The sequence below is a fragment of the Malaclemys terrapin genome, chromosome 15, assembly GCF_027887155.1.
Source record: "Malaclemys terrapin pileata isolate rMalTer1 chromosome 15, rMalTer1.hap1, whole genome shotgun sequence".
Lineage (NCBI taxonomy): Eukaryota > Metazoa > Chordata > Testudines > Emydidae > Malaclemys > Malaclemys terrapin.
Window position 1 is genome coordinate 5,149,555 of NC_071519.1, and position 70,474 is coordinate 5,220,028.

The following is a 70,474-nucleotide window of genomic DNA, read 5'->3' on the forward strand; positions in this document are numbered from 1 at the left end:
GGAACTAACCCCAATAAACATCTCATTGCCTGCACTTCGGCCTGCTGCCCGCCTGCTTTCTGTCCGTGTGACAAGAACCGGGGACAGGGTGAAGGGTTGGCAGGCACATCTACATGCTCCTGTCGGAACTAGGGGGCACAAATGGATCTGTGGAACTCATTGCTGTGTGCAATCGAACAAGCGAACACTTCCATACCAAGTGCTCAAGCCGGTGTGGACAATACCCTATTTGCCTGTGAATATCCCGTGGACTCATAATACGGACAACAGCACGTGATACCTGCAGGAGCAGCTCGCTGCCACTGCCAACAACCGGACAGATTTAAAACATACACTCCAGAATGGTGTTAAAAGACCTTGACCCTGTCAGAGGAGGAGGAGCAGTTCTGGTGGTGGCCTGGATGTTGGACTATATTACAATAACCAGGGCTCCAGATGTTACTGTGGATTATTATGGCTATTGGCCTGTTGTTAAGTATGCTAATTTTGCAATATCTACTGCAGTGGTTAAGGGGGGCACAGACCCACAAGGTACAACCACTAATTGTCATGGAAGAGGCCCTCCACCACAGTGTGACACAACCCAGACCCGACCTTCTCAGGCACAGCATTATGGGGCTTCTGGCACACTCATTGGAATATGGATGTCCATACGAGGGAAGGTGCAGAGCAAAGGGGGCAGTGGGGCAAATGGAGCATTAACACATTCCACCTTGATGCCTGGCCCTATCAGGAAATGTGTTGCCATATGTCCTAGGCTTTTCCCGGGATACCTGGGCCAGCGGATCCCAGAAGAAAAGAAAAAGGAGATGGAGTGTTAGGATATAGGCTTGTTTGTCAGCCTGAAATAGAATTTGGGGTGTGACTTTGTCTTTCCTTCCCACATATTAGTATAAGGATCAAAAAGACATGGGGTGTTACATCTCCCACAGCCAGATGGGGTGATAAGAGGTGGAACTAAAATGTTACAGGGCGTGCTGGGAGTGTAATCTACAAGCATACACTGGGAGGCTGCCTGGCTCCTCTTTCCAGCCAAGATCAAGCAACCAGTTAGGAGGGACAATGGGGGCTGGGGCGGGGGAGGCGAGGCATACAACACACTAAAAGCCAGAGAAGAGCCTGGCCTTGCCCAGGACACAACCTCACACCTTACCCCGCTGTAGTGGTGCAGGTGGCCCACTCCAGCCGGGGGTGGGGCAGAAGCAGCCAGGGAAGCTGTGGAAACCTGTAGCTAATTAGGGCGAGGCTTGTTAAGAGCCGGACGGGAGGCAGCTGCTGGGGCAGAGCAGATATAAGGAGCGGCCCAGCAGCGCAGAGGGGAGTCTCTCCCCAACAAGCAAGGGAGGAGGACAGGCTCCCAGGGATAGCACCGGAGCTAGAGCAGTGCTGGGCAGGCTCAGGGGAGCAGAGGGGGAGCTCTGGCCTGTTACCTGGTAGGCTGGGCAGGGAGGCTGCTGCTAGAGGGTCCCTGGGTTGGGACCCAGAGTAGCAGGCGGGCCTGGGTCCCCCCCTTGCATTGCACCTGGCCGCGGAGGAGCAGGGCCGATACAGATAGCAACTTGCCCCTGCAGTAAGGGGCCAGACTTTGGGTTGTGGTTGGCTGCTGTGGTGGGTGCAAGCCACAGGACTGCCGTGACCCCCAGAAGGGGGCTGAGGAAGAAGTAGTGGGCACTGCCGGAGGGCAGCGTCCTGAAGAGGACCCCACCGAGCGGGGGAGCAATGCGGGTCTGAAACAGTGGAGTAGACCAGACAACGGGTAGGACACAGCCTGCTGAGGGCATGCTGGAGCTGGACTGAGCTAATCCCTGGAGCAACCAGCAGGAGGTGAGTCCTCCACGCCATTACACCCTTCCATGGGGTACAAAAGCGGTGGGACGAAGACCCCAGATCCACACCCGCTCAAACGGAATATGACCATAAGCTGTAAGGGGTGGGACCAGGGGCGTGCACGGCTGGTATATTTGGGGCTGCTAAGGGGGGGTGGGGAAATGGGGAACAGGGACACAGGCCGGGCTCTGCAGCATCAGAGCTGTGAACAGAGCCCTGGGAAATAGACTCTGCGATGGGCGTTTGCTTGGAACTAACCCCAATAAATATCACACTGCCTGCACTTTGGACTTCTGGTCTTCTGCTTTCTGTCTACGTGGCAAGAACCGGGGATGGGGGTGAAGGGAAAACCCCCTAACACGCACCATCCCTCAGCATCCCTCCCAAACCATCATGAAACCTACCAGAGATTATCCTGAAAGCCCGAGGATGCCAGGGGCCACTAGAAAGGAAAGCTAATCCCAGTCCACCCCCTGGAGTTTTCAATGTGTGAGATGGGGGCAGGCAAGCAGCGAGATCCGACCCTGCTGAGAGGGTCTGCCAGGTGCCGAGAATCCACTCCAGCCCTTGGTAAATTGTCCCCATGGTTAATTGCACTCACCACTAGTTCCAGTCTCCGTTTGCCTAGTTTCTGGATCACGTTATACTTTGTCAGCTGGACTGAGGAGCCCATGATCCAGTATTTGTTCCCGTGTCGGTATTTATAGATTGGGATCAAGTCACACCTTAACCTCCCCTTTGTTAAGTGAACTAGATCGAGCTCTTTCAGTCTCTCACTCCAAGGCCGGTTTTCTAACCTTTTCATCATTCCCGTGGTTCTTCTCTGAATTCCCCTGCACTCTTATTTGGATCCACGCCTCCCTCGCAGCCTCCTACCCAGCTCCCCAGACCCATTCCCCACCTGACACACTGTTCTGTGGCTGCACTGGTGTCTTGCCTGCAAGCTGTTCCAGTCAGGAAGTGCTTGCCCAAATCACGTTGCAAAAGGTCCCAGCCTTGTCAAAATTCTCATTAACTTGTGATTTATAGCTGGGATGAACGTTGCCACTAGATCAAAGGGCATACAGGGGCAGGCCACCCATTTCACACTGATTCCATGACAAGGAGTCCGCCGGAGTGGAGGGTCCTTTTGTTGCCACGATATGACTCATGGGCTTGCACGAAGGTGCAGTTAAAGTTGGTTTGGGTTCTTTGTAAAGTGACATATGACAAGGGAAAAAATTCAGCGAGCGCGCTGAGGCTACGTGAGCTTTTGGACTTCAATTATTTCCTGCAGCAGGGAGTTCCACAAGTGAGTTATCCATCACCGGAAATGTATTTCCTTTTCTATTGGATGTCAGTTCATTGCACTATTGATATAGTTCCCGTAGTGCCTAGAGGTCCCAGCTGAGACCACGGCCTCCAGGTGCTGCAGAGACCCGAATCCAGATCAGGGCCCCTCCCACATTGTGCCATGCCACCTTGGTCTCCTGTTATCAAAAGGGGTAAAAAGCAACATACTAGCCCTAATCACAACTCTTATCCTAAGCCCCTACTCAACCCTAAACTTCACTCCAAGTATTAAAAGTAACCCCTACCCATAACTGTAACCGCATACCCCATCCCTAACCCTAACTAACCTCTACCCAAAACTGTAACCCTATATCCCATCTCTTACCCTAAATCTAACCCCTAACCAAAACTTCAACCCTATACCCCATCCATAACTGTAAAACTAACCCCTACCCATAACTGTAACCCTATCCACGCCCTAACCCTAAATGAACCCCTACCCATAACTGTAACCCTATACCCCATCTCTAATCCACCAAAAGTGATTTGAGGGCTGCAGAAATTGCCTGACATGGTTTATCTTATGAAAGAGAGGATTGTTGTATTGTGTAACAGCCATAAAATCCCGGGAACTAAAGGGCTTTGAAGCCTTGTGGCGAAAGTCAGAACAAGAACCAATGGCTGGCAGCTTAAACCAAACAAATTCCAATTGGAAATATGACACTTTAGAGATTAGCTGAATTCCTGGAGGATAGGTCTGTCCCTGGTCGTTAGCCGAGTTTGTCTGGGACGCAACCCCATTATGCTCTAGGTTCCACTAGTCTCTGTTTGCCAGACACCCAATAATTGCCCTGTTCTGTTCATTCCCTCTGGGGCACCTGGCAGTGACATCTATACCTTGGGGGAGCGTACTGTAACATCCATATTCCTCATTTTCATATAATTGTGATCTTACATATAAAGCAGGCCTTGTAAGGTATCAGGGGAAAGGTTATGAAGAGGCCAGCAGCAGGTCTGTTTTCTAGGCAGAGGGGCCATGATGCTCTGCGCGCTGCCCCTGCCCCGAGCACTGGCTCTGCATTGGACAGGGGGCGGTGCCTGCGGGCGAGAATCCTCCGCCTAGGAGTCGGACCTGCTGCTGGCCTCTTCTGGGGCGCAGTGCAGTCTGCGGTGCCAGAACAGGCGAGAAGCCTGCCTTAGCTCCTCTTTTGCGCCACTGACCGGGAGCTGCCGGAGGTAACCCTGTGCCCAGCCCTGTGCCCCAATCCCCTGCCCCAGCCCTGAGCCCCCCCCAAACCCAGAACCCCTTCCTGCACCCCAAACCCCTGATCCTTGGCCCCAGCCCAGAGCCCTGACCCCCCTCCTGCACCCCAACCCCCTGCTCCAGCCCTAAGCCACCCAAACCCTGAACCCCTCATTCCTGGCCCCACCCCACATCCCTCACCATACACTCCAGCCCTGAGTCCCTCCCACACCTCGAACCCCTCATCCCCAGCTCTGTTGGGTCGTGGGCATCAACAATTTTCTTCAACTGGGTCACCAGAAAAAAAGTTTGCAAACCGCTGCTCTAGAAGATCCAGTACAACGACAAGTTCTGGGCCCTGTACAGAAATAACTCCCTGGCCCATGCTATGCCACAGTTCAGTCTGGAAGCTCCTGGTGGTTGCTCGTGAGTCATCTAGAAAGGTGACCTGCCAAAGGAAAGTCCAGCTGGGCTTTGTTTCATGGGCCATGTGCCGGGTAATAACAGGAGAGGATGCTGTGTTTGTATGAGTACATCAGTTCTTTATTAAGAGAGCTATTTCTATAGACGCTCCTCTGGCAGTGCCATTTCAGCCACAGGCACACAGACTGACTTCCAGATGCCGCCTCCAAATGCTTCCCTCCTGCAGCCTGTGCTCCTCCCTCTGAGTTCCACGCAGGTGACTGCAGGGTTTGCGCCCTTTTAAGAGGCCTAGAAAGAAAATTTCCAAAAGCAATTTATTTCCTGCCTGTCAAATGGGAAGTATGGCTCAGTGGATGCAGCACTGGGAGCAGCAAAGGCAGCAGCAAAGCTGGGAATCACAACCACCAGGGGGTTGTGATTCCCAGCTTTGCTGCTGCCTTTGCTGCTCGCCTCTAAAAAAAATTCAAAACCTCTTGCTCCCAATCCACTTTCATAGCTCCTCCAAGGAGAGCACTGTGACGTTATTGACATAAACTGTGACCGTATAGATCATTGTTGCAACCACTGTTCTATATTTGCAGCAAATATTGTACATAGGTTGTCATGTAAGGTGTCTATGGAAAGGTTATGATTTGCTGATTATGATTATGCTATCTGTGTGTATATATCATTTTTGTAGCTGAAGTTATGAATATTGGCTATGTGCTTGTATCTTAACCAGGAGGTCAGAGGAGATGATCCAATGTCCCCTTCTGGCCTTAAACTCTATGACGTGGTGAAATTTCCCCCCACCATCCCCAGGACAGTCCCGAGACAGAGACTGGGGGAGGGAAGGCACAGCTCTGGGCTGAGAGGGTTCTGCCCTTGGCAGCTGTGGCGCATCCTCCGATGGGAGGATCTGCTCGAAAGGGGCTGCTGAGGGTCAAGCAGGGGGAGAGAGTGAGGGAGACGCCGTCTGCAGGGTGGGAGCCAGTTTGCAGCTTCTGGGCCTGAAGTGGTGCACAGGAAAGTGTCTGCACCCAACCTGGACACTCAATTACAGAGCCCCTTTTCCCTCCCCCGCTCTCTGCAGGGGGAGGGAAAAGCTCATAAGGACAGGGGCTGGGAAAAGCTCATAAGGCTGAGTGAGTGTCTGAGGCTGATTGGGAGCGATCTGTTGCTGTGCCCACGCCCCAAACCAAAGACGGAGCAGGGAGATAGGTGGATAAGTCCATCAATGGCTAGTAGCCAAGCTGGGCAGGCACGCAACCCCATGTTCTGGGTGTCCCCAGCCTCGGAGTGCCAGAAGCTAGGAGTGGATGGCAGCGTATGGCTCACTCGATGATTCCCTGTTCTGTTCATTCCCTCTGAAACACCTGGCATTGGCCAGTGTCGGCAGACAGGATACTGGGCTAGACGGACCATTGGTCTGCCCCAGTGTGGCCGTTCTTATGGGGAAGTCAAGGTTGGTTGGCTTGTGTTAAATCTGTTGCTGCTAAATTGTATAGTCAATTGCTTGACCACACGTTGGTTCATTTTGAAATCTATTCCAGAGACCAAATAGCCAGGTTTGTGAATATGGTAAAGGAAAAAGGTTCTGTACACTTCCAACCTCCGAGGAGCCAGCCCGTGCTTGTCTCTCCCTGCCGGGCATGATGGTCTGGAAATGGTGTGAACCCAGCATTAGGGGCACAGCGCACCAGAGGGGGAGGAAAAGGAGGCTGCGGTGATGAGGGTACAGGGGGAATCGTGGGAAGACGCTGGAGGGCTCATTGCTGTGTCCTCATTGCAAAGTGTGAATGTTGGGTGGGGGAGCTACCAGCCCCTGGATTCTCACCCCTGAGCCAGGCCAGCCAGCTGGGTTTAAAGCCCCCCCACAAGCCCAGCTGGGAGCTTTTTGTCTGTGGACAGGACAGGGGTCAGAGGCAACACCCAGGTGAGCACCTGGGCTAAGTCTGCTGTGTAGATGTACTACCACCTAAATGCTGTGCCTTTAAGGCCTAATCAGGATCCACAGCCCGGCTTTGTAGCCACTCGGGTCCCTTTCTCAGGACTCCTGGGTGCTCTGGAGCAGCTTTCCCTCCTGCAAGGCAAGGCTCTGACCCACCGGGGTGTGTCTGTACCACAGTACGATTTCGCCACCTGGATGCCCAACACACCAGCAACCTTGAGAGCTCCCCCGCCCACCACCAAGGGCACCGCAACCTTGCGCAGCATCCTGGACACCCTGCCCGCAGTGAACGCCACCTGCGCCCTCCTCTCCCTCCTCGCCGTTGTGAGCTACGAGCCAGGAGACCTGGTGAGTGGGGCGGCCCCATGGATGCTGGCTGAGAGTTCTGGGCATGGCTGGGGGAGACAGAGGGACAGATGTGTGTGTGGGGGGGAGACAATGGCTGGGGAATGCTGGGAAAAAGGGCATTTATGGAAATAAGTCCATGCATATTCATCAGCCCTGCAAATTAGGGTGATTGCAAGGGACCCATCCCCCAACTCAGCCTTCCTAGTGTCCCACGGAGAATTTCTGCTGTTTTGAAATTGCTTCCTTCTGTGCTTCAGAGCTGGGCGCTCAGCCAGCAGCTGCCACTCTCTGGCTGCCCAGCTCTGAAGGCGGAGTGGAGAGATAGGGAAGCGCAGAAGGAAGGGCGGCACGGTACGGCATTGCCACCCTCCCTTCTCTTTAATCCATTCATTGTATGCCATGTTCAGTTAATATCGGTCTAGCTTTTTAATCAAGTCAAATGCCTTACAGAAGTCTAAGTCTATTACATCAATACTATCACCATTATCAGCCACGCTTGTAATCTCATCCAAAAAGGATATATCAAGTTAGTGTGACAGGATCTATTTGCCATAAACCCATGCTGAGTGGCATTCATTAGATTACACTCCTTTCATTCTTTATTAAGTCCCTTATCAGCTGCTCCATTATATTGCTCAGGATCGACATCAGGCTGACCAGCCTGGGAAATCACATTTACTCTTTTTAAATATTGGCACAATGTTAGCTTCCGTCAAGTCCTCTGGAACTTCCCTAGTGCTCCAAGATCTATTGAAAATCGGCGTTAGCAGCCCAGTGAGCTCCTCAGCCAGCTCTTCTAAAACTCTTGGTTGCAAGTTATCTGGATCTGCTGATTTAAAAAATGTCTATCTTTAGTGGCTGAGGTTTAAATTCCTCCTGAGATACTAGTGGAAAGGAAAGAGTGTTATCATCCTTGTATGATATGACTGCAACATCTGTTTTTTTCCCCCAGTTACAGAACAGAAATATTTATTGAACACTTTTGCATTACAGCATGTTAAATGTTAAATATAATATATATACACTATAATATTTCAAAGTTTTGTTTCTCTAATGGCATAACACTGTAATTTATGTAACCCTTCTGCCCATCTAAGTTGGCAGCAACAAGGGCCGGGTTCTGTATCTAGGGGTTCCGTTTCAATAACACAATGCAAAACCGGCTCGAGCCCCCACCCAGTGACCTGGGACAATTACATACCACCCCCTGGGCGCCTCTAAGAGGCAATACTTCCCCTCTCGCAAGCACGGAGTCTGAGTGTAACAGAAAATGTTTAATAACATGAGGTAAACGACATCGGCATTAAATTGGAAAAACACCATAAACAGGATTCATAACACACACCATGAGCAAAAACCCACCCCAGCAAATTGGGCTGTCTCCTTTCCCGTGGGTTCTTGAAACCAGCAACCCAAGAATCACCAAAGTCCCAAAAGTCCAACAACCCCCTAAAGTCCGTGGTCAGTGCAGCCCCAGAGTTCAGGGGTGGGGGGGGGGCACGCAGAGTGTTAAGGGGCACCTTACGTGATCCGAGGCCGACCGGCTGCCTCTCCGTGGGGTTCCGCCGCAGCCTTCACCACAAGCCGCTCCACTCCACCAGCTGTCCCGTGAGCCGCTCCCGCCGTCCCACGAACTGCTCTGGCAGCTGCTCCACTCTGCTCACCGACCTGTGAGTCACTCAGCTCCAACCGTCCCCACGAGGCTCCACTCTGCTAGCTGCTCCGCCAGCCGCTTAGCAATATAGCTTCAGGCTCCCCCACTAGTTAACACAGCCTCAGCGATCTTAGCTCTTAATAACTTTAGCTCTTTTGTGATTTCAGCTCTTAGCAATTTCAGCTCATAGTAGGGGAGCCCCAGTGCTAGTGCACCATTAGCCCAAAGTGAATTCAGCTCAGCAGTCTGTAACTAGACTTCTAATGGAATCAAAGTTAACTCTGATATTCAACAGTGGAGAGAGGGGATAGTGCAATTGGTGTTTCAACCCCTCAGAGAGGGGTTATACCATCTGGTACAAATACCTGTCCCCATCCTCTCTCTATTCACTAGGTTTTGTAACCCATGCCCCTTGTCAAGCAAGTGCTACTTAGGTAATGGTGAAGGACTCACTCAGTCCTTCTGTCATACAACAGTTCCACTGGCCTTGATTCACAGAATCAGGGTAACAAAACTTTATTCTTCCTGCCCCAATAACAGAGAAAACTGGGGATCCCACACCAGCCAAAGTAACCACTTTGAGTTGCTGTTGTTTCATGCCAGGCGGGTGGGTGTGCCTATGCAAACAAGATCAGCCCCTGGAGTTCTTTTCCACACTCGCCATAATTCACCACCAGATGTCAGAGTAGAGCTCATCCTGACTCTGCTTACATCTAGCCGCTTCCCGGCTCTTTGAGCTCTGGTCAAGTGAAAAATTCTCTAAGTTAAATATACTCTATACAAATATATTAAAATATTTTGATCACATCAAAACACTACAGGATAATATAAAATATATAGAAGATTAAATATAATAGAATATTAAAAGATTATAATAGAATATACAAGTTTAAATGAACTGAGAAAGTCAAAACAAAACATTTTCATCGGCTCAAAGTTCAACGAGAAAGTCTAAATGATTTCCACTTTTTTCCCATTGAAATTGACGCGTTCCTCTGAAACATTTACATTGTGACAAAACTCCATGTTCGGAAGGAAAACAATTCCTTGGAAATTTCCCTAGTGACTCCCCTCCCCAGGGTAAAAATCAAAATCAGGCGAGGTTCAATGCGTACGGCAGGACAATCTCACCAGACTGCATTTGGGATTATATAGGAAACTCAACGCCGTAGGATGGGCAGCAGGAGTAAAACAAACACAGGGAAGTCGTTCGTCACACAACGCATCCTAGGTGCTGACTCCCTGGGTGCTCTGGGGCTCATGCACCCCTGGGAAAAAAATAGGGATGCTCAGCACTCACGGACAACGACCCCGCCCATGCTCCACCCTAAGGCCCCGCCCCTGCTCCGTCTTTTCCTCTCCCGCCCCGGCTCTGCCTCTTTCTCTGAGCACCTCCAGCAGCTCCCTCCTCTCCTCTCCCTCCCCCTGTCACACACCCTTAAGGCAGGAGGGGGCAGAAAGGAGGTAGCAGTAGGTGGGAGACACTTGGGGACTCAGAGAAGAGCGAGCAGCGGGCAGGCAGGGGGAGCCTTGGGGGAGGAGGCGGAGAGAAGCAGGCATCAGGCACCTGGGGATGGATCACTTGATAATTGCCCTTTTCTGTTCATTCCCTCTGCAGCACTTGGCACTGGCCACTGTTGGAAGACAGGACACTGGGCTAAATGGACCATTGATCTGACCCAGTGTGGCCGTTCTTATGTTCTGTTGGAAGCAGATATTGGAATTGTTCTCCTGGGTGGATAGTGAGAGATTCCCTGGTACCCAAAGGGCAGGAGAAAGCATCAGTTGTGCCTGATTGTCCATTACCCAGGAGCATCAGAAGGGATCCAAGAAGTACATTCGGGCCAGCTTGGAACGGACCCTGGTTCTTCCCCTTTGCCAAGCAGGAAATGTGAGTTCAGTACCTCCATAGTCACTTCTCTCTTCGCTCCTTTCCAGAGACCCCTGGGCTACTACCCTGAGGAGCACTTCACTGAGGCAGAGCCCAAGCGGCTTATTGCAGCCTTCCAGGCACATCTGGTGGAGATCTCCAAGGAAATCCAGCAGAGGAACAAGTCACTGCCCATTAGCTACCCCTACCTGGACCCCACAGAGGCTCAGAACAGAGTGTCCATATAACCCTGCAGGGCATCTCCTCCCAGTGCTCAGAGCATTTTCCACCTGGCCTGAGAATGTCTCGACAGAGCCAGCGGGAGGTTTCAGGGAGATTTGGCTGGCAGTGCTCAAAATGTGACCCCTAGGGGCACCAATACCAGAAGGCAAATAAATAGAACCTCACATTTATTATGATTAATCTAATTATTTTTCAGCCAGTCTCGTGATTTTGGAGGGCCTGGCTCATGGGATTTGAAAACGTGGTGTTGGCAAGACTTGCATTTAAAATGTGATCACTGGGCAGCTGAATTAGATGACAGAACAAGGAGCAATGGTCTCAAGTTGCAGTAGGGGAGGTCTAGGTTTGATATTCAGAAACACTATTTCACTAGGAGGGTGGTGAAGCACTGGAATGGGTTCCCTAGGGAGGTGGTGGAATCTCCATCCTTAGAGGTTTTTAAGGCCTGGCTTGACAAAGCCCTGACTGTGATGATTTAGTTAGGGATTGGTCCTGCCTTGAGCAGGGGGTTGGACTAGATGACCTCCTGAAGTCTCTTCCAACCCTAATCTTCTATGATTAGCACCCGCTGCTGTGAATCTGGGAAGTAGCCTATCCTCAGGCTAATGGACTCAGGCTCTCGGCAGATTCAGGCAGCATTGCTGTGTCAGTTACACTCCGGGCAGCTCCCCCCTCTCAGACCGATTGGCTCAGGCTCTCTGCTGACTGAGGCAGGCATCTCCGCATCCATTACACTTGAGGCAGTTCCCCTTCTCAGAACAATTAGCACAGGCTTCCTGAAGACTCAAGCAGATGTTGCTGCATTGGTTACACCTGGGGGAGTTTCCCCCCCCTTAACATTAATTGGTTCAGGCTCTCTGCAGACTCAAGCAGACATCACTGTGTCAGTTCCATTCAGGGCAGTTTCCCCTTCTCCGAGCTATCATCTCAGGCTGGCTGAAGATTCAGGTAAGCACCTCTGCATCGCTTACACTGCTTGGGCAGTTTCTCCCCAACTATATCAATTTAATTCTCATGGTTATCAAGCCAATATTATGATTTTTGCAGAGCCGGGCTCATTACTTTTGAACACTGGTTGCTGGCAAATTCGGAAACCTTCAAACCATTTTGTGTCCCAACACCAACGCTCCCTTCCTGGCAAAGGACCCCCAGAGATTATCAGTGTTACACAAGACCAAAAATACCCTTTGCCAAGTAAGTGTTTAAGCAACTTTACACTTATGGAATCAGTAGAGTTACCAATCCTGAGCATCACGAGTGAGGTGCAGAATTATCACAAAATTGGCTTCCCAATCATAAGAATTTAATAATTAACACATAATTATGGGTTCTTTATAGTGGGCTTGTGGTTTGTAAGCCTGGAGGAGTAACATTTTCACGCTGTGGTCCACAACCGGGCAGTCAAGAAATTTATTTTTTATTTTTAAATGAAAGATGAGATTCTCCAGCAAAAATCACGTGACTCCTGGAACTGGGGCATTAAGGAAAAGAGCAGATATTACATGGATCATGACAGAATCAGGAGAATTAAAATTGCAGTGTTGTTAACTATTTCATTGCCTTCCAACCTCACTAGGCAGGTTCTCCCTTAGAACTCATGATACTGAATTGAAAATCATGAGATTAAAAAATAAATAAAAATTCTGTGATCTTTTTATCTGTTGTCTGCCTTTTGGAGATTTTAGGGGTCATATTTTCCATCTAGAGCTAGAAAGTCAAACTGGATGAAATTCAGAATTTTTATTCTACAAGAAATTCTGAGAGTTTAAAATTCGGTTTCATACCAAATCAGGAGAATACGTCAAACTCTCAGCCTTTGTCCCAAAATGAAATATTCAGAAACTAGTTTCGCCCTTACTGAAATATTGTGTTATGCAATCCAGACGTCCAAATGAGACTGTCAAAACAAAACATTCTGTCTTTATGCAAATGGAATGTTTTGATCATTGCCGATTAAAATTCCAGTAGGAAGAAGAGAAGAAGGCTACCACCCCTCTAGGACTTTGGAGCTACCGGTTCAGTTCTCCGCTCCGTCACCGATGTCCTTTGTACATGTTTTAGTACCTGTACACCCAGTTAAGTGAAACTCCACAGGCATTACACAGTCCAGTCACTGATGAAAAGGTGACAGAAAATACACAACCACTGCAATGAATTTGTGAGGCCAGGTCGACACTGGAATTAGCTCGACCCAGCGCTTTCACTCAGGGGTGTGAAAAATCCACACCCACGAGTGACATAGTTACGCTCACTTGCGCCGACTCCGAGGGTGCTCCAGGTCTGGAGACCCACAGGGAAAAAATGGTGGGTGTTGAGCACCCACCCACAGGCCCTCTATAAGCATCTCCCCCTCCCCCCAGTGCCTCCTGCCAGGGCCGGCTTTAAGCCGATTCGGCTGATTCCCCGGAATGGGGCCCCTCGCCTAAGAGGGTCCCACAACGTCTGGGGCTGTCGGCGGAGTGGGAAAAAAAAAAGCCGCTTCCTGCTTCTCCCCCTGCCCTCCAGCGCTTGCGTCGCCATACAGCTGATCAGCGCAAGCCTGGGAGGGTGGGGTGAGGAGGAGGAATGCGGCGTGCTTGAGGAAGACGTGGGGCCAGGGCGGGGATTTGGGAAGGGATCCAATGGGGCAGTGAGGGGGCGGGGATTTGAGGAGGGATCCAATGGGACAGGGAAGGGGTGGAGGCGGGGCAGGGCCAGGGCAGAGTTGGGGCAGGGAAGGGGTGGAGGCGGGGCAGGGCCAGGGCAGAGTTGGGGCAGGGGGGGCGCGAGACAATTTGCATCCTGGCATGGGGCCCCGCACCTGCTAAAGCCAGCCTTGCGTCCTGCCCACCAGCGGGCCCCACTGATCAGCGCCTCTGCCTCCCTCCCTGCGCCTCCCACCTGTCACAATCAGCTGTTTAGCAGGGTGCAAGAGGCTCTGGGGGGGACAGAGGACGAGTGAGTACTGGGCACACTCAGGGGAGGGGACGAAACAGAGCAGAAAGAGGCAGGGTGGGGTTAGAGTGAGGGGGTGGGAAGAGGTGGGGCGGGGTGGGGTCTTGGGGGAAGGGGTGGAGGGGCAGGCCTGGGGCTTAGCCGGGGGTCGAGCACGCCCCGGCACATTACAAAGTCGGCACCTGTGGTTACACTAACCTAATTCCCCAGCCACTCGGATCAAAAATGTGCAACAGTGTGAACCTAGCACTAGTGGTGCAGCACCAGTGTCTTCGTGGGCCCAGAGCAGGAGAACCCACCTAGCCCTGAGGTGGCTTGGGCTCGATGCACAGGGACTTCCTGTGTGACCCGGGGGAAATCACTCAGCCGGGGGGGCTGGTAGGTTTTTAAGGTTTTTAAGGCCAGAAGGAACAATTATGAGCCCCTAGTCTGAGCTGCCTAGCCCAGTGATCCCTGAATGGAGGCCAACAACCTCTGGAGGGGCTAGAACCAGATGCACAATCCCAGGTAAAGTTCTTCAGGGTCCATTAGTGAATTATCCACCCAAATTGCTAAACAAAAAGTCATTTCAAATGGAAAAATCCAAACGTTTAATTTTAAAAATGTCAAAGCAATTTGGGAGTTATTTTTTCTAGTGAAATAATTCGGTGAAATTGATACAGATCCGTGCAATATTTTGGTGTCAGCAGATCTGCATTTTTTTGGCAAAAAGGTGCGGTCAGACAAAAATTCATGCAGCTCCAGGCCCACAACTCAGCAGAGAGCAGTGGGGTCGCTAAGACAGTAAAACTGGGTGGCCCCAACTTTCGGGTGGGTGGGCAATGAGGTGGGTAGGGGGTGAGGGGCAGGAGGGAGGGGGATGGGGGCTCTGGGGAGGGGGGCAAGAAGGATCAGGGGTGCAGAAGGGAACCAGTGCTCTGAGGAGGGGGCAGGAGGGATAGGGATTCTGGGGAGGGGGGCAAGAAGGATCGGGGGTGCAGGAGGGATTTGGTGCCCTGAGGAGAGAGAGAGGGAGGGGGGCTCTGGGAAGGGGGGCAGGAAGGGTCAGGGGTGCAGGAGCGATCCAGTGCCTTGAGGAGGGGGGCAGGAAGGATGGGGTCTCTGGGGAGGGGACAGGAAGGCTCGGGGGTGCAGGAAGTATCCATTGCCCTGAGGAGGGAAGCAGGAGGGATGGGAGGCCCAACTCCCCACCCCCTCCATCTGGCCCTTCCTGCTCAGCAGGCACCTGAAGATGAGGCTGCCCGGGGCACCCATGGGGCTGCAGGGGACCCTGCTGGGGATCAAGCTCCACCCATCCGGACCCTGGCCTGGGTGTCTGTCCAACTGGCCACGTGGCGTGTCCCTCTCCTGCCGGCACAGCGCACTGCTCCCCCGCCCCCAGTCTCCGGCCCCAGTGCTAGCCCCAACCAGGCCCACCCCCATGGGGCACAGCCCCTGGGGGGCTAGCACTGGGGCCAGAGACCGGGGCAGCAGCACGGGGCGTTGACAGGAGAGGGACATGAGGTGGCTGGGCTGACAGGTACTGAGCCGGGGTCGGGAGTTCCAGCCTGTGGATTTGGGAGTCTCCATTCCCAATTTGGCTGGTCCTGGATGCTAAGTGGTTGGGCCGCGGCCCATCCATGGCTACGCCTCTGGGAGAGAGTCCGAGTCCTGATCTGCATGCAGAGTGGCTTCGGCGTAATGAAAGGTGAAACTTTTACACTGATTTTAGTTCAGAGATTCACAGAGTTCAAGGCCAGAAGGGACCACTCTGACCTTCTAGGCTGATGTGCTGTGTGACACACAAGAACTCCCCCAGAATAACTCCTACCGGAACCAGGGGACATCTAGCACTTCTTCCAGCGAGGCCTCCAGCCTGGATGTGAAGCCATCAGGAGATGGACAATCCACATTAGGGTCGCCAGGTGTCCGGTTTTCGACTGGAACGCCCAGTCGCAAAGGGACCCTGGCAGCTTCGATCAGCACCGCTGACCGGGCTGCTAAAAGTCTGGTTGGCCCCAGCAGGGCCAAGGCAGCTCCCTGCGGCTCCTGGGAAGCAGCGGCATGTCCCTCAGGCTCCTAGGTGGAGGGGTGGCCAGAGGGGCTCCATGCTCTGCCCCCGCCCGCAGGCGCCGCCCCAAGTATCAGCTCTGCAGCTCCCATTGGCCAGGAATCCGCAGTGGGCACAAATCCAGGGTGTTGTGGCCAATGGGAGCTGCAGAGCCGGCACTCAGGGCAGTGCCTGTGGGCAGGGGCAGCGTGCGGAGCCCCCCTAACCATCCCTCTGCCTAGGAGCCGGACATGCCGCTGCTTCTCAGGAGCCGCGCCGACTTCCTCTGTCCCTGGGAAATGCCAGCACAGAGCTGGTGCAGCTGCTATTTAAGAGGCCTCCGGAGGTCAGCGCCTCCTGGAGCCCCCATGAACCGCACTAGCCAGAGCCACCAGGTGCCCACATCCTGAACCCCCTCCCATGCCCCAACCCCCTGCCCCAGCTTGAAACCCACTCCTGCACACAAACTCCCTCCTGAAGTCTGCACCCTGCACCCCCTCCCACATCCCAACCCCCTACCCCAGCCCTGAGCCCCCTCCTGCACTCCAAATTCCTCAGCCCCCTCCTGTACCCCCAAACCCCTGATCCACGGCCCCACCCCAGAGCCTGCACCCCCAGCCAGAGCCCGCACCCCTCTCAGACCCCAACCCTCTGCCCCAGCCCGCAGCCCCCTCCTGCACCCTGAACCCCTCATTTCTGGCCCCATGCCAGAGCCTGCACCCCCGAGCCTGCAACCAGCCTGTACCCCCTCCCACACCCCAACCCTCTGCCCCAGCCTGGAGCCTCCTCCCACACTCTGAACCCCTCGATCCCACTCCCCAGCTAGAGCCTCCTCCTGGACCCCAATCCCTGGCCCCACCCCAGAGCCCACACCCCCAGCTGGAGCCCTCAACCCCTCCCACACCCCAGTCCCCTACACCCCAACCTGTACTTCACAACCGCAGCCCTTACTCCCTCCCATACCCCCCAGCCCCAGGGCCCCTCCTGCTGTTCCTAGCAGCTGCCCCAGCTAGATGGCTCTGCACACCACAAGTGGCTGCTTGGGGAGGAGGGGGTTCAGGTGGAGATGCTCCCAATTTGCAGCTCCCTTCCCCAGTAGCCCCTACCTGGGAGCCTCCACATCAGCCCCGCTGAGCTCTCGGGGGTACATCCACATTGCAGTTAAGCACCCTGCTGGCCTGAATTTGTGGCCTGGGGCTGTAACATTGCTGTGAAGACATTTGGGGTCTCTGAGTCCCTCCCCCCTTGGGGCTCTCAGAACTTGGGGTTCAGCTGGCCCAGACACAAGCCCTACAGCGAGCCTGTCAGCGGATAGGGGCAGCCAGCTTTAATTGTTGTGTAGACACACCCACCCACACCCCCTCCCAGCATGAAGGACACAGCAGCTGCTAGCCTAGGTGGGAGTGCAGCAGGCCAGGCCCTCCCTGCAGGAGGGGCATGTCGGCTAGTGTGGTTTGGGATGTGTCTCAGTCAGTGCAGCCAGGGGCAGTGCACTCCGGGGCCACTGCAACCCACCCAGTCAGCAGGGCACATCAGGAGCCAGCAGCCAGACATCACTGCGCAAAGCCCGGCACTTCGCACTGCTGGGTGCCTGCCAGAGTCTGCAAAAAGGTCACATGGTGTGATGGTGCCAGCAGCACGGGCAGCACAAAAGGGGCCTGGCAGCAGGGAACGCACAGCTTCACTAGCACTGATGTGCGCGGATCGGATGCAGATACAAACTTTGTATCTAGAGCCCTGCAAATCTGCGGCTATCCACTTTGTATCCACGGACCATTCCTGTGGATCGGATGTGGATACAAATTTTGCATCCACGTAAATCTCTAACCATTACAATCTTCTAGTCCAGGGGTGGGCCACATCTGGATATGGAAATTGTATGGCAAGCCATAAATGCTCATGAAATTGGGGGTTGGGGTGTGGGAGGGGGTGAAGGCTCCAGCTGGGGGTGGGCTCTGGGGTGGGGCCAGAAATGAGGAGTTCAGGGTGCAGTAGAGGGCTCCGGGATGGAGCGGGGGTTGGGGTGCTGATGGGGAGTGAAGGCTCCAGCTTGCGGTGTGGGCTCTGGGGTGCAGGAGGGTGGGACCGAGGGGTTCAGAGGGTGGGAGGGGGATCAGGGCTGGGGCAGGGAATTGGGGCACTGGGGAGGGTCAGGGCTGCAGGCTGTCAGCGGCGCTTACCTCAAGCAGCTTCCAGAAGTAGCGGCATGTCCCGCCTCTGGCTCCTACACAGTTGCCAGCCAATGGGAGCTGTGTGGGCGGAGCTTGGGACGGTGGCAGCGTCTAGAGCCTGCTGGCTGCCTCTACATGTAGGAGCCGGAAGGGGGACATGCTGCTGCTTCCGGGAGCTGCGTGGAGCCATGTCACATGCGGACCGGGGCAAGCCCTGGATCCCGCTCCCCGGAGGAGCTCGAGGGCCGGATTAAAACGTCTGAAGGGCCGGATGCGGCCCCCGGGCCGTAGTTTGCCCACCCCAATCTAGTCTGACCTGCTGTGTAACACGGGCCGTAGTACCACAGCCAATAATAGCGACGTCGAACCAGAACGTGGGCTTAGGCTATGCATCACTTTTAGAAGCTATCCAGACTGCACTGATTAAGGCAGCGAGGGGTGGGGAATACAGCCGCCCTGCAGAACGGCCCAAAGGGAACAGTTAGGACCTGACCAATTATTTCTCATGCTAGAAAAAAGCCAGAGGTTGTCCCAGAAAGCAGCAGGGAAACGTCAAAGACTGACAGAGCTGCATGAGCCTCAGGCACACGGCTTCACGGGAGGGCCAGTAACAAAGGCAGGGGCAGCGATTGGTTGGATAATTCATCCCGCTGGCTCCACCCAGGCTCCACCTGGGTTCAGAGGAGCCTCTGGCGGAAAGTCCCCCACAGACTGCAAGCAGCACGGCCTGGTTCTCCCGGCTCCAGGTGGGGAACAAGCCAGACCCTCCTGCGCACTGGGTCCGCTGGAATTCACGAGGGGGGGGGGGGGGGGAAACAGATTTTAATCCGCCCCAGTGAGGGCAGCTGCTGCAGCTTCAGCAGATGTGAATGAGCATGTGTGTGAGCCTGACCCTGCTCCGGCTGGAGTCCCGGGGCCCGATCCTGCGGGGGGAGGGGAAGAGGCTGGAGTCCCGGGGCCCGATCCTGCGGGGGGAGGGGCTGGAGTCCCGGGGCCCGAGCCTGCGCTGCCCCATTGTTCCGACTCGGCTGTGGATACAAATTTTGTATCTGGAGCCCGGCAAACCTGCGGTTCTGACCCGGTCGCCTGCCTCCGCTCGCTCCCCCAGTCACAGGCCGGGGCTGGAGCAGCTGCGGGGGCGGGGCCGGGAGAACAAAGCCCAGAGCCCTGGCAGCTCCTGGGTGCGGGGCAGCTGCTGCTCCCCGGGGTCTGTGCGGGGGGAGCCCGGCATTAACCCCTCCGTGCCCGGCCGGGGGGGCTTTCTCCAGCTGGGACCCGCCCCCTGGGCAGCCCCGGGCCGGAGCCCCCGCGGTGAGTGAGAGACCCCGGGCGGGGGGGCCGGGCAGGAAAGTGACTCTCCGCCCCGGGGGACCTGGGAGAAGCCTCGGAGCTGCCTCAGCCCCAATGGAGCTGCAGCAGGATCTGCCCCCGGCACCGCTGGGATCGGAGAGGCAGAGACTGGGGCCCGGCGGGGGGTCCCCTGTGGTGTGGGGGTGTCGGGCAGGGAGGGGAGAAGCAGGAGTTGTTGGGGGTTGAGCTATCTCTGTGCGGCCAGGAAATCCCCGAGGGAGAAGTGGTGGGTGGGGAGTTAATTGGATCCTGTCCCTGTTTGTGCCACTTGCCTCCCACCCCCGATACAAATTCTCTCCAGTTCTGCCCCTTTTCTCTCGCAGTATCTCACACATGGCTATAAAATCTGGGGAGATTTCCCCCCCCCCTTTCCCCTCGAATGATCATCTCTCTCCTGATTTCCACCGTTCTCTCCATACTTCTCAAATGTCCATCGAAAATCTCCCATTGCAGGGGGTTTCCCCACCCATTTTATCTTCACTAATTTGTGTTTGTTTAGTGGGAAATTGTTGCCCTGAGTCAGGGATCGGGGGCTGTTCGGGGAGCCCTGAGACACGGCTGACTCTGGGGTGGGAATGTGGTGTCCATTCTGTGCCAGCAACAGGGTGGGGGAAGGGAGGAGCCAGTGTCCCCCCTGGAGTCTGCCCACCCCCTTCGGTTCTGCTTCTTTCTAGCATTTTGTTCAGAGAATTTGTTACTGGGGCGGCTGAAAAATCTCCCTGTGGGCTTAGCCTGGCAGGAGGGGCCAGGTCTACACTGGAATAAAGAGATCAGCATTTTCCCAGCATGGCAGAATGTAGGGTGTCTGTCTGCAGGGAAAGGGCCTAGGGGAACCGTGGTGTGAAAGTAACTAAAGCCTGTTCTGAAACCTCCACAACTGCCCTTCTCATCATGCCAGGCTGCAGAATGATGTCCATGGTTTGGTCCAGTTCATCCCGTCCTCCCATGGGACAGGGGAGAGAAATGGCTGCAGAGGAACCTGTTCAGGTAAGGATTATTGGGGGGTTGCTGGTGGGTTCCTGCAGGAGGGAGAGGGATAGCAAATACACCAGAGCAGGGAAGGTTTGCACAGTCTGGTTTGGAGGTTTGAGCGGGGCAGGAAATGCACAGGGTGGAGAAAGGGAGGAGGACAGGGTGTGGCAAACCTGTGGGAGTTAAGTATCAGAGGGGTAGCTGTGTTAGTCTGAATCTGTAAAAAGCAACAGAGGGTCCTAGGGCACCTTTGAGACTAACAGAAGTATTGGGAGCATAAGCTTTCGTGGGTAAGAACCTCACTTCTTCAGATGCAAGTAATGGAAATCTCCAGAGGCAGGTATAAATCAGTATGGAGATAACGAGGTTAGTTCAATCAGGGAGGGTGAGGTGCTCTGCTAGCAGTTGAGGTGTGAACACCAAGGGAGGAGAAACTGCTTCCGTAGTTGGAAAGCCATTCACAGTCTTTGTTTAATCCTGATCTGATGGTGTCAAATTTGCAAATGAACTGGAGCTCAGCAGTTTCTCTTTGGAGTCTGGTCCTGAAGTTTTTTTGCTGTAAAATGGCTACCTTAACATCTGCTATTGTATGGCCAGGGAGGTTGAAGTGTTCTCCTACAGGTTTTTGTATATTGCCATTCCTGATATCTGACTTGTGTCCATTTCTCCTCTTGCGTAGTGACTGTCTAGTTTGGCCAATATACATAGCAGAGGGGCATTGCTGGCATAAGATGGCATATATAACATTGGTGGACGTGCAGGTGAATGAGCCGGTGATGTTGTAGCTGATCTGGTTAGGTCCTGTGATGGTGTTGCTGGTGTAGATATGTGGGCAGAGTTGGCATTGAGGTTTGTTGCATGGGTTGGTTCCTGAGTTAGAGTTGTTATGGTGCGGTGGGTGGTTGCTGGTGAGAATATGCTTAAGGTTGGCAGGTTGTCTGTGGGCGAGGACTGGCCTGCCTCCCAAGGTCTGTGAAAGTGAGGGATCATTGTCCAGGATGGGTTGTAGATCACTGATGATGCATTGGAGAGGTTTAAGCTGAGGACTGTAGGTGATGGCCAGTGGAGTTCTGTTGGTTTCTTTTTTGGGCCTGACTTATAGCAGGAGGCTTCTGGGTACACATCTGGCTCTGTTAATTTGTTTCTTTATTTCCTTGTATGGGTATCGTAGTTTTGAGAATGCTTGGTGAAGATCTTGTAGGTGTTGGTCTCTGTCTGAGGGGTTGGAGCAGATGCGATTGTACCTCAGTGCTTGGCTGTAGATGATGGATCGTGTGGTGTGTCCGGGGTGGAAGCTGGAGGCATGAAGGTAGGCGTAGCGGTCGGTGGGTTTTCGGTATAGGGTGGTAATGTGGCCATCACTTATTTGTACGGTGGTGTCTAGGAAGTGGACCTCCTGTGTAGATTGGTCCAGGCTGAGATTGATGGTGGGGTAGAAGCTGTTGAAATCATGGTGGAATTCTTCCAGGGTCTCCTTCCCATGGGTCCAGATGATGAAGAGGTCATCAATGTAGCGTAGGTAGAGAAGGGGCATGAGTGGACGGGAGCTGAGGAAGTATTGTTCCAGGTCAGCCATAAAAATGTTGGCATATTGTGGGGCCATGCAGGTGCCCATAGTGGTGCCACTGGTCTGGAGGCATATATTGTCACCAAATTTAACAAATTCAACTGTGGGAGTTGTTTAATAAGCAGCCTAGATTGTAGGAACAGGCCCATGAGGTTCAGAGGTGGAAATGACCTAATTCGTTGAACAGAAAATAACCCTCCTACATGGGGTAGGAAAACTGACCAGACTCATAGTGCTGGAACCTGACCCGACTAACCAGTGGCTGCTGTGAGATATGAAGGGGGCACCCACCAGTCAGGCTTAGGGGAGATTCCCCTCCCTTCATATCCAGCTCTGCACAATGAGGAGGGTGTTGGGCTTCCTACCAGGCAGCTCTACCTGAACCCTGCTAGGGGATCCATCTCCTGTATCAGTCTGTGGCTAGTAGGTGTGTGATGGATCTGCTGGGAGAGACCAGGGGTTCTCTCTTCATCCCCTCACGCTGGTGTTTCCTGGCTGTTCTGAGCGGGGTGGGACTCTGTTGACTGCGATGCTCCTATTTGATTGGCTCGCAGTTAAAAAGGTCGTAGAGCAGTTTTTAAACTAAGGGTTGGGGGAAAGCCACCAGGTGCGGAGGAGCATGTGGTTTGGACAAAGGGGAGGAGCTATTAATGGAGATTCTCTATGTCCTAGTAAGGAGGAGGGGATGGAAGAGGATAAAATACAGGTAAGATCTGATGAGATAGAGTCAAATGAAAAAAAGTCCCATTTAATTACAGGATGTAATGATAGACAGCTAAAAAGTGACAAGTTTTTAAAGTGCTACCATGCTAGAAGTCTAAATAATAAGATGGGTGAACTAGAGTGCCTCTTATTAAATGAAGATATTGATAGGCACAGAAACTTGGTGGAATTAGGATAATCAATGGGACACACTAATACCAGGGTACAAAATATATCAGAAGGACAGAACAGGTCATGCTGGTGGGGAATTGGCACTATATGTGAAAGAAAGCATCAAATCCAATGAAGTAAAAATCTTAAGTGAACCAAACTGTACCATAGAATCTCTATGGATAGTAATTCCATGCTCAAACAGTAAGACTAGAGCAGTAGGGATATATTACCGGCCATCTGACTAGTATGGTCAGAGTGACTGAAATGCTCAGGGAAAGCTCTTAAAATAACTCAATAATAATAATAATAATAAGGGATTTCAACTATCCCCATATTGACTGGCAACATGTCACGTCAGGATGGGATGCAGAGATAAAGTTTCTTGACACCTTAAATGACTGCTTCTTGGAGCAGCTGGTCCTGTAACCCAAATGTGAAATAGTTGTGGGTGAGGACAAAGTCACAAAGTTCAGCCACCAGGTTTGCCTTGGCATTATCGGGGATACTGTTCCTGATAGCATTGCTGGCACATGATGGCATATATCACATTGGTAGATGTGCAGGTGAACGAGCTATTTCACATTGGGGACAATATATACCTTCAAGTCAGCGGCACTGCTATGGGTACCCGCATGGCCCCACAATATGCCAACTTTTTTATGGCTGACTTAGAACAACATTTCCTTAGCTCTCGTCCCCTAATGCCCCTACTCTACTTGCGCTACATTGAGGACATCTTCATCATCTGGATCCATGGAAAAGAAGCCCTTGAGGAATTCCACCATGATTTCAATAATTTCCATCCCACCATCAACCTCAGCCTAGATCAATCCACGCAAGCGGTCCATTTCCTGGACACTACTGTGCTAATAAGTGATGGTCACATAAATACCACCCTATACCGGAAATCTACTGACCGCTATACTTACCTACATGCCTCCAGCTTCCATCCAGGACACACCACACGATCCATTGTCTACAGCCAAGCTCTAAGATATAACCACATTTGCTCCAATCCCTCAGATAGAGACAAGCATCTACAAGATCTCTATCAAGCATTCTTAAAACTACAATACCCACCTGCTGAAGTGAAAAAACAGATTGACAGAGCCAGACGAGTACCCAGAAGTCACCTCCTACAAGACAGGCCCAACAAAGAAAATAACAGAACACCACTAGCTGTCACTTTCAGCCCCCAACTAAAACCTCTCCAGCGCATCAGAGATCTACAACCTATCCTCAAAGATGATCCTTTACTCTCACAGATCTTGGGAGACAGACTTGTCCTCGCCTACAGACAACCCCCCAACCTAAAGCAAATACTCACCAGCAACCACACATCACTGAACAAAACCACTGACCCAGGAACCTATCCTTGTAACAAAGCCCGATGCCAACTCTGTCCATATATCTATTCAAGTGACATCATCATAGGACCTAATCACATCAGCCATACCATCAGGGGCTCGTTCACCTGCACATCTACCAATGTGATATATGCCATCATGTGCCAACAATGCCCCTCTGCCATGTACATTTGCGGAGAGACTGTCCGGTTTGGCCAAAGAATTAATGGACACAAATCTGACCTCAGGAATCATAATACTCAAAAACCAGTGGGAGAACACTTTAACCTGTCTGGTCATTCTATGACAGATCTGCAGATGGCTATTTTACAACAGAAAAACTTCAAAAACAGACTCCAACGAGAGACTGCTGAGCTGGAATTGATATGCAAACTAGATACAATCAACTCAGGATTGAATAAGGACTGGGAATGGCTGAGCCATTACAAACATTGAATCTATCTCCCCTTGTAAGTATTCTCTCACTTCTTATCAAAGTGTCTGTACTGGGCTAGCTTGATTATCACTTCAAACGTTTTTTTTTCCCCCCCCTCTCTTACTTAATTGGCCTCTCAGAGTTGGTAAGACAACTCCCACCTGTTCATGCTCTCTGTGTGTGTGTGTGTGTCATATATATATATATATATATCTCCTCAATATATGTTTCACTCTATATGCATCTGAAGAAGTGGGCTGTAGTCCACGAAAGCTTATGCTCTAATAAATTTGTTAGTCTCTAAGGTGCCACAAGTACTCCTGTTCTTTTTACCAGAGGAGAAGCAATTCTTAATTTAGTCCTAAGTGAAGCACAGGATCTGGTGCAAGAGGTGAATATAGCAGGACTCTTTGGTAATAGTGACCATAATATAATTACATTTAACATCCCTGTGGAGGGGGAAACACCACAGCAGCCCAACACTGTAGCATTTAATTTCAGAAAAGGAAACTACACAAAACTGAGGAGGTTAGTTAAACAGAAATTAAAAGGTGCAGCGCCAAAAGTGAAATGCCTGCAAGTTGCATGGAAACTTTTTAAAGACACCGTAATAGAGGCTCAACTTAAATGTATACCCCACATTAAAAAAACATAATAAAAGAACCAAAAAAGTGCCACCATGGCTAAACAACAAAGTAAAAGAAGCAGTGAGAGGCAAAAAGGCTTCCTTTACAAAGTGGAAGTTAAATCCTAGTGAAGAAAATAGAAAGGAGCATAAACACTAGCAAGTGAAGTGTACAAATATAATTAGGCCAAAAAAGAATGTGAAGAACAACTAGACAAAGACTCAAAGTAATAGTAAAAAAAAAAATGTTTAAGTACATCAGAAGCAGGAAGTCTGCTAAATAACCAGTGGGGGCTATTTTTAAGAAAGGGGGGGAAAAAAGTGATCCAGGTAACTACAGGCCTGTCAGTTTGACATCTGTAGTATGCAAGGTCATGGAAAAAATTTTTGAAGGAGAAAGTAGTTAAGGACATTGAGGTCAATGGTAATTGAGACAAAATACAACATGGTTTTGCAAAAGGTAGATCATGCCAAACCAACCTGATCTCCTCCTTTGAGAAGGTAACAGATTTTTTTAGACAAAGGAAATGCAGTGGATCTAATGTACCTCGATTTCAGTAAGGCATTTGATACGGTTCCACATGGGGAATTATTAGTTAAATTGGAAAAGATGGGGATCAATATGAAAATTAAAAGGTGGATAAGGAACTGGTTAAAGGGGTCATCTGAAAGGTGAACTGTCAGGCTGGAGGGAGGTTACTAGTGGAGTTCCTCAGGGATTGGTTTTGGGACCAATCTTATTTAATCTTTTTATTACTGACCTTGGCACAAAAAGTGGGAGTCTGCTAATAAAGTTTGCGGATGAGACAAAGCTGGGAGGTATTGCCAATACAGAGAGGGACCAGGATATCCTACAGGAAGACCTGGATGACCTTGTAAACTGGAGTAATAGTAATAGGATGAAATTTAATAGTGAAAAGTGCATTTAGGGATTAATAACAAGAATTTTTGTTATAAGCTGGGGATGCATCAGTTGGAAGTAACAGAGGAGGAGAAGGACCTCGGAGTATTGGTTGATCACAGGATGAGTATGAGCCGCCAATGTGATATGGCCATGAAAAAAGCTAATGCAGTCTTGGGATGCATCAGGTGAGGTATTTCCAGTAGAGATAAGGAGGTGTTAGTACTATTATACAAGGCACTGGGTTTTTTTTATTTTATATCATGGTTGGAAGGGACCTCAGAAGGTCATCTAGTCCAACCCCCTGCTCAAAGCAGGGCTAATCTCCAGACAGATTTTTGCCCCAGATTCCTAAATGGCCCTCTCAAGGATTGAACTCATAACCCTGGGTTTAGCAGGCCAATGCTCAAACCACTGAGCTATCCCTCCCCCCCTAAAAATTAATGGAGATATCCTATCTCCTAGAACTGGAAGGGACCTTGAAAGTCCAGCCCCCTGCCTTCATTAGCAGGACCAAGTACTGATTTTTGCCCCAGATCCCTAAGTGGCCCCCTCAAGGATTGAACTCTCAACCCTGGGTTTAGCAGGTCAATGCTCAAACCACTGAGTTATCCCCTCCAGATGAGGGGATATTCCAGTATTCACCTGGAATACTGTGTGCAGTTCTGGTCTCCCATGTTTAAGACGGATGAATTCAAACTGGAACAGGTACAGAGAAGGGCTACTAGGATGATCTGAGGAATGGAAAACCTGTCTTATGAAAGGAGACTCAGGGAGATCGGCTTGTTTAGCCTAACCAAGAGAAGGCTGAGGGGAGATATGATTGTTCTCTATAAATATATTCGAGGGATAAATACCAGGGAGGGAGAGGAATTATTTAAGATCAGTACCAACATGGACACAAGAACAAATGGATATAAACTGGCCATCAGGAAGTTTAGACTTGAAATTAGACGAAGGTTTCTGACCATCAGAGGAGTGAAGTTCTGAAACAGTTTTCCAAGGGGAGCAGTGGGGGCAAAAGACATATCTGGCTTCAAGACTAAGCTTGATAAGTTTATGGAGGGGATGGTATGATGGGATAGCCTAATTTTGGCATTTAATTGATCTTTGACTATTAGCGGTAAATATACCCATTGGCCTGTGATGGGATATTAGATGGGGTGGGATCTGAGTTATTACAGAGAATTCTTTCCTGGGTGTCTGGCTGGTGAGTCTTGCCCACATGCTCAGGGTTTAGCTGATTGCCATATTTGGGGTCGGGAAGGAATTTTCCTCCAGGGCAGATTGGCAGAGGCCCTGGGGGGGGTTTCGCCTTCCTCTGCAGCGTGGGGCACGAGTCACTTCCTGGTGGATTCTCTGCACCTTTAAGTCTTTAAACCATGATTTGAGGACTTCAATAGCTCAGACATAGGTTAGGGGTTTGTTGCGGGAGTGGGTGGGTGAGATTCTGTGGCCTGCGTTGTGCAGGAGTTCAGACTAGAAGATCATATTAGTCCCTTCTGACCTTAAAGTCTATGACTCTAAGATTGGACGTTTGAGATGATAAAGGAGTACTCAAGGACAATAAGGCCATTGCGGAGAAACTAAATGAATTCTTTGCATTGGTCTTCAGGGCTGAGGATGTGAGGGAGATTCCCAAACCAGAGCCATTCTTTTTAGGTGACAAATCTGAGGAACTGTCCCAGATTGAGGTGTTATTAGGGGAGGTTTTGGAACAAATTGATAAACTAAACAGTAATAAATCTCCAGGACAAGATGGTTTTCACCCAAGAGTTCTGAAGGAACTCAAATGTGAAATTGCAGAACTACTAATTGTAGTCTGTGACCTATCACTTAAATCAGCTTCTGTACCAGATAACTGGAGGATAGCTAATGTGAGGCCAATTTTTAAAAAGGGCTCCAGAGGTGATCCCAGCAATTACAGGCCGGTAAGCCTGACTTCAGGCAAATTGGTTGAAACTCTAGTAAAGAACAAAATTGTCAGACACATAGATAACATAATTTGTTGGGGAAGAATCAACATTGTTTTTGTAAAGGGAAATCATGCCTTACCAATCTGCTAGAATTCTTTGAGGGGGTCAACAAGCATGTGGACAAGGAGCACCCTCAGCAGGTTTGCAGATGACACTAAACTGGGACGAGTGGTAGATACGCTGGAGGGTAGGGATAGGATACAGAGGGACCTAAACAAATTAGAGGATTGGGCCAAAAGAAATCTGATGAGGTTCAACAAGGACAAATGCAGAGTCCTGCACTTAGGACGGAAGAATCCCATGCACTGCTACAGACTAGGGACCGAATGGCTAGGCAGCAGTTCTACAGAAAAGGACCTAGGGGTTACAGTGGATGAGAAGCTGGATATGAGTCAACAGTGTGCCCTTGTTGCCAAGAAGGCTAACGGCATTGGGGCCTTATAAGTAGGGGGCATTGCCAGCAGATCGAGGGACGTGATCATTCCCCTCTATTTGACATTGGTGAGGCCTCATCTGGAGTACTATGTCCAGTTTTGGGCCCCACACTACAAGAAGGATGTGCAAAAATTGTAAAGAGTCCAGAGGAGGGCAACAAAAATAATTAGGGGACTGGAGCACATGACTTATGAGGAGAAGCTGTGGGAACTGGGATTGTTTAGTCTGCAGAAAAGAAGAATGAGGGGGGATTTGATAGGTGCTTTCAACAACCTGAAAGGGAGTTCCAAACAGGATTGATCTAGACTGTTCTCAGTGGTAGCAGATGACAGAACAAGGAGTAATGGTCTTAAGTTGCAGTGGGGGAGGTTTAGGTTGGATATTGTGAAAATTTTTCCTTAGGAGAGTGGTGAAGCACAGGAATGGGTTCCCTAGGGAGGTGGTGGAATCTCCATCCTTAGAGGTTTTTAAGGTCATGCTTGGCAAAGCCTTGGCTGGGATGATTTAGTTGGGAATTGGTCCTGTTTTGAGCAGGGGGTTGGACTAGATAACCTCCTGAGGTCCCTTCCAACCCTGATATTCTATGATTCTAAGGGGAATCCAGTGGATATAGTGTACTTAGATTTTCAGAAAGCTGTTGACAAGGTCCCTCAGCAAAAGCTCTTAAGCAAAGTAAGCTGTCATGGGATAAGAGGATAGGTCCTCATGAATTGGCAATTGGTTAAAATATAGGAAAAGGGTAGGAATAAATGGTCAGTTTTCAGAATGGAGAGAGGTAAATAGCAGTGTCCCTCAGAGGTCTGTACTGGGACCAGTCCTATTCAACATATTCGTAAGGGATCTGGAAAAAGGGGTAAACAGTGAGGTGGCAAAACTTGCAGATGATACAAAACTACTCAAGATAGTGTGACAAAGTTCCTCCTCTATCTTGGTGAGTCCTGCACTTACTAGCAGATTTTCTTGCCTCAGAGATTCACCATGTGGGTTGGGGAATAGCCCAGAGACCTTCCCCTCTGGAAGAAGCCACAGTCCCAGTCAATTGGGAGGTTTGGGGGGAACCCAGGCCCACCCTCTACTCAGAGTTCCAGCCCAGGGCCCTGTGGACTGCAGCTGTCTATAGTGCCTCCTGTAACAGCTGCATGATAGCTATAACTCCCTGGGCTACTTCCCCATGGCCTCCTCCAAACACCTTCCTTATTCTCACCACAGGACCTTCCTCCTGGTGTCTGATAACGCTTGTACTCCTCAGTCCTCCAGCAGCACACCCTCTCACTCTCAGCTCCTTGCACCTCTTGCTCCCAGCTCCTCACACTCACACCACAAACTGAAGTGAGGTCCTTTTAAAAACCTAGGTGCCCTGATTAGCCTGCCTTAATTGATTCTAGCAGCTTCTTCTTAATTGGCTCCAGGTGTCCTAATTAGCCTGCCTGCCTTAACTGGTTCTAGCAGGTTCCTGATTACTCTAGTGCAGCCCCTGCTCTGGTCACTCAGGGAACAAAAAACTACGCATCCAGTGACCAGTATATTTGCCCTCTACCAGACTCCTGTACCCCACTGGTCTGGGTCTGTCACAAAAGTTAAGACCAAAGCAGACTGCGAAGAGCTACAAAGGGATCTCTCAAAACTGGGTGACTGGGCAGCAAAATGGCAGATTAAATTCAATGTTGATAAATGCAAAGTAATGCACATTGGAAAACATAATCCCAACTGTACATATAAAATGATGGGGTCTAAATTGGCTGTTACCACTCAAGAAAGAGATCTTGGAGTTATTGTGGATAGTTCTCTGAAAACATCCACTCAATGTGCAGTGGCGTCAAAAAAGCTAACAGAATGTTGGGAATAATTAAGAATGGGATAGATAATAAGGCAGAAAATATCATGTTTCTATATAAATCCATGGGACGCCCACATCTTGAATACTGTGTGTAGAAAAGGGCAACAAAAATGACTAGGGGCATGGAATGGCTTCCGTATGAGAAGAGATTAATAAGACTGTTTCTTTTCCAAGCTGAAAAGTGACGACTAAAGGAGGATATGATAGAGGTCTATAAAATCATGATTGGTGGGCAGAAAGTAAATAAGAAAGTGTTATTTAATCCTTCTTGTAACACAAGAACTAGGAGTCACCAAATGAAATGAATAGGCAGCAGGTTTAAAACAAACACAAGGAAGTAGTCCTTCACACAATGCACAGTCAACCTGTGGAACTCCTTGCCAGAAGATGTTGTGAAGGCCAAGACTATAACAAGGATAAAAAAAAAAAAAAACGAGAGTTCATGGAGGATTGGTCCATCAATGGCTATTAGCAAGGATGGGCAGGAATGGTGTCCCTAGTCTCTGTTTGCCAGAAGCTGGGAATGAGCAACGGGATAGATCACTTGATGTTTACCTGTTCTGTTCATTCCCTCTGGGCACCTGGCACTGGCCACTGTCGGAAGACAGGATACTGGGCTAGATGGACTTTTGGTCTGACCCAGTATGACCGTTCTTATGTTCCTCTCCCCCACGAATAGTGGGGCAGCAGGTATTGAGTGTTGGACCCTTGCTCTTTCAGGGGCCGGTGACCTTCGAGGAGGTAGCTGTGTATTTCACCAGGGAACAGTGGGCTCTGCTGGACCCGATTCAGAGAGCTTTCTACAGAGATGTCATGCAGGAGAACTATGAGAATGTGACCTCGCTGGGTAAGGATTCCCATCCCCTCGGTTATTAGAAGGGGAAAGGAAGAGTTAATGTTCACAACACCCCACAATGCCACCTCTGCTCTGCCCTGTTTCAGCATCACCCCAACATGCCAGTGACACACACACTACCAGAGACCCTCCCCTGCTGCAGAATACTCTGGGAACAGAGCACAGGCGCAGTACAGCACAAAATCTAACACAGTCTCTTTGCAAAGGCCAAATTTGGATATAGGTCCAGTGTAACAAACAGAAGCTTCCGACCCCTGGCCGGCACTCAAACACTGAGCCTACTGTACACGCACCAGCTCAGCCTTGCAAAGCAATACCACTCTGCAAGCCTGCGTGGCAGTCTCTCTGGGTCTAGCCCTGGGGGAGGCCATGCTTCCTCGCTGTCCAGCCCTTAGCACTGCAATCAATTAGTGGGGAATTAGCAGCCTTTAGATTGCTCAGTCCACTTGATCCTGGCTGAGCAATAGTGAGTCTATGAACCTCTGCCCTCAGGCAGGGCAGCAAGTAGTCAGGGTCTCTGGCAAGGCCTTCTGGCCTAATGTGGGGAGGCTGCCACCCCAGGGGTTGGGAGGTTAGGGGGACCCGGGCCCACCCTGCTCTACCGGGTCCCAACTCAGGGCCCTAACAGTGGCAGAGTGTTGCACCACTGGGTAAGCGGGGATCCACCCACAACACGCTAACCTATCAGGCCAAAGCCCAACCAGAGGGTTGTCTAGTTTCCCTGGGCTACTTCCTACCGCCCCCGAATTTGGTACCTCCATGCTGTAGGTGTCCTGTCTCCCCCTGGGATGGGTGATCAGCGGTAGCCCCAGGCGTTTGTCAGCACCAAACTCTGGCCAGGCATCCTGCAGCAGTCCTGGGAGCTCCTCCTCAATGTCCTGCCCCAGCAACAGGGGGGAAGCGTCCAGCTCCCTCGGTAGCTCCAGCGCAAATAAGGGCCAGCCTTTTGTACTTCTGCTTCTGTCCGGTGGGATGGGCATGGTTCTGAAGCCCAAGGGGTGGGTTACGGCCCTCCGGGTCTAACTCTGAGGGAGGCCATACCTCCTCGCTACCCACTCCCCTCTCCTCCCCGTGAGGTTTCCTTCGGAGTCGTTGTCTTCACTTTGCCATTGATCGACCTTGGAGTCCTCTAGCACCTATGCCCCCAGGCTGCTGGCAATCTCTGTGACAAGAACACGCCCTTGTGCACCTTCGCTGACACAACCTGCAACACGCAGCATGGGAATGAGGCAGGCTGGGTCCCTCAGGGTTCACATGTACCTCTCTTCATCCCACAGTCTCAGCTCTGCCAAGCTGCTCCAGCTAATCCATCCTCCTTTCAATTACAGCTGATACACTGTACACAGCTGGAGGATATGTGGATAAATGCCGATGTTCCAATCTGTGGAACACAACACAAACAATAGCATGTTCTTAGTCCTTCCTTGTGTCTATTGTAGATTCATAGATTTTATGGCCAGAAAGGACTATTCGTTCATCTAATTTGGCCTGCTGTATAACACAGGCTACAGAATTTCATCTAGATACTGCCTTGTGTTTGACTAAATCATCTTCCGGAAAGACATCCAGTCTTGACCTGAAGACTTCCTGAGATGGAGAAGATGCCACTGACCTTTGTAGTTTGTAAACCTTTGCACCAGCCTTACTGAACTGTTTCCAGTGGCTAGTGCCAACTCAAGGATTAGAGAAGGGCAGAGTTAAGGTTGTGTTGCAGGTATGGCATCATTTTCTAATTTTCAGAAGTTTAGGTTTTAGCTCCCATCCACATGCTGGGAGGATATGAGGCCGCACTGGGCAACCTTAACTCTGCATTAATGTACTTTATGGGTATTTTACCCTGATTTTTTAATGGATTTTTTGCCACTCTAACTGTGTCTACCTTACAGCTTTTCCTGGCACAGCTGTGATGGTTAGCAGTGTGATTTTTACACCTCTAACTGCCAGTGCTATGCTGGCAAAAGTTGTAAGTACAGACTGGGCAAGACTCTGCATATGGACTTTAGAGCACTTTAAAATAGGTCTCTGAACCCACATATTTTGTAATCAGAGGGGAAAACTTCCAAGAGGAACTTCTGCAGAATGCAAGAAAAAGGCACAACACACATTGCCTGAAACTATCAGCAGTCGGGCTCCATCTCAAATTCATGGGTGTGTTTAGGTTCAGTGTCCGCAGCATAGACCCTCTTGACCCACCCCAAAGAGGCAGTGGGGGCTACGTACTACCTGAGAGAAATGCCAAGTGATGGAGATCAGTCCGGAGACAATGAGAACCGGAGTTTCAGCCCCAGCTGTGTGTAAGAAAATATGACAAAAGGAAGATGATTTTGTAAAAAGCTGCCAAAGTGGGGGGGGGGGGGGAGAGGGGCTGTATCTTAGGAACTTCTTTAACAAATCTCCCCATATTTGACCCACTAACCCTTCCCTGAAGGCCCATGAAAAATGTGCCCTGCTAATTTCAAGAGAATCCAAATAAACATGTGGAATTTAGGGGAGTTAGAATAGGTGGCTTTTAAACAGAAAATAATGCTTCCGTCGAGCTAGCTACTGCCTCCCACGGAGGTGGATGACCTACGCTGCTGGGAGAACCTTTCTCCTTGCTGTAGTGAGTGTCTACACTGATGCACTACAGCAGGACAGTCGCAGTGTCTTCAAGTGTAGACAAGCCCTGAGATACGACATTCAGTGACGCCCCCGTCCCTCCTTTTCCTTACTGCGCTGAATCCCACCAGCCCGTGCTCACCAGTCCTGGCTTTCCTACACCTCTCCCATTGTCTCAGTGTTTCTCTCTGATTAAGAAGCAGATCCAGGGTGACTTCCCCTCTGGCTGGAGTCTTTACTTCCTGGAATACGGAGTTACTGACTGTGTTTTAGGAGCCGCATTTCCAAGAAGGCCAACGGCATATTGGGCTGCATTAGTAGGAGCATTGCCAGCAGATCGAGGGAAGTGATTATTCCCTTCTATTCAGCACTAGTGAGGCCACAGCTGGAGTATTGTCCAGTTTTGTTCCCCCCCTCTACAGAAGGGATGTGGACAAATTGGAGAGAGTCCAGCGGAGGGCAACGAAAATGGTCAGGGGGCTGGGGCACATGACTTATGAGGAGAGGCTAAGGGAACTGGGGTTATCTAGTCTACAGAAGAGAAGAGTGGGGGGGGGGGGATTGGATAGCAGCCTTCAGCTACCTGAAGGGGGGTTCCAAAGAGGATGGAGCTCGGCTATTCTCAGTGATGGCAGATGACAGAACAAGGGGCAAGTTGCAGTGGGGGAGGTGTAGGTTGGTGTAGACATCCCGGGGAGGGGCTGGTCCCTCATGGGGGCAGCTGGGAGCCAGGCCACCTCACTACCCGAGGCGGGGAGCAGTTCAGTCTTGCGTGCCCAGGCCTAGGTTGGGCGGGCAGCCAACCGTAGTACAGGGCTCAGTCCCTCGGGCAGGGAGTGAGCAAACAAACAGTAAGTTCAGGGCCTCAGGCAGGGAGGAGGAGAGACTGCCACCCGGCATGGGGTGGCAGAGGGGAACACAGGCCCACCCACTCCACTGTGTTCCAGCCCAGGGCCCTAACAGCAGCAGTCCGTCTGCTGCTGGGTCAGTGGGGATCCTGACCGCAACACACTGACATGGGTTCGGGGTCGGCCATCCCCGGGCCACTTCCCATCTCCTCCTCCATGGGTACCTGTGCGTCCTGAGCTTCGTCCGCTGTGTCCCAGATCATGGGCTCCTCAGGGCAGCGAGCACTGGGTAGGTCGGGCGGTTCCTCCGGACCCTCAGTGAGGGGAAGTTCAGTCCACTCCTCAGGATACCAGGCTCGGCCAGTCCTCCTCGGGACACCAGGCTCGGGGCAGGAGCGGTGCAGCAGGAGCTCAGGCGCCAGCGTCTGCCCTCTCCCGCAGTCGGGCCACAACTGAGTGCTGGGGCCGGGCCTTTATACTTCCTGTCCCGCCTCTTGACTTCCGGGGGGCGGGGATAGGCGGTGACTCCACCCACTCTGGTGGCTGTTCTGGCTCGTCCCTCACGGGGTGGCTGGGAGCCAGGCCGCCTCACTACACGGCCCCTCCCTCAAGGCTGGCTCCCGGGTAACGGGGCCAGACCCTTCCATGCCCCCCAGGCGGGAAAGAAAGTCAGCATTCGCGTGTTCCTTCCTGGCCCGATGGCGAACGGTGAAGGCATAGGGCTGCAGCGCCAAATACCACCGCTGCAGCCGCATATTATGGTCCTTTATGCGGGCCAACCACTGGAGGGCAGAGTGGTCAGTGACCAAGGTGAACGGGGTGCCCAGGAGGTAATACCACAGGGCATCACAAGCCCACTTCGCGGCAAGGGCTTCCTTCTCCACCACCGCATAGCTTTTCTCGTGGGGGAACAGCTTCCGACTAATGTAGAGGACCGGATGCTCTTCGTCGTCTACCTCTTGGGAGAGGACCGCCCCGAGTCCCACGTCGGAGGCGTCCATTTGCAGGACAAAGGTCTGGTTAAAATCGGGGCTATATAGGACCGGCTCCTGGCAGAGGCTTGTTTTGAGGGTTTGGAAGGCCTCATCACACTCGCGGGTCCAAATCAGTTGCCGCGGACTGTCCGTGGTCAAGAGCCCCGTCAAGGGGGCGGCAATCACCGCGAATTGGGGGATGAACCGTCGATAATATCCTGCCAACCCCAGAAACTGGTGCACCTGGCGTTTCGTGGCGGGTGGAGGGCAGGTTGCAATGGCCTGTACCTTATCCACCAGTGGCTTTACCTGTCCATGTCCGATAGTATATTCCAGGTACGTGGTTTCTTGCCGGCCGATGCGGCTCTTCTTCGGGTTGGCTGTTAACCCGGCCGCCCGCAGAGACCTCAGGACGGCTGCAACGCATTCTAGATGGTTCTCCCACTGAGGACTGTAAATGACTATGTCATCCAAATAAGCCGCCGCGTAATCTTGATGGGGTTGGAGGAGGCGGTCCATCAGGTGCTGAAACGTGGCCGGAGCCCCATGGAGGCCGAAAGGCATTCGGGTAAACTGGTAGAGGCCCATAGGGGTGGCAAACGTGGTCTTCTCCCTGGAAGCAGGTTCCAGGGGGATCTGCCAGTACCCCTTGCTAACGTCGAGGGTGGTGATATAGCCGGCCTCTCCTAGCCGGGCCAACAGCTCATCTATCCGGGGCATGGGATACGCATTGAACTTGGAGATGGCATTTACATGCCTGAAGTCGATGCAAAATCATTGGGAACCGTCAGGCTTCGGTACCAGCACGACGGGGCTTCGCCACTCGCTGTGCGATGGTTCAGTCACCCCCAAGTCTAGCATCGCCCGTACCTCCTCATCCACAATCTGTTTCCAGTGATATGGCAAGGGCCTGGTCGCGCCCTGAATTACCACCCCCGGCTCAGTCTGAATCTTATGGTATATCAGGGTGGTGGACCCCGGTTGAGCCATGAAGGTGTGTGAGAAGGTTGGCAGGAGGCACCGAGTCTGCTTGAGCTGGTCCTCCGTTAATGTCTCCCCAAGTTGGGGTTCCTCAGGGCCCTTGGTGTGGGTTATCTGGGGCCCTAGCTCTGGTTCCGTCGGGTAGGGGTTAATCAGCAGCCCTTCTCGTTCCTGCCAGGGTTTGAGGAGGTTGACATGATACCGCTGTATCTTTTTCTTCCGGTCGGGCTGGTTAATCTCATATGTAACTGGGCCCACCTTCTGGATGACTTCATATGGCCCTTGCCATCGGGCCAGGATTTTTGACTCGCTGGAAGGGAGTAGCAGTAACACCCGGTCTCCAGGTTGAAAGTCCCGTGTTTGGGCGTCCTGGTTATAAGTCTGGGCTTGCGCCTCCTGGGCGGCTTTCAAATTTTCTCGTGCCTGGGCCCCAGCCTGCTTAAGACGCTCCTCAAGCTGGACCACGTACTTTAAGAGGCCCTGGGCTGGTGACGGGGTTTGCTCCCAAGTCTCCCTCATTAGGTCCAATAGGCCCCGAGGTCAACGGCCATATAGTAGCTCGAATGGTGAGAACTTGGTCGACGACTGGGGAACTTCTCGGACCGCCAGAAGCAAGGGTGGGAGTAGCTGGTCCCATCGACGAAGGTCCTTCTGGGGGAACTTCCGGAGCATATCCTTTAGGGTCCGGTTGAACCTTTCGACCAACCCGTCAGTCTGGGGGTGATAGACTGATGTGTGCAATTGCTTGATCCCCCAGAAGTTCACACACCTGCTGAAGCAGCCGTGAAGTAAAGTTGGTCCCCTGATCCGTGAGGATCTCGCGGGGCAAGCTGACTTGGGCAAAAACCTTCACCAGTTCATTGGCGATGGCGCAGGCTGTGATATTCCAGAGGGGAATCGCCTTGGGGAACCGGGTGGCGTAGTCCAACATTACCAGGATATACTGAAATCCCGCATTGCTCTTGGGAAGGGGCCCCACCAGGTCCATGGCCACGCGTTGGAAGAGGGTCTCGATTAAAGGCATCGAGATCAACGGGGCCTTGGGAGTCCATGCCGGGGCGGCCAACTGGCAGTCGAGGCAGGAGTTGCAGTACCTCTTTAACTCCTGGTACACCCCCGGCCAGAAGAAGCGCCCCAGGATCCGGGCCAGGGTCTTCTCGTGACCGAGGTGTCCAGCCGCGGGGACGTCGTGGGCCAGCTTCATGACGGCCCGTCGATGACACCGGGGAACGAGGAGTTGGGTCCGGGTTTCCCCCGTGCGGGGGTCCCGTTCAACGCGATATAGGTGCTCCTGCCTCAACTCAAAGTGTGGCCACTGGACTGCTCGACCAGGGTCGAGGACAGTCCTGTCCACAATAGCCAGTTGTTCATACACCTGCTGAAATGTGGGGTCGGCCCGTTGGTCCCGGAAAAAGTCCATGGTGGGCGAGGGATCCTCCCCTGCCCCTGGGGGAGCGTTCTCTGGTTCTCCTGTTGAGCGGGTGGTCTCGAGGGTCTCTCCCTCGCTCTCGGGGGCTTCCCCTTCGAAGGCTGGCGTGGCCCGTGGGTTGCCTCCTGCGTGGTGGCGGAGGATTGCTGGAAACTCTGGCCAGTCCTGACCCAGGATCACTGGGTATGCCAGTCGCGGGGCAAGTCCCACCACCATTGACCGAGTGACCCCCTCAATCATCAGTTGGGCCCGGGTACTCCGGTAGGGCCGTCTGTCTCCGTGGATGCACTGCAGCTAAATTTCCCCCAGTCGGGCATCAGCCGGGGGACTGAAGTGTCGGCGGACTAGCGTCTGTCCGCAGCCCGAGTTGAGGAGGGCCACCGTCGGGTATCCCTCAATGACCACAGGTACGGTGATCTTAGCCGCTTGTGAAAGACGGGCACGAGCCTCCCCTGCACAGACCTGACCAAAGGTACACTCCAGTCCCGGGCAATCCCGCTGGATACTCCCCGCAGGAAAAACCGGGCCCCCGGGTTGCCCGTTCCATCTGTAGCTGAGTCCCAGGGTGGTTTCTAGGCGGACTCCGGTGGCACTGTGGCGGAGGACCCAGGCCCGTCCCTGTGGTGGAAGAACCTGGGTGAACTGCTCGAGCACCACCTGCTCCAGTAGCTCTTCCGACGTTCGGCGCTCGGGCTGCAACCACCGCTTGCAAGTCTCCCGGAGTTCCTGGGCCACCCGCCGAGGCTGGGTCCCGGTGGGGTAGGTCAGACTCCTAAACCGCTGGCGGAAACTTTCGGGACTCACATCCAGGGCGTCCAGAATGGCAGTCTTTACTTGGCTGTAATCTTGGGCTGCCTCCACTGACAGCCCTCGATAGACTGTCTGCTCAGTCCCAGTCAAGTACGGGGCCAAGATGGAAGCCCACTGCTTCAGGGCCCAGCCGGCGACGACTGCCACCTGCTCGAAGGTGACGAGAAAGGCTTCAGGGTCGTCGTCGGGTACCATCTTCGTTAGCCGGATCGGGGGGCTGGGTCATGTGGTCCCAGCTGTGCCTCCCGGCTGTGCTTCCCCAGGTCGGGCCAGCGCCCCTGCGAGCTGCTGAAGACATTGCTGCTGGAAGTCCTGGTGCTGGGTGACTAGGTCTTGAATGAGCTGGTTCTGCTGGGTTCCCAACTGCTCCACGAGCTGCTGCTGCTGCTGCAGCTGTGCGGCCTGCTGTTCCTTTTGCTGTTGCAACTGGGCCGCCTGCTGCCGCTCCTGGGTTTCCGTCACCAGGGCCAAGAGCTGGGACAGATCCATGTCTCGGGACGGGGATCTTTCTCCCCCGGCTCCTCTCTCCCCGGGGTCGAGAGTTCGCGCCCACATCCTGGGCGGAACTCCTCAGAGAAGGCACCTCGTGTAGACGTCCTGGGGAGGGGCTGGTCCCTCACGGGGGCGGCTGGGAGCCAGGCCGCCTCACTACCCGAGGCGGGGAGCAGTTCAGTCTTGTGTGCCCAGGCCTAGGTCTGGCGGGCAGCCAACCGTAGTACAGGGCTCAGGCCCTCAGGCAGGGAGTGAGCAAACCAACAGTAAGTTCAGGGGCTCACGCCCTCAGGCAGGGAGGAGGAGAGACTGCCACCCGGCATGGGGTGGCAGAGGGGAACACAGGCCCACCCACTCCACTGTGTTCCAGCCCGGGGCCCTATCATCAGCAGTCCGTCTGCTGCTGGGTCAGTGGGGATCCTGACCGCAACACACTGACATGGGTTCGGGGTCGGCCATCCCTGGGCCACTTCTCATCTCCTCCTCCATGGGTACCTCTGCGTCCTGAGCTTCGTCCGCCGTGTCCCAGATTATGGGCTCCTCAGGGCAGCGAGCGCTGGGTAGGTCGGACGGTTCCTCCGGACCCTCAGTGAGGGGAAGTTCAGTCCGCTCCTCAGGATACCGGGCTCGGGCAGGCGCGGTGCAGCAGGAGCTCGGGCACCAACATCTGCCCTCTCCCACAGTCGGGCCGCAACTGAGTGCTGGGGCCAGGCCTTTATACTTCCTGTCCCGCCCCTTGACTTCCGGGGGGCGGGGACAGGCGGTGACTCTGCCCACTCTGGTGGCTGTTCTGGCTCATCCCTCACGGGGGCGGCTGGGAGCCAGGCCGCCTCGCTACAGGTTGCAGGAGCTCTCTGTGCTCCCTTCTCCCTCTGGTCTTTCCTGGGCCTCTCCTGCTGCTGCTTGCTGCTCTCCTTGTTGCTGCCGCTGCCGCTGCTGCTGCGTGAGTGAGTGAGTGAGTGCGGAGGGGGGGGCCTTGCCGGCCTGCCCCCCCCCCTCGCCCTCGCCTCCAGAGGGAGAAGCATCGGCCCCCCAACGCCAACACCGATACCATCTGGGGGCCCACCTGCCTGCTTGCTTGCCTGCCTGGCCGGTTGCCCGGCCGGCTGACTGCCGCTCGCTGCTGCTGAAGTTCCTGTGTGGGAGCCGCTGCCTCCGTCGCGGAGTGCGCAGAGACGGCGTCCCTGGTTCGAGAGATTGTGGAGGGGGTTGTTTGAGGACTGTGTTTTGAGTGACTTTGCCATCTTTGCTCCTGGGGTGGTGGTGCCCCCAGTCGCGTTAGGAGTGTGGACGGTACTGAGCCTCTCGTTTGTAATTCCTCGGACTGGAAGCCGTCGCTTGCCAGGAAGCTCCGAGGTCGACTTGGGATCCTGCTGTCCCGTCCCCCGTAGCGGACTGTTGAAGGGGGTGCGGGGGGGGGGTGCGGTGCCCCCCCCTTCGTCCATCTATTCCCCCTCTACCACCACCCCCACCGCCGACAGCTGCCGACAACCCCTCCACCGCCCCGCGTGCCACCTGGACCTGCTTTTCACCCCTCGGCGGGGCTGTTTACTCCCCCCGCCATTTCCATCGTCCGGGACTGTTTACTTGCAGCAGTGAACGGCGGAGCTTGCGCTTCGCGAGTGCTGTGGGTGCACCTTTTCCCTCGCCCTGGACTTCTCCTGCCCCCCAACTACGTTTCGCTGGTGGGGTCCCCTCCCTGTAACCCCCCCTTGTATTAGTTGGCCCTACCCTACCTCCCTCCTTTGAGCCCCTTCGGTTTATTTTTTTGGTGCCCATTCCCCCCCCCCTCGGTTCCTAGCCTGCTGGCCCTGTCCTTGGGCTGCAGCTGGCTGGAGTTTTTCTTCCTACCCCTCCTTGTCCTTGGGCTGCAGCTGGCTGGACATTCCATTCTGTTTCTGAGCCGCTGCTCCGGTGCACCCCCCCCCCTTCGCCCCCCCGCGCGCGCTTGTGCCCCCGTTTTGTTGCCCCCCCCTTTTTGCACTGTTCACCCCCCCTTTTACTGTTGTTGTAGTTCCCCCCCCCCGCCCCAGAGTAGCTGGGGGAGCCGGCTTTCTTTTTTGGCACCTGTGCCCCACCCCTCTCTTTTCGCTCCTGTGTGCCCTCTCCATTGGCACCCTCCTCCCCAGCCTGCAGCCTAGCGGGGGGGAGTGGTTGCCTTTCCCTCGTTTTGTCTTTTGCCTAGAGGGGAGGAGAGGCTGCAGGTTGTAATGGCGGGGGACTCTGCCCCTGCCCCTGCCCCTGCCCTGTTGTCCCCGCCCACCCCAGTGGCCGGCCCCTCGGCTGGCCCTGTCCCGGATACCGCCGCTGCCACGGCTGCCCCCTCCACCGGCAGGAAGGGCCAAGGGAGGAAGAGGGGCAAGGGCCCCGCCCGTGGAGCCAGACCTACTGCGGGCGGGGCTGCGGTCCCCGCTGCGGCCCCGACACCGGCCGCGGCCCCTCCCTCTCCTGCCGTCCCTTCCACCAGCTCTGGTGGCGCTCCACCTCCGGCCCCCAGAGCATACGCCCAGGTGGCCGCCGCCTCTTTGCGTGCCGCCGCGTCGTCCGCCCCGACCGCCGCCTCTGGGCCTGTCCCTGGTGACCACGGCCCCTTCCCCTCGCTGACTAGGAGGCATGGCGTCCGTTGTCATTTGGTGCCTGCCTCGCCCCACATTGAGACCTATGTGCGGGCGTTGGCGAGGGTGGTGGGGCCTACGGCCATCGTGGCGGCCTCCAAGATGTATGGGAAGGCCGTGTTCTTCCTGGCGTCGGTGGCCGCTGCGCAGGAGGCGGTGGAACGAGGCCTGGCAGTGGGAGGCGTGTTTGTGCCCTTGGAACCCTTGGAGGACCTGGGTATACGGGTGCTCTTGACCTCCGTCCCGCCCTACCTCCCCAATGCCGCCCTGTTGTCGGCCCTCTCCACCCTGGGGAAGCCCATTTCCATTCTGAACCCTCTCTCATTGGGTTGTAAGGACCCTGCCCTCCGGCACATCCTGTCTTTCCGCCGGCAGGTCCAGCTTCAGCTGCCACCGGCGGCGGGTGCCGGAGTGGCGCTCGAGGGGTCCTTCCTGGTGCCCTACCGGGGGGTCCATTATCAGGTCCACTATTCGACGGGGGAGGCCCAGTGCTTCCTCTGCCGGGCGCCGGGGCATGTCCGGAGGGACTGTCCCCTGGCCCGGCCTGGAGGGGCGTCCGAGACCCCCGGGGCCCGGGAGGGTGCCGGCCCTGTCATCGCCGGCAACCCTGGCGGTTCGGACACTGCTGCTGCCGCCGCCCCTCCTCCTTCTGCCGCGGTTCCCGCTCTGGCCGCGGAGACGGCCGGGCGGGCGGGCCTTGCCGTCGCCGACCCTGGATCGGCGGGGCATGTGGAGGAGAGGGCGGGGCGGCTTCCGCCGGCCGCGGGGAAGGGCCCGCCCCAGGGGGAGGTTTCCCTCACCCCTGCTGTCCCTCCGACCCTGCCGCCCCGAGCCCCGAAGCCATCGCCCTTGCCCTCTGGCCCTGCCCCTGCTGACCGGCCCTCCACCTCCTCTTCCACCTCGGGGGGCTGGGTGACCGTCCGGGGGAAGCGCGGCGCCCGCAGGTCGCGGGCTCTCTCCCTCCCCTCTGATGAGGAGGGAGAGCAGGCCCCCCGAAAGATGCCGCGGGGGGCCGACGTTGTTAGTTCTGTTTCCGCGCCCCCGGACGGTGCCCAGCAGGAGGTGCCGGCCATGGAGACCGTGGATGCCGTGGCAGTGGCTGGGGAAACTTCTGTCCCCTTTGTTGAGCCCACACCTGAGGAGGCTTCCGTAGCGGTTCTCCCGGCCCTTGCTCCGTCTGTGCCCCCCGCCGCCGATGCCGGGGCGGCCTTTGTCTCCGTGACTGGCGGGGAGGTCGCCGGGGCCGAGGGGACCGCTTTCGCCTCCATCTTCGATGAGATCGAGGCCCTGGGTCTGACCCCGGTTACCCAGGGGGAAGACGACCCTCTGCCAGCGGGCCCCGATCCGGGTGCTGGCTTAGTCCCGCCCCCTTCTCCTGCTCCCGGTTCCTCGCCCCACTCTGCCGCTCCCGACTTAGTCCTGGGAGAACCCTTAGCCCTACCTGCCAGCCCGGCCGCGACTACCATCTCGTGCACGGCCGCCGAGCCCCTCGGGGCGACGGCCGTTGCTGAGCGGCCGGTTCCTGCCCCCGATCCTGCCCCTTCCGCCGTCCCTGCCCCTGTGGCTTCCCCTGTCCCTGCTGCCCCCGTCCCCTCGGATGCAGACCCTGGCCGAGGGGAGCCGCGGTCTAGCGGCTTGGCAGCGGGAGATGGGGAGCCCGTTCCCGTTTCCGTCCCTGATCCTGTCCCCTCTCCTGCCCAAGTCCCTGTTCCCGCCTCGAGCCCTGCCCCTACTCCCGCCCTTGCCCCAGATCCTGCCCCCGAGGTGTCTCCTTCTGCCACCTCTGGTGTTACTGCCACCCCCGGGGTTGTCGCATTTCCGTTGTCTGCAGACAACCCTCAGGGGGCGGTTTTCGTGTTTCCCCTTCCTGCCACTGTTGGGGCTGGGTTGTTCCCTCAGCCGCTCTCTCCTTTGCCGGGGATGGGGACGGGCTGCCCAGCGCAGCAGCGCCGGAGCTCGGCCCCTTGTTTGTCCGTCACCGCGGGCCGCGCCGGAGGATGGCGGTGGCTTGGCCGCTGCCTCCCCCTCCGCGCTGCGGGATGAGCTGCGCCTCTTTCTATCGGATTCCCGTGGTTCTCAGGGTAAGGTGCAGCTCGCCCTTCAGCGCTGGGGGGACTTCCATCTCGTCCTCCGGGCCGTGAAGGCGCTTTTGGGGGAGGGGCGGGGGTCCGGTTGGCGGGACATCGCGGCCTATCGGCGGGCCCGCAGTTTCCGCGACTCCCTTTTGACCTTCGGAGTCGAAACCGGGATCTTGCGGGGCCCGCTGGGGGCCGATGGTCCCTCCGCCCGTGAGGATCTGCCCCAGCCCTCCGTATGATAGCTACCACCTTTGCGTCATTGAACGCCCGGGGCTGTAGGGTGGGTTTCCGCAGGAGCCAGGTGCTCTCCTTCCTTCGGGAGGGGGGGTACTCTGTGATTTTCCTGCAGGAGACCCACACGGCTCCGGCCGTCGAGGCTAGCTGGCGGCTGGAGTGGGGAGACGGGGTTTATTTTAGCCACCTCAGCGCCCATTCGGCTGGAGTGGCCACCCTGTTCTCCCCGGGGCTGCGGCCTGAGGTGCTGGGGGTCGCCGAGGTCGTGCCAGGCCGCCTGCTGCACGTCCGGGCCCGTGTGGAGGGGCTGGTTCTGAACTTGGTCAACGTCTATGCCCCGACCACGGGCTCGGAACGCGTGCCTTTCTATCAGCGGGCGGCGGCCTTCCTCTGCACTCTGGATTCTCGCGAGTGCCTGGTCCTGGGCGGGGACTTTAACACCACCCTCGAGGACCGGGACCGCTGCGGGCCTGAGTCTTCCCAGGCAGCCGCAGGCGTCCTCAGGGAGATCGTAGACCATCACTCCCTGGTGGACGTCTGGCGCGAACACCACCCGGACGACGACACCACCTTCACCTACGTCCGGGTGGAGGACGACCGGTCGCGCCACTCCCGGTTGGACCGCATTTATCTGTCCCGTTTTCATCTGGCGCGGGCCCATGCCTCCAGCGTCCGGCCGGCCCCGTTCTTAGATCACCACCTGGTGACTGTGACGGCCTCTCTCAGTTCCGAGCGGCCGGGGCCTGCCTATTGGCATTTTAATAATACTTTGCTGGAGAACGTGGGCTTCGTGGCATCCTTCCGGGAGTTCTGGCTGGCCTGGCGGGGGCAGCGGCGCGCCTTTCCCTCGGCACGGCGGTGGTGGGATGTAGGGAAGGTCCGCGCGCGGCTCTTCTGCCGGAACTACACCCGAGGCGCCAGCCGGCGGCGGGATGCGTTGTTAGGGCAGTTGGAGCGGGAGGTTTTGGAGCTGGAGAGGCGTCTGGCCTCCGGCCCCGAGGATCCACCCCTCCGCGCGGCGTACCGGGAGAAGCGGGAGGAGCTCCGGGCCCTGGAAGACCACCGGGCCCGGGGCGCGTTTGTTCGATCCCGCATCCATCTCCTTCGGGAGATGGATCGCGGCTCCCGCTTCTTCTACGCCCTGGAGAAACGGAGGGGGGCCAAACAGCATGTCACCTGCCTCCTGGCGGAGGACGGCGCCCCCCTCACGGATCCGGAGGAGATGCGTGGCAGGGCCAGGGCCTTCTACGCCGCTCTTTTCTCCCCAGATCCGACCGACGCCGAGGCCTGCAGGGTGCTCTGGACCGAGCTCCCGACGGTCAGCGCGGGCGGCCGAGACCGGCTGGAGCTGCCTCTTTCTCTGGCTGAGTTCTCGGCGGCCCTCCGGCTCATGCCCACTAACAAATCTCCAGGCATGGACGGGCTGACCGTGGAGTTTTACCGCATGTTCTGGGACGTCCTCGGCCCAGACCTCGTCACCGTCTGGGCCAAGTCCTTGCAGAGCGGGGTCCTCCCTCTCTCGTGCAGGCGAGCAGTGCTCGCCCTGTTGCCGAAGAAGGGGGACCTCCGCGATTTACGAAACTGGCGTCCCATCTCGCTCCTCAGCACGGACTATAAGGTCGTAGCGAAGGCCATCTCGCTGCGGCTGGGGTCCGTGCTGGCGGACGTGGTCCACCCCGACCAGACCTGCGCCGTCCCGGGCCGGAGCATCTTTAACAACCTGTACTTGGTCCGGGACCTATTAGAGCTGGGACGTAGGGATGGTCTGTCGTTCGCCCTCCTGTCTCTGGACCAGGAGAAGGCGTTCGACAGGATGGACCATGGGTACCTCCTGGGCACTCTGCGGGCATTCGGCTTCGGGCCCCAGTTTGTGGGCTTTCTCCAGGTGCTGTACGCTGAGGCGGAGTGTCTGGTCAGGCTCAACTGGACCCTGACCGAGCCGGTCAGCTTTGGGCGGGGAGTACGGCAGGGGTGCCCCCTCTCGGGCCAGCTGTACGCTCTGGCGATCGAGCCCTTCCTCTGCCTCCTCCGCCGGAGGTTAGCGGGGTTGGTGCTCCGGGAGCTGGAGCTGCGGCTGGTCCTGTCGGCGTACGCCGACGACGTGCTCCTCTTGGTCCAGGACCCTGAGGATCTGGTGCGGGTGGAGGCCTGCCAGGCCGTTTATTCGACCGCCTCCTCCGCCCGGGTCAACTGGGCCAAGAGCTCTGGCCTGGTGGTCGGGGACGGTTGGCAGGCGGGCTCCCTCCCACCCGCGCTTCAAGCCATTCGGTGGAGCGCGGGCCCGCTGCTCTATCTGGGCGTTTATCTTTCCGCCACGCATCCCTCTCCGCCGGAGAACTGGCTGGATTTGGAGGCCAGGGTGCGTGAGCGGTTGCGGAGATGGACGGGACTGCTCCGGTGTCTCTCCCTGCGGGGGAGGGCGCTGGTGCTGAACCAGCTCGTCCTGTCCATGCTCTGGCACCGGCTCAACACCCTGAGCCCGACCCCGGGACTCCTGGCCAGGCTCCAGAGGATAGCCCTGGAGTTCTTCTGGCCTGGACTGCACTGGGTCTCTGTGGGGGTTCTGAGTCTTCCCCTGGAGGAGGGGGGACAGGGCCTGGTCTGCCTTCGTAGCCAGGTCCATGTCTTCCGCCTCCAGGCCCTGCAGAGGCTCCTTTATGGTGAAGGTAGTCCGGCATGGAGCACGTTAGCGCACGCCTTCCTCCGCCGCCTCCGAGGGCTCCGATACGACCGGCAGCTCCTTTTTCTTCATCCGAGAGGTCTTCCGCGAGACCTCTCGGAGCTGCCAGTCTTCTACCAGGACCTTCTCCGGACCTGGAAGCTTTTCTCAGCGACCAGGTCCATTGTGGCCACCGAGGGCGCGGATCTCCTCGCGGAGTCCCTGCTGCACAATCCCGATCTCCGTGTGCAGGTGGCGGAGTCGCCCTCGGTGAGCCGGAGGTTGGTCCTGGCGGAAACCACCAGGGTCGGAGACCTCCTGGACTACACCAGAGGGGACTGGGTGGATCCCCGCGCGCTTGGTCGGCGCATGGGGCTCTCCACCCTTGCGACCCCTCTGCGTGTACTCCAGGAGGTGGGCGCTGCATTGTCACCTCCTGCTCTCGGCTTCCTGTGGCGGGCCCTGCGGGAGGGTGCTCCCCGCCCACCCCTCACCCCGGGCCCTCCGGACCTTTTTCTCGGGCCCCTGTTTCATGAGCCCCCCCGGCTCCCCCGCTCCCATAACCCGAGCCGGCTGCGCGCTTTGCAGCCGGTCCAGTTTCGAACCGCGCCTAGGGACTATCTGTACACGCTCGTGCTTCAGACGTTGCATCACCTCACCCTCGTGTCCCGCCCCGACACCAAGTGGAGGGACTATCTGTTACCTGTGGAGGGTGAGGAGCCCCGGTGGGCCAGCCTTTATTCCACCTTAGTTCCAAGGCCCGCCGGGGACATTGGTTGGCGGCTCCTTCATGGGGCCGTGAGCACGGGCGTGTACTTGGCGCGGTTCACCCCTATTCCTGAGGCCTGCCCATTTTGTGGCATTAGGGAGACCCTGACGCACGCTTACCTTGAGTGCGCCAGGCTGCAGCCCCTTTTCCGGCTTCTCCAGAACCTCTTGTTGAGGTTCTGGTTACACTTTTCCCCGCACTTGTTTATTTATGCACACCCTATCCGTGGCCCCACTAAGTCGCGAGACCTCCTCGTCAACCTCTTCCTGGCCCTGGCCAAACTCACCATCTATAATACCAGGGAGAAGATGTTGGACGAGGGGGTGCTTTGCGACTGTGGGGCCTACTTTCATACCTCTTTGGTTTCACGTCTCCGTGCGGAGTTCCACTGGGCAGCGTCCGCTGGCTCCCTTGCCACCTTCGAGGAGCAGTGGGCGCTGTCCGGGGTTCTCTGCTCGGTGTCCCCATCTGGTTCCCTGATTTTGAACCTTTGACCGTCACCTTGTTCCTTGTTTTTTTATTAGTTGTCCCACGTAATCATTTGGTACTGGGTCCAGTGGTCCCTCCCGCTAGGCTGGGGGAGGGGCCTTTAGTAGTGGGCGGCTAAGCCCGCCCACTTCCCGGTTTGCCAATACGGCCTCACTACAGTTGGATATTCGGAAACACTATTTCACTAGGAGGGTGGTGAAGCACTGGCATGGGTTCCCTAGGGAGGTGGTGGAATCTCCTTCCTTAGAGGTTTTTAAGGCCTGGCTTGACAAAGCCGTGGCTGGGATGATTTAGTTGGGGTTGGTCCTCTTTGAGTAGGGGGTTGGACTAGATACCTCCTGAGGTCTCTTCCAACCCTAATCTTCTGTGATTCCTACGAGCAGTGTCTGTCTGTGTGTGTTCTCAGCAGAGATGGGGATAGTTAAATCCCTCATACACAGAGTGTTCTGCACCTTTGAGCACCTGAGGAGCTGCCCCTGGGATTTGACGGCTTTAAAATGGGCTGAGGTTAAACCAATAGACTTCTTTGTAAGAAATGTCCCATGAACTCCCCTGATCTCCCTTGTTTTCTATCCCCTCAGCAGGGTTTCCTGTTCCCAAACCTGATGTGATCTCCCAGCTAGAACGAGGGGCAGAGCCGTGGCTCCTGGATCTCCAGGGCTCTGAGGAAGGAGAGATCCTGAGAGCTGCCTGTGCAGGTGAGGGATCATTAAACCAATTCAAAAACGCTCCGTGCCTGAAGGAAGGAGCTGGGACTCCTTAAAAAGGCCTTGGGAGCTCTCGGAGTTCAGGAGTATCCCCAGGAGGGCTTGTACCCTATGGGCAGCTATCGCTCCCGGCTTCCTACCCATCCTCACTGACACCTGGCAGCAGCTCCCTACCTGATGGGATGTGGAGGCAGAATTGTTCCCCTCCTCTGTCCCCTAAGGAGAGGAGTTTTGCAGAATTCAGCTATTAGGTTTTTTCTGTCTCTCCAGCTCTAATTTTGGTTTGTTTTCCCCTTTTCCACCTGTCAAAGTCAGATTCAGGACTCACAATTTATTAGACCACTCTGTTTATTAGCAAAGCACTCTGCTAATACACCCAGATAATGTGAGCACCATGCAAGACTCAAATTATCTTATTTATACAGATAAAAGGGAACTTAACAAGATAACAAAAGGAAGCAGAACTGATAAGTTTACCTGGGGCTAGATATACATATCTTATTTCCTTACTAACTATTACCGATCTCCTGTTAATGTCCCATCATTAGCTTAAGTGGACCCATTGTTTCATACCTTAATGTTTCTCTTCCTGACAACTATATTTCAATATTCCTTATTCCTGCTTAAAGGAACATATGGTATTTCTTTAATCCATTATATTTTTACAATATAATTCATTCTACTTTCACACACCCTGTTTCTGACATTTCTCCCTGTGTCTCAGCAGGTGCTGGGATGGTGAGTGAGAAAGAGGAGCAGAATCCTCAGCAGGAAGATGCTGAACAAGTGGAAGCACATGGGGGATTATCGCAAGGATCCCAAGGGAATGTGTCCAGGCGTCATGTGCAGGGAAAAGCCTCTGATTGCCAGCACAGGCCAGAGAGGCAGCAGGGAAACCAGCCAGGTGAGAAACTTGGTAAATCCATTAATTGTCAGGAGACTCACACAGACCTCAAGGAAATCACAGCCCAGCAGAGAACGCCCACAGGAGAGAGAAAAAACACATGCACCGAGTGTGGGAAAGACTTCAGTAGCCACTCAGACCTTATAAAACATGAGCGAATCCACACTGGAGAGAGGCCCTATGGATGCGGGATGTGCGGGAAAACCTTCAGCCAGAGCTCCCACCTTGTTCGGCATCACAGGATCCACTCAGGGGAGAGACCCCATGAGTGCGGCAAGTGCGGGAAACACTTCACTCTGAGCTCCGCTCTGATTAGACACCAGAGGATCCACACGGGAGAGCGACCCTATGAGTGCAGTGAGTGCGGGAAAACCTTCACTGACAGCTCTGCCCTTATTAATCACCAGAGGACCCACACGGGAGAGCGACCCTATACATGTTGTGAGTGCGGGAAACAGTTCACTCGGAGCTCAGGGCTTATTATACATCAGAGGATCCACACAGGAGAGAGGCCCTATGAGTGCTGCAAGTGCGGGAAAAGCTTCACTGTCAACTCAGACCTAATTAATCATCAGAGGATCCACACAGGAGAGAGGCCCCATGAATGCTGCGAGTGCGGGAAAAGCTTCACTCAGAGCTCGGCCCTTATTAGACATCAGAGGATCCACACAGGGGAGCGACCGTATAAATGTTGTGAGTGCGGGAAAAGCTTCACTGTCAAGTCAGATCTTATTGGACATCAGAGAATCCACACGGGAAAGATCCCCTATAAATGCTCTGAGTGCGGGAAAACTTTCACGCAGAGCTCAGCCCTTATTACGCATCAGAGGATCCACACAGGAGAGAGACCCTATGAATGCCGTGAATGCGGGAAAAAATTCACTGTTAAGTCAGACCTTAATAGACATCAGAGGGTCCACACGGGAGAGCGCCCCTATGAGTGCTCTGAGTGCGGGAAACAGTTCAGTCAGAAATCAAACCTTAGTGCACATCAGACAAGCCACACAGGAGAGACACCTTATCAGTGCTGTGAGTGCGGGAAAGGCTTCAGTGTGAGCTCAGCCCTTATAATACATCAGAGAATTCACACGGGAGAGAGACCCTATCGATGCTCAGTGTGCGGGAAAAGTTTCATCCGCAGCTCACACCTGAATAGACATCAGAGTCTCCACTGGAGAGAGAGACAGCATCAAAACTTTGTGTAGGGCAGAGAAAAGATCATTTTTAAAACACATTTGCTAATTCCCACACAGTGACCTTTTGGTTTGTTTGCACCGTTTGTGTCACCCTGTTCTCTCAGCTCCCTCATGTGAGTTGCCCACTTTTGCCTTTTTGCAGGTCGCCTTCTCTGGGGTGAATCCCATGGTCCTTTCTACCAACTCCCTTCTCCAGTGAGTCTTGGGAGTGTGTGTCCCTCCTGCCAGGAGTTTCCATCAGCCCGAGGTGGGGGAAATAGGGGTGAACGCAAGTAGCTAAACTGAGCTAAAATTGATCTGGGCTTTGTCTCCTCCAGGATTTTCCAGCCTAATGTAAGTGCACCACTATATGTGCAGTGCTGACATAGCCCAGGCACAGGGGTTGGGATTACCTATCACCTTCCCTTTGACCTGTCCTAATCAACAACAATTTTCCTGGTCTGGACGAGCCCTGAGCATCTCATTTGTACTGTCACTGCACTATCAGGGCGATTGTTAGTCACCAAGTTCCCCCTTTTGGCAACAGATTGTCTCATCCCCTGTTGTTCTCACGCTAGTCCACGTTGTGCTGGGCAGCAGGTTGTTTTCTTTTTACCACTTTCCTTATTGAAAATCTATTTCAATATAACCAAGAGGAGGAGCAGGAGTGGGACAAATGTATCATTTCAGCCTCTGCTACACCAGAAGGAAATGGGGTGAGTCGGCGGGATTCCCTCCTTCCCCATCACCGTCACTAGGCCCGCTCACTCCAGCAGCACTGGTGTCTGTCTGAGCCACAGTGGAGTTTATCCACCTGTATTCTACCCTTCCACCTCCCAAACATCATAATAGCAATTTGATCCTAAATCCAACTCGTTAGGGCTGGAGATGAAGGTGTCCCAGACCTGGATGGGGAATTCCAATGAATCCCAACTGTGATCATTCCCAGTTTAAATCCCAGTTCCTGTCTATTGACAGAACCACTTCTGGGCTTTTCCCTGCTGAGCTGGGCTCGTTTGCAGATGAGAAGGTTGGCAGTTTTTCCCTATTACAATGTTGTTTTTTTCAGGGCCAGCTCTATGTACCAGCAAAACAAGCAGGTGCTTGGGGCGGCACATTTGCAGGGAGCGGCATTCCAGCCATCCTTTTTTTTTTTTTTTTTTTAAACTCACTTCCTCCCTTCTCGCAACACTGCAGAAGCGGAGAACCCACAGGACCCTGGGAGCTGTAGTTCCTTGCCTAGCTCCCTGCCTATAGAGCCAGCCCTGGAGCAGGGAAAGAACTACATTTCCCAGCATTCCCTTGGCAGCTATCAACAGGAAAGGAAGCGGGAGGGAGTTGAGGTAGCTGAGCCATGCTGCAGCTTGCTGTGAATGGAGAGCTGGCTGCTAGAACGGGGTGGCACTGTGAGTGGGGGACAAGTGTGCCCAGCCCAAGGAGTAGAAGGCTTTGCCCCAGATATCCCCTTCAGAAGACTTCCCCAGACTGGCTTAAGGATACTGGTGTGACCTCACCTTGCAGCCTGCAAAGAAGGAATTGGCTGGACTAAATGGACAGTGCACCTCTCTATATGAAGCCTAGCAAGGGAGGTATGTGGATCCCACTAGAATTTAAAATGAAAAGTAAGGGAGGGGAGGCTCTGCTAGAGGACTTGGGCAGCTTTAGATACAGTACCAGGCACATAGGAGGATTTCCACTTCCGAGCCATGGAAGCAGCAATTGACTTTTTCTTTCCAGATTTAGCTAATATTCAGAAAGGGAATCTAGCCCTCAAAATTCAGGAGTGCTCAAGCTCAATTTGGGCAGCTGTTACTTCATTTCTCCCAAATCAAATATACTGATCCACTGTAACTTGCTGTAGAAAAAGTAGGATAAAATTGAGCAAGAAATGTTTCCCAGTGATTTTTAGGACTGGAATTGCTATTTTCAACAGCCATTACCCTTTTTAGTTTTATTTGTTTAAAAGGAAGACAGTGATATTGCATTGGCAAATTCCCCATAGAAACAAAGAGTGGAACAAAAGAATAATAAAGGCACCTCTAATTTTCCTCATTTATGTAGGACTGTCTTATAATATGCATCCAGATATCCTCCAATCACACAAGCTGAAAATTGTTTCACTTTACTGCAGTTCTGTAACCATATGGGAACCAATCCTGTCTGTGTTCTGTGCACATCCAAAATTCCTGCTGAATGACCCGCCCTGGGAGCGAGTTACCAGTGACCCAGGGCTGGGACAGCAGGAGGGTGGGGGGAGGGCACTGGTGTTGGTGGGGGGAGAGCCCAGGGCTGGGGCAGCAAGGGGGTGCAGGGTGGGGGAGCCCTGGGGTGGAGGGCAGCCAAAAATTTTTTTGCTTGGGGCGGCAAAAAACCTAGAGCCAGCCCTGGTTTTTTTCTAAATAACACGACTCCATAATAATGAAGTGCTGTGGAGTGAAGAAGGTTTGAATGGATCAGAGGAGAAGGCAACGGGGGAATCTGCTCTCTTGATTTCTGAGTAATCAAATGTAACCTGCTCTGGAATTTCATTTTGTATGAACAAGAAAGTGACTTATACCGCTCTGTGTTGTGGGTTTTTCCCTCTCTCCTGGAGGCTATTTGGTCACAACTGAATATTAGTTTTGTTTTCCTGGATGTAGCTCAGATTTATCAGGGACTTTGGGACAAATGACTGTTTGCTAAACAAGTACTGTCTTATTTTATTTTTGTCTTTCCCACGCTGCTGCATGATGACACGGAAGAAGCTCAAGTGCAGTTCACTCACCAGGAGAGGATACTCTGGGCCATCGGGCGTGCTACCAAGGAAACAGTAGTGGGTTTAGGGCTCCGCTCTGAAATAGTGAACAGCACACCCCAAATTGTGCAACTAACTGAAGTAACAGGGTGCGTGTGGCCTATGATTTGGGAAACGCTGTCCCTGTCTGTGTTGATATGGAGAAACCAGAAGTGGCATTTTTAGTCAACTTGCGTTTGGTAGATGCTGCAACTAACTATTCACTACAATGAAATCAGTAGCTGCACACTATCTAATTTTTAATATATTCTGCTCCTTTGGTGACTTACAAGGATTCTGCTGCAGGCGTGTTTTACTCCTGGGGGAATTCTGCACCAAAAATTAAAAATTCTGCACACAATATTTTAAAATTCGGCATATTTTATTTGTCAAAATAACACAATGTAATCATGCCAGCTTCAATTATTTTTGTAATTTATTTCATATTATCTGTCAGCAAGTATGTCTCTAACAATACAGGCCCCCCCCCCAAAAAAAAAAAAGAATCTGGTGATTTTTTTTTTTTTTTTTTTTTTTTTTGACAAATAGATTCTGAAGTACACCATAACTCCAATGCTGAGGTGGGAAAAAGTGTGAGAGAAATAGTGTACAGGAGAACACAGACCCAGACGTCAGTTATTTCAAATGGAATTTGTTTTGACAAGCTCTAAAGTAAAATTACTTAAGGAGACAAGCTGTGTAACCTTGTACCCCATTAGACTGAATGGGTCACTGAGTTCCCCTCTTCTCTGCAAAGCGAAGATATACAGTGTCTGTCAGGAGAAGCCCATGGTTCTTTTAATGAATGGCAATGGATGCGTGAGCTAATAGGTAGTTTTTCTGTTATTTTTATGGGAGCTGAAACCCCTTTTCCTTTTTTGAGGAAGCTCATGGTCACAGTTCAGCCTTTTAACCCTCAAGCCAGGTATGGAAACCTCCCCACAATGGTCCTTGGATTTCTTTTATTTTGGAGATCTTTGGGCTTCAAACCTCCACAGTGCATGTGGTTCGCAGCAATCGATAGTTTAAGAAAACTGCTGGGTGAAGTGGGACTCTTCCAAACTGACGATAGCCCGAAGTCTGCCTCACATGAAATGGATCAGGCTACGGTGTCTGTAACCAAGGCGTCCTTCACTCCTCATTTGCCTGTAGACTTCAGGCAAGTGACTGCCATGTGGGGTGAGCTGGAATCCTCAACCACGAAGACCAAGGTAAAGGTGGAAGCCCTTTTGCACCAGGAACCTAAGAAAGATGGACATTCCAGGACTCCCAGACTGATCCCCTCTGAGGAAGGAAGTTATAACATCAGTACCAGGCTGTGCCAGCCTTGACCTGTCTCCTTGTACCTGAGACCTTGCGAATGTGGAGTACTGAGCCGGTGACCCCATCGCCTGGCTCCTTGACTGCAGCTCTACCTCCTACTCCATGGGAGTCTAAAGAGCTGCAGCGTTGGAATCACACGTCAATTTCAATATCTGATTGGTACTTATTCTATTTTTCAGACTTTGTTTTTGTCAACTGGGAGTCATCCCAGCCTTCCTATTCTACTCCGGTGGTACAGTGGGGCTCAGTGCGTGCACGTGTGCATGAAACCTGTCACATCCACACAACGAAGGAGCTAAAACGAATAATTCTATAATAATATATATAATAATAGTATAAATAACCCTAAAATGCTGCCCTACAAAGTGATTGAACATGTGCTCCTCGTTCTGTGAAAGAGGTCAAAGAACCTGAGCTGTCGGATACATACCATTAAAAATCTGCGTATTAAGGTTTTTATCTGTGGAAGCCACTGGGAGAAGGTTAGCCATACACTGGTGAGATCTAAGGCGGGAGCTCTGAAGTTGTGGCTTAAATACGAACAATAAATTGGTGTTAGTGTTAATATATTCAAGCGGCTGAGTGTGGATCACACGGCCTGGGTGAAGTTCTCTGACTGGGATTAATAACTAAAGGGACAGCTGCTTCCTCGGTTCCTGTTTCAGGATTTATAAGGGCTGATTTTCTGCTGTATAATTCTGATGATTTGATTCCAAAGCAAGATAATTGTTAACCGAGTGATTTCCTGATCTGACCTGAACGAGCTCATTGTACTGTGTGCCCCAGAGCTAGCTGGGTGGTGTTACTAATAGTTTAGGTTTAGTTAGATGTGGTATTCATTTTATTTGTTTGTTCATTTTAATGAAATGTATAGAAGGGCTATTGAGTCATTTCTTCCAATAAGCTACATGGGCCAGAACCGTAGAGATCAGCTGGCCCTACTCGGAGCCTTATTAACTCCCTCAATATTAACTCTTAGGTTCTCATATGGGTCCAGCTGGGGGGGGGGGCACACCCTTCTCAGCTCTTGCTACATCCTAGGGGGCTCACACAAGGGAAAATGAGCTCCCCAGCGCAGGCTTTCAGGAGTAGTGGGGGTGGGCCGGGGCAATGTGTCTGTCTGCCTGATGAGGGGTTGGTGGAAGGGGGTATCTCAGCCAGTGGCAGAAGTGGCTCCATCCCACCCCCTCCACTCCACATCGGTGCCCAGAGCAGGGTCCTTCTGCTCAGCCCAAGTTAGGGGCATTTCCCATGCCCCTCTCCCTGCTGAGGTGCCCGTGAGGGCACAGGAGCTTCAGGGAGACACTGATGCTGAGAGTCTCCCTGGGCCAGGGCTGGCCCAGAGCCCTGTGATCCCCACTCCTGTGGCCCCAGCCCACCAGGAGCTGGCAAGATGGACTGCCCTGGCCTGCCTGCCATGGGGCTGGAAGGTTCCTCCCAGAGGTGACACATGGGGAGCTCATGTTCCCCACCCCTTTTACATTGTGCCCCTTCAGTATCAGCAGGTACAAATTGTCTCTGCTGGGAGGGGCAGACTGTCCCTGGTGCAGTGTATATGTGCACCCCGACCTGTCGCGGTGGGCAGGGAGCGTGCTGTTACCGCAGTTACAGCCTACCAAATTCTACTGGGTCTCACCACGATGAGATTCAGGGGTCAGGGTCGCATGGCACCCCTCAGATACAGGGCAGCGCAGTCTAGAGGCCAGAGTCAGTGCTGTGGCCCTTGCATTCAGGACAGCGCGGCCTAGCGACAGAGTCCATGTAGCAGCCTTCAGATACAGGGCAGCGCAGCCTAGCAGCCAATACTCGGGGGCCATCACTGGGGGTGGGGGCAGTGGCCGAGGTATGGGGGCCTGGGCCCACCCGACTCCACCAGGCCCTGATCAAGGGCTCTAACAGTGATGGAGTGGTCTGCCATTGGGTAGCGGGGAATCCCACCAAAACATGCTGACCTCACACGGTGGGAGATACCACTCGCTCACCCGCCTAGCGTCACCTCCACTGAGCTTCCTGAAGCTGCGGTCCATGAGGCATCCAGGTAACTCCCTGGGACCCTGATGGCAACAGAGCTCCAGTCTGGATCTCAGGATCTCCAGCTAGACGACACCTCAGCTGGAGCTTTTCCCCCAAAGGTCCTTCCCCTCCAGCGGTCAGACCAGACTGAGCCAGGCTGCTCCCTTTTTATACTAGCACAGCACTTGGAGCATGCCCAGTACGGTCAGAGGTGCGGGAATTCCTTTGCCCGCGGTGTGGGGTGTGTACACTCCGTCACAGACCCGCACGGTCACATTATTGGGGGGGGGTCCTGACTCCCTAGCAGACGACCGCTCTCCCTCTCCTGCCCCTGGAGGGAGGGGAAACCCTTTACCCATGTCTCCAGCTCCCTTCCTTCCTCAGCTGCAGGAGGTTTCCATATTGTGTTAAAAACACTGCGTGGCAGTTCTGGCCAGCGGGTGGTTGGAGCTGGCTGTGCTGGCTGCAGGGTCCCGCTGTAACCTCATTGTCGCCATTCAGGGCAACTGCACCTGGATTCCCCCTCCGTGGTCACCCAGTGACACCCACCCTTAGGCTTCCCAGCCATCTTGGGTGGAGACGTCTCTCTCCCTTTCCTGAACAGCGTATTTCCAGGCTACACCAACCCTGTTTGCAATGTAATATCCCTCAGCAAGTCCTAAACGGCCAGTGCCCGCCCTTTGCTGTCTCTGCAGTGACTAAGAGCAGTGTCACTGCCAACAGTTATACCCACCCTGCTCTTTGGTGCAAGCACATTTATTCTTCAGGGGAAAGCATTGTCCAGAAGCCATTAAAAACAAGGAAAGAACCAGAGATCACCCAAACTCCAGCAAGGGCTCTGGTTGGGGATTTGTCCTTCAAACCCCACCACAGCTTTTTCTGTCATCACAACAGCCTTCGCTCAGCACAAGTCCTCACCCCGTTAATCTGTAAATCTCTCCTTTTTGGGGTTTGGGGTTCTGTGATCTGGGAATGGAATCACAGGGTCACCAAAGCACAAACCTGTCCGGGGGTGGGGGGGTCACATTCTGCCCCAGCCTGACTCTGATTCCCCTAATCCCATGAGGCTTGCCTGCACAGGTTCAAATCCTGCTCACAGCAAAGGGCCAAGCACCAGTCCCATGAATGGGCAATGGGGGGTTGTGCTCCTAGGTCACCTTGGTGCGTCTCAAAATCCCACCTCCTGAGCTTCTCCGGATGATGCTCAACGACGAAGGAGAAGGGGGGGGGGGATCCCGGAGAGAAAGATCCACATCAACAGAGATGCACTGTCCTAGGGCTGGGGGTTCCACGACCACCGCTCCCAAGAGAAGGAGGCGGGTAATGGTCGTTGGGGACTCCCTCCTCAGGGGGACTGAGTCATCTATCTGTCATCCCAATCGGGAAAACCGAGAAGTGTGCTGCTTGCCAGGAGCTAGGATTCATGATGTGACGGAGAGACTGCTGAGACTCATCAAGCCCTCGGATCGCTACCCCTTCCTGCTTCTTCACGTGGGCACCAACGATACTGCCAAGAATGACCTTGAGCAGATCACTGCAGACTATGTGGCTCTGGAAAGAAGGATAAAGGAGTTTGAGGCGCAAGGGTGTTCTCGTCCATCCTCCCTGTGGAAGGAAAAGGCCCGGGTAGAGACCGTTGAATTGTGGAAGTCAACAAATGGCTATGCAGGTGGTGTCAGAGAGAAGACTTTGGATTCTTCAACCATGGGATGGTGTTCCAAGAAGAAGGATTCCTAGGAAGAGACAGGCTCCACCTAACAAAGAGAGGGAAGAGCATCTTCATAAGCAGGCTGGCTAACTTAGTGAGGAGGGCTTTAAACTAGGTTCACTGGGGGAAGGAGACCAAAGCCCTGAGGTAAGTGGGGAAATGGGATACGGGGAAGAAGCACGAGCAGGAGAGCACAAGAGGGGAGGACTCCTGCCTCAGACTGAGAAAGCGGGGCAATCAGCGAGTTATCTTAAGTGACTTTACACAAATGCAAGAAGCCTGGAAAAGAAGCAGGGAGAACTGGAAGTCCTGGCACTGTCAAGGAACTATGATGTGATTGGAATAACAGAGACTTGGTGGGATAACTCACAGGACTGGAGTACTGACATGGATGGATATAAACTGTTCAGGAAGGACAGGCAGGGCAGAAAAGGTTGGGGAGTTGCATTGTATGTAAGAGAGCAGTATGACTGCTCAGAGTTCCAGAATGAAACTGCAGAAAAACCTGAGAGTCTCTGGATTAAGTTTAGAAGTGTGAGCAACAAGGATGATGTCATAGTGGGAGTCTGCTATAGACCACCAGACCAGGGGGATGAGGTGGACAAGGTTTTCTTCAGGCAACTAACGAAAGTTACTAGATCGCAGGCCCTGGTTCTCATGGGGGACTTCAATCACCCCAATATCTGCTGGGAGAGCAATATAACAGTGCACAGACAATCCAGGAAGTTTTTGGAAAGTGTAGGGGACAATTTCCTGGTGCAAGTGCTGGAGAGAGCTCTTCTTGACCTGCTGCTCACAAACAGAGAAGAATTAGTAAGGGAAGCAAAAGTGGATGGGAATCTGGGAGGCAGTGACCATGAAATGGTTGAGTTCAGGATCCTGACACAAGGAAGAAAGGAGAACAGCAGTATATGGATCCTGGACTTCAGAAAAGCAGACTTTGACTCCCTCAGGGAACAGATGGGCAGGATCCCCTGGGAGAATAACATGAAGGGCAAAGGGGTCCAGGAGAGCTGGCTGTATTTTAAAGAATCCTTATTGAGGTTGCAGGAACAAACCATCCCGATGTGTAGAAAGAATAGTAAATATGGCAGGCGACCAGCTTGGCTTACCAGTGAAATCCTTGCTGATCTTAAACACAAAAAAGAAGCTTACAAGAAGTGGAAGATTGTACAAATGACCAGGGAGGAGTATACAAATATTGCTCAGGCATGCAAGAGTGAAATCAGGAAGGCCAAATCACACTTGGAGTTGCAGCTAGCAAGGAATGTTAAGAGTAACAAGAAGGGTTTCTACAGGTATGTTAGCAACAGGAAGAAGGTCAGGGAAAGTGTGGGGAAGGCAACCTAGTGACAGAGGATGTGGAAAAAGCTAATGTACTCAATGCTTTTTTTGCCTCTGTCTTCACAAACAAGGTCAGCTCCCAGACTACTGCACTGAGCAGTACAGCATGGGGAGGAGATGACCAGCCCTCTGTGGAGAAAGAAGTGGTTCAGGACTATTTAGAAAAGCTGGACGAGCACAAGTCCATGGGGCCGGATGCACTGCACCTGAGGGTGCTAAAGGAGTTGGCTGATGTGATTGCAGAGCCATTGGCCATTATCTTTGAAACCTCATGGTGATCCGGGGAGGTCCCGGATGACTGGAAAAAGGCTAATGTAGTGCCCATCTTTAAAAAAGGAAAGAAGAAGGATCCAGGGAACTACAGGCCAGTCAGCCTCACCTCAGTCCCTGGAAAAATCATGGAGCAGGTCCTCAAGGAATCAATTTTGAAGCACTTAGAGGAGAGGAAAGTGATCAGGAACAGTCAGCATGGATTCACCAAGGGCAAGTCATGCCTGACTAACCTAATTGCCTTCTATGAGGAGATAACTGGGTGTGTGGATGATGGGAAAGCAGTGGATGTGTTATTCCTTGACTTTAGCAAAGCTTTTGATACAGTCTCCCACAGTATTCTTGCTAGCAAGTTAAAGACGTATACTATAAGGTGGACTATAAGGTGGCTAGAAATCTGGCTAGATCATCGGGCTCAATGGGTAGTGATAAATGGCTCCATGTCTAGTTGGCAGCCGGTATCAAGCGGAGTGCCCCAAGGGTCGGTCCTGGGGCCGGTTTTGTTCAATATCTTCATTAATGATCTGGAGGATGGCGTGGACTGCACTCTCAGCAAGTTTGCAGATGACACTAAACTGGGATGAGTGGTAGATACGCTGGAGGGTAGGGATAGGATACAGAGGGACCTAGGCAAATTAGAGGATTGGGCCAAAAGAAATGTCCTTGTTGAACCTTAGCACAAGTGCAGAGTCCTGCACTTAGGACGGAAGATTCCCATGCACCGCTACAGGCTGGGGACCAAATGGCTAGGCAGCAGTTCTGCAGAAAAGGACCTAGGGGTTACAGTGGACGAGAAGCTGGATATGAGTCAGCAGTGTGCCCTTGTTGCCAAGAAGGCTAACGGCATTTTGGGCTGTATAAGTAGGAGTGTTGCCAGCAGATCAAGGGACGTGATCATTCCCCTCTATTCGACATTGGTGAGGCCTCATCTGGAGTACTGTGTCCAGTTTTGGACCCCACACTACAAGAAGGATGTGGAAAAATTGGAAAGAGTCCAATGGAGGGCAACAAAAATAATTAGGGGGCTGGAGCACATAATTTATGAGGAGAGGCTGAGGGAACTGGGATTGTTTAGTCTCCAGAAGAGAAGAATGAGGTGGGATTTGATAGCTGCTTTCAACTGCCTGAACGGGGGTTCCAAAGAGGATGGATCTAGACTGTTCTCAGTAGTAGCAGATGACAGAACAAGGAGCAATGGTCTCAAGTAGCAGTAGGGGAGTGTTGGTGTCACTAGGCATAGCTACCAGGTAACTCAGGAGAGTGGAAGGCCAGAAGTGCCGATGAAGCTCTTTGCTCTGGGTCTAAGTGAGCCACAGTGACTCCATCTTGTGAACATTAACCAGCCTAAAGTGCTGACAGCCTAAAAAGCAAAATATGTACTGGTCAGCTTTTCTAGCAGACAGCTGCTGTTTTGCTCACTCACAAACACAGTGGCGATAAGACGGGGGAATTGCAAGGCCATAGATAAGCAGGCGAAGGGAAAGTTTGTAACATGCACACTGTGTACCTGCTGTAACTGTTGTCTGGGAGGGAGGGGTAGGAGGTGTAAGGGGGAGTAACAGAACAAAGGCTTGCACACAAACTGCCTGGAATATAAAAGGGAAAAGTTGTTTGTATTTGCTGCACTTGATTTGAGACATGTTGGTCTCCTAGTGCCTATTCAGAGATCTCGAATAAATTTGCTTTGTTTCTCCACCTCGGTGTCTTCATTGGTGCAAAGCACTCGCTGTTTGCCTCCTCGGGCCCTTTTGGGCTGGCAACAGTTTTGGCGCCCAACGTGGGGCTCGAGACTGAAATTTAGTCTTGCCCGGATCCCTCCTGGCGGCTGACAGATTACGACGACGACCGACGCCCAGAGCACTCACTGGTGACTTCATCGGGGGCCTCAGTGGAGACGTGGTTTGCTCGACCCCGGAGGGCACAACGGTGCAACGCACTCGGACAGTGGAGAAGCAGCTGTGGGCGACGGTGCAGAACCAGACCCTTGGATGAGATAGGAACAGTCCAGAGGGGACTTTATCTGTTGTGACCTGGGGACGCCCAGTGTCTACCTATGGGGCAGGGACAGAGTACAGCCGGCAGGGTACAGTGTACACCCTTAGAATGCATTCTGGGGAACTGGAAAGTGTTTGGATCTGATCAGTTGATTAAAAGTAAATTGAAAAGGTTCTGTACAGTTGATTGGCCTCAGTACCAGCTAGAGTGCCAAGAAAGGTGGCCACCAGAAGGATCACTTAATTACAACACGATCCTTCAGTTGCTTTTGTTTTGTCAAATGGAGTGAACATCTCTATGCGTATATGTTTATGGTGTTAAGAAATAGGACTGATATTTTGCACAAGTGCCATTTGACTCTGACAGGCTCGGTAGTAACGGCTGCTAAACCCCAGAACCCTCCCACTGTTGTAATGGCAAAATCGGTGTCCCCTTCAGCCCCTCCACCCCCACAGGCTCCAGAGAGTACCCCCTCGGTGGGATTGTATCCGTTGATTACTGAGAATGTGGTAGCCCGTCCAGGAACACAGGATCGTGCAGCCCAGATTGTATCTGTGTATTCTCATGTGCCTTTTAACCCTGTACATCTGGCTGCTTTTAAGGCAGAGGCAGAGGAGTTCTCAACGAAGCCAAGCAGGTTTATTTCAATCTTTGAAGGGTGTCTGGCTAGCCATAAGCCTGACTGGGATGATTGCAATATACTTATGAGAACCTTGTTGCCTGAAGTAGAGCGGAATCAGGTTATAGCCAAGGCTAAGGATGAACACAGAGAAGGCATTTAAGGTTTAAAAAGAAAAGCTATTGGATACCAGAGGTTGTACAGAGTGGAATCCTCAGAAGTGGGTGTGCTCGTCCTGGTTTGTTGCTTCAAAGTTCTGTACAGACGTTATGTTACGGGAAAGATGTATGATGGCAATGTGTATGTGTTAATGGTTGGAGAAGAGGTGTATGAGTGAAGAGTGGAAGGTTCCTTTGTAAGTTAGAAGAAGCCGAGAAAGAGAGAAGGAAAAAGAACAGAACGAGTTAACGGGAAAATACAGCTAGCAGCTCAGTCATCCTGGCCCTATCCAAGGACAGTGTTCACAGCCAAGACTTGGCTGACAGCCAAGAGAAAGGGGGGCCTGAATGTGCCCAAGCAACTGTGAGATCTGCAAAATACTGCAAGGCATAATGAAGACAAACGAAGGGTTAAAAGGCAGCTTTGCTGGACAGTATTGGCCCAGGGATTTAAAATTCCCCCACTCTGTTTGGACAGGCTTTGGCCAGAGATTTGGAGGAGTGGGATAATGAGGACAAAGCCCTCCTTCTGCAATATGTAGATGATTTGCTAATTGCTGCTGTGGGTCTAATCCCTTGTCTTAAAGCTACTGTGAGTCTCCTGAACTTGGTTGGACTTCGAGGATACAGAGTAGCTCGAAGCAAAGCTCAAATTGCACTCCCTGAAGTTCGGTATCTGGGATTTCACATCAGACGGTGAGAAAGCCTCCTTTCTGTCATTTAAGAGGCTATCTGCCAAGTTCCTATCCCTAGTAACCGTAAACGTCTTAGAGCATTTTTTGGGCATGGCAGGTTTTTGCAGAATGTGGATCCAGGAGTTTGGACTGTGGGCTAAACCTCTGTATGAATGTGTTAAGGGATCAGAGTAGCAGCCGTGTTAGTCTGTATCCGCAAAAAGAAGAACAGGAGTACTTGTGGCACCTTAGAGACTAACAAATTTATTAGAGCATAAGCTTTCGTGGACTACAGCCCAAGAAGTCCGAAGAAGTGCCACAAGTACTCCTGTTCTTCTTTTTGTGTTAAGGGAGTGGATCATGACCCCTTTCACTGGTCCCCAGAAGCGGACAGGGCATTTCAGTTACTAGGTGCCTGGAAACGTCCCGTGGCATACTTCTCTAAGCAACTGGATCAAGTTTCAAAGGGTTGGCCAGCATGTTTGAGGGCGGTCACAGCCACTGCCCTAGAGCTTGGGGAAGCTGACAAACTGACACTGGGAGGAACTGTGCAAGTGTATATTCCCCATATGGTTCAAGCCCTGCTGGATACTAAGGGTGGTCTCTGGCTCACACAGGCTCGGGTTGCTCGGTACCAATCGAAACTGTTAGAGAATCCTGAAGTTACCTTGCAAACCTGTCCCTCCCTTAATCCAGCTACCCTGCTACCAGAGACAGAAAAGCAGGAACATGACTGTCTGGAAATCATAGATGCCCACTACTTTAGCCGCCCAGATTTAAAAGATCAACCATTGTTTGATTAATGCAGTGGCTTTCAAACTTTTTTACTGCTGACCCCTTTCACGTAGCAAGTCTCTTGAGTGTGACCCCCCCCCCTTATAAATTAAAAACACTTTTAACACCATTATAAATGCTGGAGGGAAAGTGGGGTTTGGGGTGGAGGTTGACAGCTCGTGACCCCCCATGTAATAACCTCATGCCCCCGTGAGGGGTCCCAACCCCCAGTTTGAGAACTCCTGGATTAATGCATCAGAGCAAGGTCAGTCCAAGCACATGTTGCCTTTTCTTGTTGTTGAGGTAACTCTGAGGCGGGGGGAGGAGCTGGTATTAATTACCAACTGATTGTTGATATAATTACGAGATCTGAAATAGGCCAGGAATAATCTGATGGGGAAGGAATGATGTGGCACCCCCGCTATTTTCCACTGTTAGAATTATAGCGCCAACACAAAACAGTGAATCCTCTGCAGTTCTAAACCAAAATAGTTTCCACCTAGTATCAGCAGGGAAAGATGAAGAGCTTTCTTTTGGCCATGTTGAGTTTCAGTTGACAGCTGGTGGATGTCTGCTGGAGGTACACCTCTACCTCGATGTAACGCTGTCCTCGGGAGCCAAAAAATCTTACGGCGTTATAGGTGAAACCGCGTTATATCGAACTTGCTTTGATCCACCGGGGTGCGCAGCCCCGCCCCCTCGGGGCACTGCTTTACCACGTTATATCCGAATTCGTGTTATATCGGGTCGCGATAAATCGAGGTAGAGGTGTATTAGAAAGACTGGGCTAAGATTTAGTTTGATTAGCAGGAGACAGATCCAGAGCAGAGAGGTAAAGAGGGCTGAGGGATTCTGCATTAGCAGATTTTAATGCAGGATCTGACTTCGCTTGTATTAGTGTTTTCTTTATTGTAAAGCATTTAGCTGCTTTTGTAGAGAAGTGTTCATCTGTCATAGACTTTAATCACAGACTTTAAGGTTAGAAGGGACCTTTGTGATCGTCTAGTCCAGGGGCGGGCAAACTTTTTGGCCTGAGGGCCGCATCGGGTTTCGGAAATTGTATGGAGGGCCACTTAGGGGAGGGGGTCGTGGCCCAGCCCCCATCTCCTATCTGCCCCCCCCCGGGATTTCTGCTCCATCCAACTCCCCCTGTTCTCTGATGGCCCCCGCCCCAGGACCCCTGCCCCATCCACACACCCCTACTCCCTGTCCCCTGACTGCCCCTGGACCCCTGCCACCCCATCCAATCCCTCCTCTCATTCCTGATGGCTCCCCCGGAACCCCTGCCCCATCCAACCACCCTTTCTCCCTGTCCCCTGAATGCCTCTGGAACCCCTGCCCCTGACTGCCCCCTGCTGCCCCATCCAACCCCCCCTTCCTGACTGCTCCCCGGAACCCCTGCCCCCATTCAGCCCTCTATTCCCCTGCCCCGACCCCTATCCACACCCCCACCCCCTGACCACCACCCCGAACTCCCCTGCCCTCTATCCAACCCCCCCTGCTCCCAGCCCTCTTACCGCGCTGCCTGGAGCACAGGTGGCTGGCGGCGCTACAACCACACCACCCAGCTGGAGCCAGGCCACACTGCGGTTGCCGCCACACAGCTCAGAGCACCGGCTCAGGCCGGGCTCTGCAGCTGCGCTGCCCCACAAGCTCCCAGCCCCACCGCCCAGAGCCTTGCCCCGGCGGCGGAGCGAGCTGAGGCTGCAGGGGAGGGGGGAACAACAGGGGAGGGGCCAGGAGTTCAGAGGCCGGGCAGGACGGTCCCGCAGGCTGGATGTGGCCCGCGGGCCGTAGTTTGCCCTATTCTGGTCTAGTCTGACCTCCTGCACAGCACAGGCCACAGAATCTCACCCACCCACTGTCCTCTTCCTAGAGTTCTGAGGAAGTTATATGAGTATTTTTAAAGAGTGCAGACTGCAGATTAGGTTGCAGTGAGGTCTCAATAAGCGCAGGATCAGGCTCTAAACTGCTGTCAAGTCCACACAGTGAACAAACTGAAAAAACACTTTGATCTTTCTGTTGTAGTGATCTTATGGGTAAATTACAGCAATCCAAGGTTAAAAGAACTAGATCTGTGATTTTATTTAGATTGGTGTGGCTTTAAGAAGCTGCTTTCATGTTATTTACTCTCTCTTAGATACTGACCCTGCAAACAGTTATGCATGTGGAGGGCTCCCATGCATAGGCGTTTGCAGGATTGGGGCTTTAGTGAATGAAGCAAAAGCATGTGGCTAGGCCTAGCTCATGATATTTGCATGATTGTTTTCAATGTGCTCCAGGGCTTCTACTCTTTGAGTTGGTGACACACACACACAATGTGAGAGTTTCAGACCAGGAGAACTTTGCCTGTTTCTACAGGGCTCTGTTGCACTTGCACAGCGTGAGTCATAAACACTCATTTAAAATACCCATAACCAACCACCTGATGTTTTACTTCCCTTCGTATTTTCAGTGTTGTCACTTGTTTGTTTGGGGTTTTCTTTGCTATCTGTGTTGATTTATTACTTATTTTTACTGTTCTATGTGTGGGAAGTATTCATCAAATTAAGAGTTGACATCCCAGAGAAATTGTATAAGCCTGAGTGAATACCCTTTACTCTCCTTTCCAGTATCAGAAAATATTGTATTAACTATTTCTAATTGACTCATAGAGTTGTTTAGCATCCTAAAGCTGAGCTGTGTGTGCAGATAATATGCATGCAAGGGGGATAGTTTTGTGAACTGCAAAAGTCCGTAGCATGCTAGTGTTTTGGCAGATGCTTCATTTTTTGAGAGCAGCTTTCCCTGAAGATTTAGTGGTCTATGGTAGGAGTAGGTTATTAAATTGGGCCTCTGGTGCATATTTTTTATGCTTTTGCTTAATGTAGGGTTACCATACGTCTGGATTTTCACGGACATGTCCGGCTTTTTGGGACTCAAATCCCCGTCCAGGGGGAAATCCCAAAAAGCCGAACATGTCCGGGAAAATCCGGCGCCGCTGGGCCGGGGGCTGGCCCGGGGCCGGCGGTGCTGGGCGGCCAGGGGGTGCACCGGGCCGCCGGTGCCGGGCGGCCAGGGGGTGCGCCGGGCCGCCGGGGACCAGCGGTGCCAGGCGGCCGGGCGGTGCGCCGGGCCACCGGGGGCCGGCGGTGCTGGGCCGCCGGGGGGGGTGCTGGGCCACCGGGGGCCAGCGGTGCCAGGCAGTGCGCCGGGCCGCCGGGGGCCGCCGGTGCTGGGCCGCCGGGGGCCGGCGGTGCTGGGCGGGCCAGGGACCGGGGGTTCTGGGCGGGCCGGGGGTGGTCGGCCGGGGACCCGGGGCCGGCACCCCAGGGCCTGAGCCGACCCAGGCTGGAGCCGCCGGGGGGGCCAGCCTGGGCCGCGCCTCCTCCCCCCACACCTCCCTTACCTGCTTCAGGCTTCCCGTGAATCAAATGTTCGCGGGAAGCAGGGGAGGCGGCGGAGACTTTGGGGAAGGGGCGGAGTTGGGGTGTGGGCGGGGCTGGGGGCGGGGCCCCGTGGAGTGCGCTCCATTTGGAGGCACAAAATATGGTAGCCCTACTTAATGGCCATGGCTTTGTTTTATTTCTATAGCTGTTTTCAGTATGCCACATTTTGGTGTGTTTACTAACTTGCGTTGTTAGAAAGGATGATAAAATACATGTACTCCGAGAACAGTGTTAATTTTCTTTGTATTTGATTTCATATTAAATAAACATCTTAGGCAGTGCAACTTGTTAATTATCCCTTGTTTTCGTATCTTTTCTTCTTCCTCCATACCTATGAACTGTTTAAGAATATATATTATATCTAGAGTTTTTGTTTGCACTGATGGTGCACATCCGCACATACCTCGAGATTGGTGCTGCACATAACAAAATTCAACCTGCACATGGATGGAAAATATTCAAGGGTTTACATTGGTTAGCAGGGTGATTTTTTTCACACCCATAACTGACACAACTAAGCTGGCAAAACTTTTAAGTGCAGACCGGGCAAGGGTCTGCATGTGGATTTCAGAGCACTTTAAACTATTACTTTTAACCCAAACATGTTGGTATCAGAGGGCAAAACTTCCAAAGGAAACTTCTGCAGAATGCAAGAAAAATGCACAGCACACATTGTCTGAAAGGTATCAGAGGTAGGGCTCAATCTCAAATTCATGAGCAGTTCATAGACCATTTACTACAAACTTCAAAGAGAAATATAGATGATGACATTATTACACCCAAGTTTCATCTAAATGTTAATATTCCTTTTGATCTCTGAATCAGTAGATATAGTGACAGACAGGAACCGTCTGTTTACCTGGCTAACATCTAACAAGTTACAAGTAAACACATAGAATTAGTATTACCTCTAATTCTCTCACAATACTGGTTTGCATTTCAGAGCTCTCATCTATGGGACATGGCTACATTAACTATTTATAAGGAATAGCCCTAATTACTATTTACATACTTTTCTAGTATATCTCTAAAGGTTGAATTTGGGTCATTTAGCCTGCGAGCTGCTTGACCCTTTCTGTCTCAATATCACGGGAGTGTCTGGCTGTGTGTGTTCCCAGCAGAGATGGGGATAGTTAAATCCCTCATACACAGAGTGTCCTGCACCTTTGAGCACCTGGGGAGCTGCCACCGGGATTTAACTGCTTTAAAATGGGCTGGGGTTAAACCAATAGACTCTTCTTTGTGAGAAATGTCCCATGAACTCCCCTGATCTCCCTTGTTTTCTGTCCCCTCAACAGGGTTTTCTGTTCCCAAACCTGATGTGATCTCCCAGCTAGAACGAGGGGCAGAGCCGTGGCTCCTGGATCTCCAGGGCTCTGAGGAAGGAGAGATCCCAAGAGCTGCCTGTGCAGGTGAGGGATCATTAAACCGATTCAAAAACTCTCAGTGCCTGAAGGAAGGAGCTGGGAGTCCCTGAAAAGGCCTTGGGAGCTCTCGAAGTTCAGGAGTATCCCCAGGAGACCTTATACCCTATGGGCAGCTATCGCTCCCGACTTCCTACCCATCCTCACTGACAGCTGGCAGCAGCTCCCTACCTGACGGATACAATTCTGCCTCCACATCCCCTCTTCTCGCTGCTGTGGAGAAGAGTTTAGGAGAATTCGCTACCAGCGTTTTTTTTTCTGTCTCTCCAGCTCTAATTTTGCTTTGTTTCCCCGTTTTCTGCCCCTGTTTCTGAGGTTTCTCTCTCTGTCCTAGCAGGTGCTGGGACGGTGAGTGAGAACGAGGAGCTGAATCCTCAGCAGGAAGATGCTGAACAAGTGGAAGCACACGGGGGATTATTGCAAGAATCCCAAGGGAATGTGTCCAGGTGTTGTGTGCAGGGAAAAGCCTGTGAGAGTCAGGACAGGCCAGAGAGGGAGCAGGGAAACCAGCCCAGGGAGAAAGTGGGCAAATCCATTAATTGTCAGGGGACTCACCAGAACTCCAAGGAAATCACAGCCCAGCAGAGAATACCCACAGAAGAGAGAAAAAACACATGCACTGAGTGTGGGAAACACTTCACTCTGATCTCCACCCTCATTAGACATCAGCGGATCCACACGGGAGAGCGGCTCTACAAATGCTGTGAGTGCGGGAAACAGTTCAGTGAGAAATCAAACCTTATTACACATCAGACAAGCCGCACAAGGGAGAGACCCTATGAGTGCTGTGAGTGCGGGAAAAGCTTCACTCGGAGCTCTACCCTTACTAGACATCAGAGGATCCACACAGGAGAGAGACCGTATGAATGCTGTGAGTGCGGGAAAAGCTTCACTCGGAGCTCTACCCTTACTAGACATCAGAGGATCCACACAGGAGAGAGACCGTATGAATGCTGTGAGTGCGGGAAAAAGTTCACTCAGAGCTCAGTCCTTATTAATCATCAGAGAATGCACACAGGAGAGCGCCCCTATACATGCTGTGAGTGCGGGCAAACGTTCGCTCAGAGCTCAGCCCTATTTAACCATGA

At 53.1% G+C, this 70,474-nt stretch overlaps 1 protein-coding gene and 1 pseudogene across 5 annotated transcripts; both read left to right on the forward strand.

The window, feature by feature from the left end:
* Window positions 1-18,610: 18,610 nt before the first annotated feature.
* On the forward strand, window positions 18,611-52,935 carry LOC128823017 (zinc finger protein OZF-like). 5 transcript variants are annotated; one of them, XM_054005020.1, is made up of 5 exons: window positions 18,611-18,690; window positions 20,193-20,281; window positions 30,986-31,112; window positions 48,679-48,795; window positions 49,529-52,935. In XM_054005020.1, exons 2-5 carry the CDS (start codon window positions 20,201-20,203, stop codon window positions 50,911-50,913), a joined length of 1,710 nt encoding a protein of 569 aa, XP_053860995.1. In that variant the 5' UTR covers window positions 18,611-18,690; window positions 20,193-20,200; the 3' UTR covers window positions 50,914-52,935. The 5 variants fall into 5 exon arrangements, with proteins under 5 accessions (XP_053860995.1, XP_053860997.1, XP_053860998.1 ...); XM_054005022.1 differs by having other exon boundaries at window positions 49,532-52,935; XM_054005023.1 differs by having other exon boundaries at window positions 48,682-48,795.
* Window positions 52,936-61,806: 8,871 nt separating this feature from the next.
* The window catches only part of LOC128823350 (zinc finger protein OZF-like), a 10,734-nt pseudogene continuing 2,066 nt past the window's right edge, over window positions 61,807-70,474 (forward strand).

Bases quoted from the DNA above. Each gene is read 5' to 3' on its own strand.
- LOC128823017 (XM_054005020.1), top strand. From the start codon at position 20,201: ATGATGTCCATGGTTTGGTCCAGTTCATCCCGTCCTCCCATGGGACAG. The intron at 31,113-48,678 runs GTAAGGATTCCC...CTATCCCCTCAG, and splicing joins TGAGAATGTGACCTCGCTGG to CAGGGTTTCCTGTTCCCAAA. The intron at 48,796-49,528 runs GTGAGGGATCAT...CCTGTGTCTCAG, and splicing joins CCTGAGAGCTGCCTGTGCAG to CAGGTGCTGGGATGGTGAGT.